General features: G+C 38.7%; 4 protein-coding genes across 5 annotated transcripts in view; 1 reads left to right on the top strand and 3 right to left on the bottom strand.

Moving 5' to 3' along the window:
* Positions 1–3,371: 3,371 nt before the first annotated feature.
* Positions 3,372–9,967, bottom strand: LOC141436850 (multiple inositol polyphosphate phosphatase 1-like). Of its 2 annotated transcripts, none has more exons than XM_074099926.1 (6): positions 9,782–9,967; positions 8,090–8,238; positions 5,936–6,208; positions 5,447–5,539; positions 4,374–4,561; positions 3,372–3,658 (listed from the first exon to the last, which is right to left on the bottom strand). In XM_074099926.1, exons 1-6 carry the CDS (start codon positions 9,936–9,938, stop codon positions 3,379–3,381), a joined length of 1,140 nt encoding a protein of 379 aa, XP_073956027.1. In that variant the 5' UTR covers positions 9,939–9,967; the 3' UTR covers positions 3,372–3,378. The 2 variants fall into 2 exon arrangements, with proteins under 2 accessions (XP_073956027.1, XP_073956028.1); XM_074099927.1 differs by lacking the exon at positions 9,782–9,967 and adding an exon at positions 9,544–9,712.
* Positions 9,968–14,660: 4,693 nt separating this feature from the next.
* Positions 14,661–25,435, bottom strand: LOC141437506 (multiple inositol polyphosphate phosphatase 1-like). Its single transcript, XM_074100929.1, has 8 exons — positions 25,262–25,435; positions 23,306–23,454; positions 22,423–22,557; positions 19,548–19,691; positions 19,132–19,230; positions 18,300–18,509; positions 16,703–16,950; positions 14,661–14,998 (listed from the first exon to the last, which is right to left on the bottom strand). The coding sequence occupies exons 1-8, from the start codon at positions 25,407–25,409 to the stop codon at positions 14,740–14,742; spliced, it is 1,392 nt and encodes a 463-aa protein (XP_073957030.1). The 5' UTR covers positions 25,410–25,435; the 3' UTR covers positions 14,661–14,739.
* A 2,011-nt stretch (positions 25,436–27,446) lies between these two features.
* LOC141436891 (odorant receptor Or1-like) lies at positions 27,447–34,642 on the bottom strand. The gene is made up of 8 exons (XM_074099990.1): positions 34,443–34,642; positions 32,971–33,184; positions 31,835–31,945; positions 30,960–31,158; positions 28,941–29,120; positions 28,533–28,637; positions 27,799–27,954; positions 27,447–27,533 (listed from the first exon to the last, which is right to left on the bottom strand). Exons 1-8 carry the CDS (start codon positions 34,591–34,593, stop codon positions 27,471–27,473), a joined length of 1,179 nt encoding a protein of 392 aa, XP_073956091.1. The 5' UTR covers positions 34,594–34,642; the 3' UTR covers positions 27,447–27,470.
* A 9,290-nt stretch (positions 34,643–43,932) lies between these two features.
* The window catches only part of SerT (Serotonin transporter), a 45,860-nt gene continuing 28,512 nt past the window's right edge, over positions 43,933–61,280 (top strand). The window contains exons 1-4 of the mRNA XM_074100928.1: positions 43,933–44,020; positions 59,300–59,392; positions 59,983–60,142; positions 61,231–61,280. The exon at positions 61,231–61,280 is cut by the window's right edge and continues 85 nt beyond it. Of these exons, the coding sequence (XP_073957029.1) occupies positions 59,354–59,392; positions 59,983–60,142; positions 61,231–61,280 (249 nt within the window). The 5' untranslated portion in view covers positions 43,933–44,020; positions 59,300–59,353. The remainder of the gene's footprint in view (positions 44,021–59,299; positions 59,393–59,982; positions 60,143–61,230) is intronic.

Genomic DNA, 61,280 nt, shown 5'->3' with positions numbered 1-61,280 from the left:
AACAAATATATCTGTGGCTCCAGTGAAAAGGGGTACATGTCGAAAAACCCAAGTTTACAGGAGACGCAAAAAACAGTTACGCCGAGATGATTCAAACTTACGTTCATTACACTTGTATATTACATATACTAATAAATGTGGTATGTTAAAGCACTAAATTAATTGCGCTCTTTCTTATGGGAATGTTATTTTTGCTCTTGATCTATTAGTTTATAATTAACTACTTGTATCCAAAATAGAAGTATAAAAATAGTGTAAAAAGGTTCAAGTGGCTATATATATCGCTATTCACCAAGTTTTCGTAATTTTATACGAAGTGAAAAAGGGTACGCATCCGGAATGTTTTTTGTAGTACATGTATATATTATCCACAGAAGACTAGCTTACGAACTAATGGTGTAGAAAATGATTGCATTTTTCAATTTATGCAGTTCTTTGGACTTAATTACAGACATAACAGACATGTAGCCTTTTGCACGTTTTTTTTTTATGTGTTTTAGTTATAAGTAGACTAAATAATAATGAAAATTCAAAATGCTACTTGTATCCAAGTTGAGTGAATAAACACACATGAATTTTTAAATATCTATTCAAAAACGCTAAAATTTTCAAAAATCTCACATGCAAACATAAAAAATGGCCGTTTAAAACAAACTAAAATTTCTCATCATTAGTATCTAAGTATGTCAAAACACCACTAGGTAGGGGATTTTCCGCGTCTTCATAGAAGACATACCGTGTGCCATTGATCGTCATCATACGTCTTTGTATTGTAGTCAAAATTAGGAAAATTCTGCCTTTTTAAAAACTGAAATGCAGTCTCAGAGATATTAAACTTTTGTTTGTCCTCGTTTATTTTTTTTTTGTGAGTGGCCTTTTACTACCTGCTTCGCTGTTGCCTCATTCGAAAATCCCCATTTGATGATACCTAATTGATAGTCTCATGAAAACCCAAATTGAAAACATTTTGAGCATTTATCTCAGCGAGCAGGCATGGACCCAAGCCACTTTACCGATAAGGAACGGCGGCTTAGGAACTCGCAAAATTCAAGTGTAGCTTTGCCGGCATTCCTATCTTCGATCCACAGCACGCTAGATCTCGCAGGTAGAATACTCAAAGCTCCAGCAGGCATTAACTACGAGATTGCATGCTGAACGAGGCACGAATGACTCGCTAGCTGGACCGAGTCCAAATCTCCGTCCAAACCACATAGGCGAAGGGCCTGGAGTACAATAGCCTCCGTCACCACCTTATAGGCATTAATAGAACCTATAACAGGCAGGGACCGGGACAGACTGTTAGCTGTGTCCAAGCCAGAATCTGGTTACTGGCTCCATGCATACCCCTCTCCCAACACTAGAAACTTTTATCGACCCAGACACTACGCATAGCTGCTGGTCTACGGCTGGAGTTGGATCTGCGAAAGTAACAACTGTGTTTCTTGTGGGCTCCAGTGGACCGTCTCGGCCACATGCCTGTCCTGTTCCTCAGGTGCCGACGACTGTCCCGCCACGCCACTCTCAACGACATTCTCAGAAGGGTTTCTTTAGTGCCAACGTTCCCTCGCTCTGTAGCCCCAGATTGTACGGAGCGATGGCAAGCGCCCTGACGGAATGTCGTTGATACCCTGGAAGACTGGCCGTGCGCTGGTGTGGGACGCTACCTGTACAGACACCCTGGCGGCGTCCTACCTAACAGCAACTACCAATCGTGCGGGGCGGCGGTAGACGCCCGGGAACGCCTCAAGGTCACAAAATATAGCTGTCTCGGCGCCCAATATCATTTCTTTGCTTTCGGCGTCGAGACTCTAGGTCCTTGGGTAAGGGTGCGCTGGAGCTACACAGGGAGCTCAGCAATAGGTTAAGGGAGGCAACAGGCAACCCTCGCGCCGGCAGCTTTCTCGCGCAAAGAATCGCAATCGGCAGTTCAACGCGGGAATGCTGCCTGCGTGATGGGCACCATGCAAGAAGCCCACCTCTCTTTTTTAATTAAAGTTTTAGTTTCATTATTAATTAAATAATAGTTTAGTTCCTATGGATATTTTGATTTTCTTAATCATTCTTATTAAATGATTGGTGTCAAGGATACATCTTAATTATACCCTTAAAATTAATGCATGTGCCATATTAGTTTATAATAAAATGGTGTAAAAGGATATAACTTAATCGCGTAACCGTCAACTGCGCAGCTCGCAAGCGCGTTCTCCCTGCACAAGTCAGCGCACACGATTGTGGCTCATCCGTGAGCGCCGTGGCTCCCACTCACCCGCTCATTCCTCCGCGCAAAGACTTATATCCTTTTCCACGTAAACTTTTTATATTCGATTTGTGAAAACGGGCGCAGCTCGACTTAATCTATATTTATTTTTATTTTTTGTGTAAAGAGATTGAACTTAACTTGTATCAATGTAAACTAATAAAATCTCTTGTTTTTAGGGTTCAAGTGTGCTTAGATTTTTTACACCCGCCTTATGAAAAACAGCACGTACAACTAAATTTAGATCATAATCACAACAAAACTTTAGTTAATAGAAATACAACTTGACAAGTACCCCTTTGCTAACTTTTTTAAGGCAGTCTACCCTTGACCACCAGAAACTCCGTTGTTTTAAAAGATATCTTAGATCCGTTTACACCAATCGATGCGTTATTTTTTTTTTGTGTGTTTTTGGTCTATATAACTCAAATTTGGCCAAATTCAGACTTGACCCCCTTTTACTGGAGCCACAATAATATTTTCTCAACATGCTCGGAAAATGTATGCGTTAATGTCACGAAATGGAGACATGAAGTTTCTCATTTATGGCTCCCTACCACCTCCCTACATAACTTCTTGGCCTAGAATAAAAAAGACCAAAATCAAAACCACCAGACCAGACCAGATTCAAAAGTCCGCAATAAATTATTTGTATTTGTATTTGATGCGATGCGATGCGATGCGATGGATGGATGGATGGATGGATGGATGGATGAAATATTTCCTCACATTGTTTGAGAAAAGCACTATACAAACTTCGGCCAGAACAGGGATTGCTGGACTCGCTTTATCCTACCCCGAACTCGTCCATCAATCCCTTACTTCATGGCCTCTGCAGTAATGTACTATTTTTCGTCGGTTAAATATGACGACTAATGTTTGCTGGATTCAGCTTGGTTTTTGAGATATTTACGTTTTTTTTTTTAAAAGTTGTAAGTAATGAAATCTCCATTAAAACACCTACATGATTGTGACGTAGCGAGCCCGCCGCATCTAAGTCGACTTCAGTCGAAAGTCAAGTTCAGTTCTGTCACTAGGTATCAATGTTTACATGTGAACGTCAGCTTATTTTATACGCTGTTAAAACTATTCGGTATCCTCATGTTACACCGTGTATAATATTAGCAGGACACTAACTTGTTTAGAACTACCATTAAATTGGTAGCGAACGGCGCCAGCAAACTAGTCCGCCATTTTCTATCCCGGTTCATTTCCAAACTGTTGATAGCGGGATAGTCATGGTATAGTCCAAGAGCTGTCACGATCATCTCTATCATTGTGTCGTGAGTAAAATAACCAGTTATTCTATGAGAGCCGTTGACGGAAGCTTCTAGATTCTCGTACAAGTTTCTGAGAGGAATAGCACCCAGTTTTGCTCCATATGGTGAAGAGTAGCCACAGCTGAAATTATAAAAATAAAGTTAAGTTCGAAATTAAATTAGGGTTTCGTACAACATTTTTAGGAATCTAGCTATGATATGGAGTGTGTGAAGCTCCCAATCCGCACTGCCCATTCTGAGAGGAGGCCTGTGCCCAGCAGTGGGACGAATATAGGCTGGGATGATGATGAAGAGGTATGATATGAATATTCAGTGTTAGCAGAGCCCATCTCTACAGCGCAAGTCATTTTGAATGATTACTGACATAATAAAATAAGAAACATAGTAAATTTCACGGGACAGTTGACAGCAATTAACCAAGTCACAAAGTAAGCAAAAATTGTGTTCTGAGTACCTATTAGGCAACGGATAAACATACCTTCATAGAAAGAGAGAGAGTGAGAGAGAAATATAAAATTAAGATTTTCAAACTCTTCTTATTGGTTGTGGTAAAGAGCTATCACACACTCCCAACAAAGGCCCAACTCCCCTCCCCCTTTTACCCCCTCCCCCTTCCCCCTCCTCTATTCCCCTTTAGGCCGGCAACGCACCCGCAGTCCTAATTATGCTGTAGGTGTCCATGGGTGGCGGTGATCGCTTACCATCAGGTGACCCGCACGCTCGTTTGAACTTCAAATTCAAGTTTCTAGGACAGCGAAATTTCTCAAATTTGTCAGCGATATTAAAATAGTTGTAATATGATGGTTTAGGTAATAAAATAAAAGCGGATAGGGTACTCATATTGATCCGATAGGTCTTCAATGAACTCTAAGACTTTCAAATCTTCGTTTCCGAATACTGAACACCAGGCATTTCTCCTGTCGACGGCGTAGGCCCTGTAGTATCGACACAGGTCGTACAGACCAGTCACATTCTGGTGCGTCAGGTCTGGTAGGCCTACACGCTGGCGAACGCCTGTGAGCATCTGAAAATATTATATCTAGTCAAAGTCAAAATATATTTTTATTCAAATGCCAAAAAATCTAACACTAAATGTTTGACTAAGTGCCATGATACACCCATCTCTTCCAGCGGGTGTCATAAAAGTAGTCTTAGAGCGTTTTCACATTATCCGATCCGATATCATGCCTAATTTCAGGAAAATCCGACTACTAGAAGTGGGCCAAATTTAACTTGCAAAATTTGACCCACACATACAAACATAAATATACATTGCAAGTTATTAAGTAGCTTTTTCATCACACTTGCTCGTAAACAGTGTCGAAACATGCAGGCTACCTTGGTGCAACCTCCCAAATAAAACCCACGACTTTAATGTGCTTGTCATGAAACCCGTGGTCGGTAAATGAGTCATTTCGCGTACACATTTTCTTGTCATGAAGCCCAAGGTCAGTAAATGAGTCAGTGCCCGTACTGATGGCGCTGCGCCGTGCCGCGTGCGCGTGCTCCTGCTGCAGGACTCCATGGTCTAAATGCATACGCACGTTGCGGCGCATGCTGCGGCAGGGGGAGGTAGAGGGCGGCGCTGCCAAGAGCACAGCCTAAGGTATCGCCAATATTTGGAAGAATTATATTTTTTCTTTTACAAATATAAAGTTTTACTCGCAAATGTGATAAAAAACATTGTATGTCGCACGGCGGTACTAGAATTACGAACATCGACTCATTAACAGACTCTCGTTCGTAATTCCTTATTTACCGCCCTTAAGACACAATGTACTATTAATAACCGCAGTGTGCAAAGGCTCTTATGATTGTACATTAGAAACGGTCGAGAAAGTCAATCTAAAAAAAGGTTTTCTCTATATTTGTTTATTTTATTACTTAGCAACTTAGTAGTTTTAGTTACCTGTTGGTAATCCTTCGTCGAGCGAAACTTTTCCAAGGCAATATCGTGGGTTGTTTTGTTGAGTTGTATGTATTTTTCGCATGATCGGTAAGGCTGCAAAATAACAGTAGTAGGGGTAGGGTAGGGTAGAATTATGGTCAGTTGAATTTTTAATAAAATGATTTACTATCTGAAACCGCCTAAGATTATAATACCACCGAAATTGCTACAATTTTAAACAATAACCTAACCAACAAAAAGTCGGTAAACCCCAAACATTGTCACTTCAACAGTCAATATCGCAAAAACGGCTGAACCGATTTTGATAAATCATGTTAAGAACCATTGCTAGAAAACCTGGTTTCAAATAAATAAAAACCGTATTTAAATCGGTTCATCCGTTTAGGAGCTACGGTGCCACAGACAGACGCACAGACACACATAGCGTTGAAACTAATAACACCCCACTTTTTGCGTCGGGGGTTAAAAAAAACCTATTGGAATCCTTACCCTTATAATATCATATTGTCCATCAGGAATGGGCTCTTCGATAGTAAACTTGGAATTCTCCAGTCCCTCCACAAACGCCCTAGCGCTTTCCCTAGTCCTCTGCGTGTCCGTAGATCTGAACTGGAAGGTATCCAGCGAGCCCAGCAGTGGGGAGAACCGCTCTCGGACCCTCTGGCCCAGGAGCAGCAGCTCCTGGTGTCCTTCCTTGGTGAGGTACGTCCAGGTACTGTCCATGCTGTCATCCCAAGTCCAATTAGCGAGGTTCGCGATGTCCTAGAAGAAAATATTTTTGTACATTTTTTTTTATTCGACTGGATGGCAAACGAGCAAGTGGGTCTCCTGATGGTAAGAGATCACCACCGCCCATAAACATCTGCAACACCAGGGGTATTGCAGACGCGTTGCCAACCTAAAGGCCAAGGATGGGATACCTCACGTGCCAGTAATTTCACCGGCTGTCTTACTCTCCACGCCGAAACACAACAGTGCCAGCACTGCTGCTTCACGGCAGGTTTAGCGAGCAAGATGGTGGTAGCAATCCGGGTGAACCTTGCACAAGTTATTCCGATATTCCCACGGGATAGGGATGAAATCGCAAAATAATAATCGCTGGGCTTGGTCATAAAATTGGCATGTTTGTTTTTGATCCAATTTTTCACGTTAGAATCGTTAAACAAAAATTCCCGTGGGAATTCCCAAAACTTACCTCGTTGTTTTCATTGATGTTGCATTAAACACCCAACAGGTGCGCCCAATTTGAAAATCAATTATATTGTAGCGCCCCCCCCATTTTTTTCACTTTATAAATCTCAATAACATATTAGTCTTGCCTAATACGAGTACAGGCACAAAGTTGAAGATTTTCCGGGCCCCTTACCGCCCCCCTCTAGGCCTCCAGCGCCCACAAGGGGGCGTATCGCTCACTTTGGGAAGACTGCGCTAGACTCACTAAGTAGACTAGAGCAATGACAACTTTTTTTGGAATTCGCCCCTGAAGACAAGTGCAATCCGGTTCTTTCGTCGCGCTTGTGCCCACGGTGTCCATAGCATCTCTTCATTACCCCGAACGACACACAATTTTACCCCTTTTACCCCCAGGAACATTGGTTCCAGGGCATTGGCGCTTGAGGTACTCTGTGGCGTGCATTGAACAGGCACAAACTAGAGGTGCCGGTTTAACATGTGGAGCCTTATTGTAACCACTACTGGCTGCAGTACGAATGGGGCGGCTCGCCCGGGTTAGTACCACACTCCCACAGAATACCCGCGTGAAATAGTAGTTTGGCTACTGTGTTTCGTATGGTGAGTGGAAGGTCCGGAGGCCCAACTCCCCTCCCCCTTTTACCCCCTCCCCCCTCCTCTAGCCACCACTTTAGGCGGGCAACGCACCCGCAGTCCTAATAATGCTGTAAGTGTCCAAGGATGGCGGTGGTCACTTACCATCAGGTGACCCTCATCCTTTACCAGCTATTTGATAAATAAAACAATAAATTTAAAAAATCAAAAACCCGACTGCCTTAAAAAGTACTAAAAAGAAGAAAACAAGCCTAGTGGGCTAGAACTTTGTTAAGTAGCTAACTTAAAGTTCAACAGTCGGGACCCATTGGGTAAGAATTTTTCACCGTCACGATTTGAATGGGTCCCGACTGTTGAACTTTAAGTTTGCTACTTAACAAAGTTGTAGCCCAGTAGGCTTGTTTTCTTCTTTTTAGTATTTTTAAGGCAGTCGGGTTTTTGATTTTATTAATTTATTGTTTTATTTCACACTTTTATGTGAAAATTGTTATATTAAAACGGTTATAACCTATATATTTTTAGAATGGGCTAATTATTAGCTTTTATTTGATACCCCACTTAATAGGTACGAATAAAAAACATTTTTTGAAAACTTACAATTTGTCGGCAAAAATCCGCCATTTTGATTTTTTAAGAATTAAATGTACCCCGTGTCTCTCGCGTCATTAAAACGAATCCAATGACGTATCATTTACCAAAATCGGTTAAGCCGTTGAGTAGTTACGAGAGGACATGATAATAGACATACATACATACTTACATACATACGCGTCAAACACATAACCCTCCTTTTTCGCAGTCGGGTAAAAAATAAAGGTACCCTGGAATTGATCCAATACACGCCAATGGGGGACTTACCTGAGCACACATTTCCCCGCGACCCGCGTAAAAGTTATCAATGATGGCTTCTTTCAGTGTCATGGCAGTCTTCATACCTGCCCCATCGGTGGCCATAGGGTGGCGAGTCCCATGCCTCACAATAGCCCACAGACTGGTCGGACTGCACCCTGGAAAAGTGACACACGTTCTAAAAATGCACAAGATGTCACAGAAAACAGATAGGTACAGTAAGATTGGGTTACTTAAGCACTGAAGGGTAACTTTGTCCATTGAAATTAACTCGTTCCAGGTCTAATTATTGCATTGAAATTAAGACACATTGCCTAATGGCTAGTTTAAGCTGACCTCCTAAACTTTAGTGTTATTATTAGACCCTTTATATTGTGGTTTTGATATGGGCCAAACTTAAATGGGGCCAAGTTACCCTTCATTGGGTCAAAGTACCCCGACCCCATGGTACACATATCTTTTCTAGTACAATTAGTTTAGTTCAGTCAAAAAATTGCAAGAACGAAAGACTAAAATGCATCACTGCAAAATAAGAAAAATGTCGGTGCTGGGGTGTTAGAAATGCTTCGACATTATGCTGAAGCAGTCCGATTCGCAACCGAAGTCCAGTGGTATTTGAAGAAAATTTTCTGACAGACACCTGTTGCTAATAGTCCTATTTGAGTTCCATTTTGTCACGGAACCCTTTGCATTGCACTATCCTTGATTAGTATGTTCTAAGTTTTATCCCAGAAAGATAAATACAAGGTTTGCGCAGACGTAGCCGAAGTTGCTGGCAACATCTAGTTTTGCATAGACGTTTAAAGAGATTGGCAGCGGCTCCATTATACTTAAACGTTCAATCGTATTTTATTTTTATGTATGCTGATTACGAAAGTGTATATCTGTTTTCAAGAGTCTGTTCGTATTTTGAAAGATATGATTAGCAATAATAAAGATAGTGACGCGTGTTTTGTACATAAAATGACTGGTATATAGGTGCTAGAAAATTAGGTGCGGATATTTTCAGGGTATATGTTATTAATAACCTAAGAATCAATTATACACATAAATTATTTAAGTACTGTGTGGTAATATTTTTTTTTTCATACAAAAATACCATTCCTTCCAAAAATAATCACCTTGCATTAACATTTTTTTTTATTTAATTTAATTGAAACTAATTAACAAAGATGGAAATAATCGATCCTCAAAATATCCGCATCTGATTTTCTAGCACACTGTATAACAAACCTAAAATCCGAAAATAAGAAACACATTTTATGAAAAAAAAATGATAAAATTATACCCCTATTTTACCAAATAGGAATGAATAAATATAAATTCATAAATAAATCAATCTATAACCAATACATTAAAATTATAATTTAAGGAATGTCTGGTTTGCGTCAAGGTGCAGCACCAGCTCTAAGAGTGTTACTCACACAGGCAATACATATAAGATTTGAGGTTAAATAAATTACCATAAAGCTAATTCTTGTGCACAAACGTTTTTCAAAACCATCGAAGTAGGCCTGAAAAGCCCTCAAATATTTCATTCAGCTTTAAAGTAATAAACTAAGCATGAAACAAAACATTTACACAACTAGTAAACAATTTAAAAAAAATATCTCAAATATCTCTCGAAAAGACCGTAATCAACCAGATTGTTCCCGACTCTGTAAGTCGAACCACTTATTTAAAACTATTACAATTTCTTACCTTCCAAAGGAATTTCATCTCTTAAATCCCCTCTAACGGCATCATACGGTGTTTTTGTCGAAAAATAACTGTAAGGGTTCCTTGAATTCCAGTAGCACTCTTTACTATAAACAAATGTAAACAATAAACAAATAACTAAACAACTCAGCACAGACATTTTGATGCACCACTGTGTCTAGTAGCGCAACGACTGAATCGTACAAAACTAGACAGTTCAAGTACTGGGAAGTACAGTTAGCAACAAGTGCGAGTGGACATAACTAGAATAACTGTTGCACGCGGCTTCGCCCCCGATGTATTTTTTCTGTATTTTCTTCCATAAAAACCTTCTCCTGGCAGTAACGAACACACCAAAAAAATAATTAGCGAAATCGGACCAGTTGTTCCCGAGTTTTGCGCTTAGCAACACATTTTACGATTTTTAATCCCCGACGCAAAAAGAGGGGTGTTTTAAGTTTGACCGCTATGTGTGTCTGTGTGTGTGTGTCTGTCTGTCAGTGGCACCGTAGCTCTTAAGCGAGTGAACCGATTTGAATGCGGTTTTTTAATTTGATAGCAGGTTTTCTAGCGATGGTTCTTAGATATGTTTTATCAAAATCGGTTCAGCCGTTTTTGAGATATTGATCTTTTTGTTGGTTAGGTTATTATTTATATAGATGTAACACGCATATAGCATTTTATTTAATAAAGGTTTTTTATTTTATTTTATTTAGCACGTCAATAATTTAGCAATTTTAGTATCACATGCATAACTGAACTAGAATGCCTAGGTCGAAAGTTGCAAAACAACTTACTTGAATACTTACAACCTGTTTATTAACGAACTAGTCGTTATCTGCGACTCCGTCCGCGTAGGATTAGTTAACGCTATTCCGCGGGAACTATGCCATTTTCCGTGATTAAAACTATCATATGTCCTTCTCCGGGACTCAAACTTCAAAGTATCTGTATACTTAAGTAGCGAATTTCATCTAAATCGGTTCAATGGTTTAGACGTGATGAATTAACAAACAAACAGACTCACAAGCTTTCGCATTTATAATATTAGTGCTGGGATAGAACAAAGATATAATAGTCTGACATTATGGTGTTTTTATTTATCTAACTAGACATATTTGTTATGGAACTTGACCATGGTTAGTTATTTATTACCTTTAATGAACTACCGATATTTCGACGCAGTTTACATTCTATTACAATATAATCATAAAGTCAAAGTCAAAGTCAAATTTCTTTATTTGATTTCGGCTCTAGTAACATGCACCTATGAATGACAAAAAATTTCACCGGTTCGGAAAACCCTCAGATGAAAAGAACCTGGTAAGAATCTTATTGAGGTATTTTTTTTATTTTAACCAGATTTACAACTTTATTTAACGACTTACCTCACAAGTATTTAACACAACTACATTTTTACCACAGTAGATACTCATCATCCCTGTCGTTGATAATTATAATAATTATATTAATTTTATAAAACGACTTAGATATTAATGTCTTCTCGACAATAGATTTGAACTCTGTTTTTTTTGTATCGATAAATATTTTTGGAAATGTTATAAAAAGTGTCCAATTTCTCAGTCACGAGTGGGTCTCCTGATGGTAAGGGATCACCACCGCCCATAAACATCTGCAACACCAGGGGTCTTGCAGACGCGTTGCCAACCTAGAGGCCTAAGATGGGATACCTCACGTGCTAGTAGTTTCACCGGCTGTCTTACTCTCCACGCCGAAACACAGTCAAGAACTGCTGCTTCACGGCAGGATTAGCGAGCAAGATGGTGGTAGCAATCCGGGCGGACCTTACACAATGTCCTACCACCTGCAAAAAGTTATCTAGTAAATCCAATTTAGGTAGGTACCCAATATGAAAAGATGATAAATAAATTACTATAAGCAATTAGAGTACAAATAGTGACAATATCTGGTCAGCTCTCAACAAGACTAAATAACCAAATATCTAAGCTTAACTAAGTAAGAGAGTAACTACGAAAGCGGAAGACAACCCTCAATAAATAATAATAAGTAGGTAATTAGGACAGAAAAGCCATATTTTAAAAGAGAAGAAGAATAAGTAGGTACAAAACTATTTTTTTCATAAGAGTTCCATATGACTCAATGCAAAACAAAACTGGAAAGCAATTGATAAACACTTATGAAAAAATGCTGATAAACAGCCTTTCTGATTAGTAGGTGTATCCTACAGTTAATGTCATTTCATTAATTACCTAGTTAGATGTAAAAACGATAATTAGATTCGTTAAAATCTTTAAAAACTAAGATTAGAATCAGATTTTTGTAATTCAGTGAAATAAACAGATTTTTTTTTCTTATTTCTGAATTTGTACGGAACACCATTAAACGAGCCCGACTTAGCCAGTTATTTTTATTCAGGGATTTACCTGTTCTATATGTACATATGCTGTGATGACGACCATTGACCACGGTATGATGTCATTAAGAATACAATTTGTGGTTAACAAAAACCAGGTGAGCAGTAAAGGTATTTAAACAGCAATTGACATTTTGGCTTCGTGAGTAAAAAAGGTTCACCATCACCATCATCATCATATCGACGGTTGAAAGGAGGAATTGACTAAGCGACATTTTTTTAAGATAGTGAGTTATATACATGTTCGGAATCAGTAAATTTTTCTCTGTCGTTTGAGCTATATTTCAAAATTTTCACAAAAAGGTCGCTTAGTCAATTTCTCCTTTCAACCGATTATTGTCAGCCGTCCGAATGGACGTCCACTGCTCCTTCCTGCATCCACCGTGACAAAAATATTCACCCAATCAGAATCGAAATGATTTGATGTGTATTTGACAGTTTAACCCTTCAGCCTAAGGACTGCAATACTACCTAGTCCCTTACTTTTTTGCGCCGCCATATCATCTACGCGAAAATGGAGATTTTGTGTTTGTATCTATCTCATACCTTTAAACGAGCAATTCTTGTATATATAGTATGTAGGGGTTTTCGGGGATGACAAATCGATCTACATAGCTTGGTCTTATCTCTGGGAAAACGCTTATTATCGAGTTTCAGCCCGAGAAAAGCTCGGTCGCCCAGGTACTGAGGACTTGTTGTGTGAGAGCAAATCCCGGTAGTCTCTGGTACTTAATGTTGCCACATTAAAAGTTCAAAAAAAAAACGGGAAACACTTTTCTTACATAAAAAGTTTTCTTAAAGAAATGATAGTTTTTTTTTATTTGAAGGAAAGGACTTGGTGTAACTAGAGGTACAGTCGATGCCCTAACTTACGTATCCACTTTTTCATATTAGTTGCATAGAAAAGTGTATACTTATGTTGGGCACCGACTGTACGATAAGCTAAGAGGTTTAATCCAGAAAAAGCACAATTATCATCGGCTGGCTGTACCAGAGCTAGATCAGGGTTATCTCGAGAGAGCATGCGCGAAGTAACGAGTACGATAATGTCAGACGGCGGTTGGCAGCTGTTACGATTGCTATTTGTATCACGTTATAAAATTGAGTTTGACCGGCTTAAGAGAAGTCTCTTCGTTCCATTCTCCATACAAACGTAGTCCCGAGGCTGTATTGCCTAACGTTTCTGACGCTCGCGACCGCAATCAAATGACAGTTTTTGTATGCGAAATCTGTCATTTGATTGCAATCGCGTGCATCAGAAACGTTAGGCAATACGGCCTCCGGTCTCATTTGAAAACTAGGCAACAGAAATAGATGAAATTTTGTAAGCAAGGACTAGACGTAATTATCTATGCCTGTGGTTTCTCAGGTTTTCATATAAATGTGTAATATCAGAATTACAGGAGCTCAAAGGTCGAAAAAAAAAAGATGTCAACTTTGCACGAGAATTACAGATTAATAACCACAAATAACCACAGGCATAGAAAATATAATGAATATCTTGATTGTAAAATATCATTGATTTCTGTGCTATACTTTTCGTATAATATGAGGACAACGAAACCCAACATTCAACCGCCCAAATCTTGAAAAGCCTACAGCTATCTCGATATAAATTAAGGACGTCGTTGCGGAAGGCATGGGGGGGGGGCTGCGAGCGCTTATGTCACGGGCGATAAAGACAGCAATATCCCAAGCGAATACCTAACGCGGTCGCGCGGCCGGCAGGGAAACTTCTCTTAATCCATAAGTTTAGAAAAACGGTCAAGGTACAATCGAACAAACTCATTAATGTAGAGCTTGTCCAATCTAAAATGACGCGCCCTGCCACCTCATTTTCGCACATGAGCATATTTAAAATATGGGCGGCATACACGATAGCGTCAAAGTTCGCATACTCTTCGCTAGTCATACCGTAATTTTTGTCCGAAACATTTTTTTTTTTGTTAAATCCGGTTCACTGGAGAAGATGCGTACAAGGATGGTGTAGGTACAGTCGAGTTAATAAACTTGTGAGCAAAAGTTTGATCAGAAATATCTGAACACGCTTCTAGCCGTTAAGAATAGAGTCGAGTTCAGATATGTTTGATCTAATTTTTGCTCACAAGTTTATGAACTCGACTGTACATAAATTTGTTTGAATATTGTTTATTGTTGTGATATACTATAGCTGCGAGAAGGTCGAAGGTATACCTACCCAGCAATGTATCAATCAAATCAGTCCACATCCACCCACTGCTAAGTAAAGGCCTCTTCATTTTGATGCCACTTTGCCTGGGCTACTACGAAATTCGAAAATTGAAGTTTGCATCGTACTGTCCCTCTCACTCGTATTAAATAATAAGTATTAGCGGAACGGCAAGACACGAAGTTCGAATTTTGCATTTCGTAATAAGGCCTGTGCTAGTCTCATCCACAGTTTACCTAGATGTCACGGCATATGTCATCCGACCAACGAGCCAAAGAATTTATAAATAAAAAATAAGCACAATAAAAATATTTTATTTATATTAATTCATCTTAAACATTTAACTAATTTTACAATACTAGAACATATTGTACCTTGCTACCTTACGAACAATACAAACGCTATTTGTATGGTAGCCAGCCACCCAGTTCTGACAACAAACGCATTGCCAGAACCCCATGGTAATTCGAACTCAGGCGCAGGGTAATCCAGGCTGCAGAAATCCAGGTTGTCGTCAAAGTCCCTCATGATGTCTTCGAACTGGTCCCAAGTGCAACCTGACAGAGGGCAGAGGGTAGTTTCCTTTTCGTTGATGAAGAATTGTACTCTATGCGTCTGAGTGCCCGATTCCGTACATCTGTGGGAAAAATGTTTTTGAGTAGGTACCTATAAGTTTCGCTTTAAGATACCTACGAACGAGATTGAAAGTCTTCGAAACCATCGAGACCGGGTAGCCAAGTGGTTAGAGAACCTGACTGTGAAGCTTGAGGTCCCGGGTTCGATACCCGGCCGGGGCAGACATTTGTGTGAATTCGAATGTTTGTTCTGTGTTTAATATGTATTTAATTATGTACTTATCTATTTAAGTATGTTTATCCGTTGCCTAGTATTGTACAAGCTTTACTTAGTTTGCGACTAGGTCAATTGTCAATAATGCCCCATGATATTCAATATTATTATTATATTCTATCTTTCTAACTCATTCCCGTTAAAGAGTTGTGGTAGGTTAGAATTTGGATTTTGAAGTTCGCGGGTTCGAGCACAGGATCACAACTCTTATTATGTGCAGAATTTCATTTTTTAATTCTTCTGTGAAGATACTTGGATTCACCTGCGAAGTGGTGTAAGTGTATTTCTCAAACCGCATTGGACCTTCGTAGAGATAGCCCATGTACTTTCATGGTCAGTAACGATGAGAACATTGTACACGTTCCCGATTATCGAAACCCTAATCACAATCCCATTTCAATAAAAAAAACAATACTTAATCCATTTTTATCCCTGACGGCCTGTAAGAGCTTTACAGGTAGCTTTTAAGTAGGTATATTAGAGATATATCAATATTTGATTATTTATAACCACCTTTTAGGACTTTTATCAGATACTGAGATTAAAATTTACAGTTTGTGGAGTTTCGTAATCTGGCCATTAGTTCTTTGCGTGAGCTGGCCGATAGTATCAGCATTACACTGTTTTAATTAATCATTAGTGGTCGTGTAATCAGAAAACGAATTATGGCTTTAATAGAGTTATGATAAAGGCGCGGCACCACATGTGTCTTATAATGAGATCTCATCGTGCATCGCAAATTAGAAATGCCGTATGTGATAATGATAATATTAATAATCCTTATTAAGTATTTAATGGCGGGACAAATATATTACAGAGTTGGCTAAGTATTTTTTTTTGAGAGGTGAAGGGTTTTTTTTCAAAGGTTCTTGGTTCTGGTCCTAAAAAGGAGGAACGTCTTTTTTTAATTGAGATGACGTTTGTGGCGGTAGGTACTGACAAATTTTCATTACTGGGAGCTTTTGAGCTGGTCACAATTTTGAATGGGCCCTGACCTGACTGTTGAAGTATGAGTTACTTAACAGTTCTAGACTACATTCTAGACTTTTTTTTTTTCAGTTTTTATTTTAACTTTTTTAAGGCACTCAGCTCAGTCATTTGATTTTTTTACTGATTTTTATTTCAAACAGATGGACCGATTTCGGTGCCGTTTTTTTAACCGAAAGCTAGTTTAATTGAGACTAAAATCGGTTCAGACATTTAAAATTACAATGTCCGGAGTTTTTCAACTTTTCTAAATTGATTAAGCTATAATTTATCCGCTATGATACCAAGATATGCTCAAGATATGTAACTAAATAGCAGTGGCGTCACGTCAGATATCTCCGTGGTAAAGCCGAAGCGAAGATCGCGTACATCTTTCATGAATCCTGAATGTCCTGCTGTCCGATTTTGTAAATATTGGGCAAGCCGGTGGGAATGGGGTTCTATGGACTCTTCGCCACTGCTAAATAGTAACATCCGAATAGCCAAGTCAAGTATGCAGTCTTACCTATTTAAAACCACCATTAAGTTAGTAGCAAACGCCGCAATGAAGCTGGTCCTCCACAACCGATTGGTGTTTCTCTGAGAGCCGAGGATTGCGAAGTTGTCCCGGTACAGACCCAGGGCTATAAAGGTCATCTCTGTCATGGCATTATGGGAGAAGTAGGAGACGACCTTCTTGCCTTCCCCGCGGACGGCGGCTTGGAAGCGTTCGCGCAGGTCCTTGAGGAGCGGCCCGGCGAGACGAGGCGTGACCTAAAAAAAAACGTATAACGTCTTAAACTTTCGTGATTTTCACTCATAGTCAAAATACCACGCACAGGACTTATCACGCTAACACACACGAGTAATATTGACCTCGACGTTTCGGCAACATTACAGTGGCCGTGGTTACGAGTAGACTGAAGTGTGGAGTGTCAAGTCTGCCTAGCAGCGCGAGTCCTTCGAGCTACCCGCACTTGATCACAAATAGTACCGGCAATCGTATCACGAAATACCCGCACTTGGTCATTTTTAACTGACTTCAAAAAAAGAAGGAGATTATCTATTTGGTTGTATTTTTTTTATGTTTTTTACCTCAGAACTCCGTCATTTATGAACCGATTTGAAAATTTATTTTGCGTTCGTCTAGGAATGCTTTCAATTAGGTCCCATAAGCACCAAATTAGGATCTGATGATTGGATCCTAAGGAAATCGAGGGAACTCTTCAAATTTTGTAACGACACCTATGGTAATTTTGACTTATATTTAGTAGTAACTCGTGCATTTGCTAATGAAAATCAACATTTGGTAAAGTGGAACTGATGATAAAGACCACAGTTGACCATCGGAGTTCCTACTCAATAACAAGTATTTCATGGGTTGAATTTCAATTACTTTAACACAGTTGCTAAGTAATTTATGCTCCTCGTAATGCATATGGTGAAATGGAATGGGTGGTGAAGCATCAGGACTCCTCAATAAAAAAAGTCTCTGCATCGGAAAAAGCAATCTTTTGTAAAAGATGACGAGCAGTTGACATGAAACTATTGTATCTTAAATTAGTTACACTAAAAAGGGTGAAAAAAAAATTATAACAAAAAATTGAACCGACTACAAAAAACCATGAAAATAATTTTCTACCAGTCTGATCTGAAGTCGGTCGGTGCCTCAGCACGAGCCAGCAGGAGTGATTGAAGCCCAATATGTAGTGCGTAGGTGAGGTAGGCGACTATAGGTCCACTCCTGCTGGCTCGTGATGAGTCACCGACTTCAGACTAGTAGAAAATTATTTTCATGGTTTTTTTGTAGTCGGTTCAATTTTTTGTTATATTTTTTTTTATTTGTCACCCCATCACACTCGTAGTCGTGTGTGTTAGCGTGATAAGTCATGTGCGTGGTATTTTAACAATGAGCATTAAGTAGCTAAAACATGATAAAGATGACCCCAAAGCAGATGAAAAATGTATGTACGTTAATCTTGGAAAATTTAAACCAATTCCAAGCATTTTATATTATAAACTAGGTTTTACCCGCGATTTAGATGCCGTGAATTCTTTTATCGACATACTCTCGCATTTATAATTATGTATTAGTACGGATATCCAAATTGTTAGGTACTCACCCATGAACCATACCCGTTTCTATAATAATGGCGGACATCGTCCCTATACTCCAGCACCACCAGGTCCTCGTTGGTGAAGGCAGCGCACCACGCGTCCTGGTGCGAAGGCACCCAGGTGCGGTGGTACCGGCAGATCTCGTACAGAGTGTAGATGTCATCCTGGGTTAGCTGGTACGTGATGCCGAGTCGGGCCTGGACTGCCCTTTGAAGCTGTTAGGGAATGTAAGAGTACAATTAAAACATACTTTCAGACTGTTGTTGTAATAGGTTATATCTTTTAACGAGCAATTTTTGTACACACATCATCATCAGTTGGAAGACGTGGTCTGCTGAACAAAGGCCTCCTTTAGAATGCCACAATGAACGACAACTCGCCACTTTTGTATCCACCGGTTGCCCGCAACTAGCGCGATGTCTTCAGTCCATCTAGGGGAAGGTCTGCCTGGCAGACTCTGCCAACGCTTAGTCTTTCCGTTCGTGGTCGCCACTTGAGGACTTTTCTCCCCCAATTGTTATCTGTTCTTTCTTAATACATAAACTACTGTAAAAACAGTACATTTATTTATTGATCTTTATTTAGTATCTTGAAAACACAAAGTTAAATGTATAATTTTCGTCATTATATGTAAGTTACCTATATAATATAACATTATATTGACTCAAAATCAAAAAATATCTTTCATAATGTCAGACGTCAGTCGACGGCATAATTCCCGGAGACAGGCAGCGTTTCCGCGTTGTATGGCCAGGTTCAAACGTTGGCGGTAATAGCTGCCCGTCTTCTGGTCTCCAGTCGCGAAGAAATCTCTTATAGATAATTGTTTAGACTTACCGCCAGATATTCTTCGGTTTCGGCATAATCTACTAGCTGTTGCTCCAAGAGAGCGCCTCCTCTAACCTCTTGTTGGTACCTCAAGCAGTTTTCATAAGGCTAGAAGAAACAATGGTTATGATAAGTTAGATGCCTTCTGTTTTCTCTTGGTCTTCTTCTTTAACTTCCCACTTACTTAGTACTCCTTATTTTTTTCCCTTTTGAGTAGCGGCGGTGCTATGTAAGGGCATTTTGAGTTGTAGCTCAGGGCCCCCTAGATTTATAGGGGTCCCAACCCCCATTGAAGACCTAGTACACCTATCATTATCGAAGATAGTTTTTGACAAAACCTCCAGTAGCATTAACCCAAGGCCCCACAAACTCAAGGTCCGCCGTGTTTTAGGTGCATCTCAATATATTCTTTTCTACAAACTCACCCTGATCATATCGTCCCTCTCAAAGGGTCCATCGAAGTTGATGTTCAGATTGGTTCCCTCTGTGAAGCCATGCACATAGCCCATAGCGCTAGCTATTGTCCTCTGCGAGTTGGTCGGTCTGAAGTAGTAATCGTCCGAGGTACCCTAACAGACAATGATGTAAGTAAATATATACAAAGAAAAGTACTGACTGACTGACTTATCAACGCCCAGCTCAAAACCTTGAAACCAGGAGGTTGAAATTTTGCATAGAGATTTCCTTTTGTAAGCAAGGAATCCCTGATTTTCTACTTTTCAGCCTCAACAGCCATCCTGTTCTCAGTGCTAAATGCCACTGCACGACGACCAGACTTTAGACGACCAGATGGCCTAGTGGTTAGAGAACCTGACTGCGAAGCTTGTGGTCCCGGGTTCGATTCCCGTGTCGGGGCAGATATTTGTATGAAAAATACGAATGTTTGTTCTCGGGTCTTGGGTGTTTAATATGTATTTAAGTATGTATCTATATCTATATAATTATATTTATCCGTTGCTTAGTACCCATAACACAAGCTTTGCTAAGCTTACTTTGGGACTAGGTCAATTGGTGTGAATTGTCCCGTGATATTATTATTATTATTACTGCAACTTCAATCGGCTAATTCGCTTGACAATATCGGTGATGCTCGTTCATCTACATATCTCCTCATATTTGATTGGAATATTCTTTGCCCTTAAGAATAAGTATTCTTAGATAGACGATAAACAAATAGAAAAGGAACAATTCTAAATAAAGTTATAGTTTTAGCAGACAAGGCGCTACTTAAATCATTTGACAATACATCTATAATAAGATTTACAAGTTAAGATCTATGATAAATACAAAGGAACATATATCTATGGCCATAAATAATGGCTAGTTATTTGAGAGTAGCTGCGTACCTAACAATAGCTTCATCAAATTGTAGCGGTAATTATTAATCATCAGGTATTAATATAAATAAATACCTACTTAAATTGTACTCGTATTTGCAAAGATAACTAAAGGCTTGTTCGGACTAGGCTAGTATTTTAGTCTAGTTGCGAGTAATTTAGTAGCTAAACTATTCGCTACTGCCTAAAAATCGTTCGCATTACAGTCGAGTATTAAAGTGGTTTCCTCGCTCCAGCGAAACGACATTTTCACGCCAACTAATGAACTCGAGTAAATCGACAGGTTCGGACTTGTTTAGCCGGCGGCCGAGTAAGCACGGACGCGTGGTGGGGGGTGCTACTCAATACTAAACTACTAAAAAAAATAGAATAAAATGGATTGACTCGACTAAATTACTTACTAATCTGCTCGACTAATTATTTGGTGTTCAGACACGTTTAGCTACTGAATTACTCGCTACTAGACTAAAATACTAGCCTAGTCCGAACAAGCCTTACAGCGAAGTGGCTTTGCATTCTCTGTTATACTTTTAAGACGAAAGTGAAATGCACCACTGTAAAGACGATAAAACACAGGTAAAAATGTGAATTAGACTCGCTCACCGAGGGTTCCGCATGAATTTGTAGGTAAGTCAAAATATACGCTGTGCACGGCCGTATCTAACAGGGTATCTCTGATCATGGGGCTTTTAATTCAAGGTTCGATTCTACTCGGATAACTAAGCTACTTTTGTTTTGTAACATTTTCAACTTGAATTTAGATAAAATATTGATCCTCAAAGTTGAATTGTTTAATCAGTGTATTGGAATGGTGATACGGCGGTGTTATCGCTGTGTCTCGGTACGGGGGCATTCATAGTGCATTGTGTCTTAAGGGCGGAAAACAAGGAATTACGAACGAGAGTCTATTAGAAGCCCGAAGTCGAAGACTGAGGGCTTTAATGAGTCGATGTTCGTAATTCTAGTACCGCCCGTGCGACATACAATGTTTTTCATCACATTTGCGAGTAAAATTGTATATTTGTAAAAGAAAAACTAAGATTTTTCCAAAAATTGCCGATACCGCTGACTACGCTCTTGGCAGCGCCAGCCTCCGCGCCGCCCCACCCCACGTAGCATGTGCCCGACCTGCGCGCGCCGCGCTGCAGCACACCATGCAGTATCACACTCATTTACCGACCTTGGGCTTCATGACATGAAAATTAGTACGGGCAATGACTCATTTACCGACCTTGGGCTTCATGACATGAAAATTAGTACGGGCAATGACTCATTTACCGACCACGGGTTTCATGACAAGCACATTAAGGTCGAGGGTTTTATTTGGGGGGTTGCAACCAAGGTAGCCTGCATGTTACGACACTGTTTACGAGCAAGTGTGATGAAAATTTTTTTGACATTTAGTTCACATTTACCAAACATTTATCAAAGTGCTGTCAATTTTGAATTGCATCGCATATTTGTACATTGAAAATTACATTTAATCTGTATGAAAAAAAAAACAGTCATATTTTTAAAAAGTTGCAGAACAAAAGAAGCTCAGTTATGTGAGTAGAATCGATGGTCAGAGACTCCCTGTATATATAACCCAGTATAAGCAGAGTCCTGCTTCTAAACAAAATGTAGTCAAATTAAATTAGTGTTATAGAACCCTCTTTATTTTTATTATTTGTTGCTGATGCGACAAAAGAAATACGCATTATGTATAAATTTCAGTCGCAGTAAAAAAAGGTTCGTCACCTTAAGATCTATTTTCCTTTGCTGAGTATGAGCGATAATCTGCTTTACTATAGTCACTATGACATAATCAATTTTATAACTGGCGAAGGTTTTCCTACTCCCACTGTACAGCTAGAGTACAGCCCATGAGAGACTGAAAGACGGTGTAGCGAAATTCTGACTCATGTATCACGACCCCTGAGTTCCAGTTAGCGTTGAAAACAATCGGGATATATGAGCTTACCTGGAAGAGGAGAGGGTACCGATGGCGGAGACGTTTCGCGATGTCATACAGCTCATCGTAGCCGGTACCGGTGAGGTAGGACTGGGATGCCAGGATGGTCTCGTTGAAAGTCCATCGGCGGAAAGCTTCTATATCCTATGGAGGCAAATATATTGTTTATTCAAGTTTATGAAATGGCTTTATGTAACGGTTGTTTGATAGGGATCATCAGCCGCGGACGCCGAACGAGTGGGATTCCCATACATTATATAGTATTACCATTAGGAAAAGTTGAATTTCAAGTGTGTAATTTTATGTTATAAATAAATAAATAAATATCACGGGACAATTCACACCAATTGACCTAGTCCCAAAGTAAGCTTAGCAAAGCTTTTGTTATGGGTACTAAGCAACGGATAAATATAATTATATAGATAGATACATACTTAAATACATAGTAAACACCCAAGACCCGAGAACAAACATTCGTATTTTTCATACAAATATCTGCCCCGACACGGGAATCGAACCCGGGACCTCAAGCTTCGTAGTCAGGTTCTCTTACGACTAGGCCATCTGGTCGTCTAAAATGTTAATTCTTGGGATTCGTTTTTATTTTTAATTATATTTTATTTTCATGTAATTTCGTTGTAGCGGCAACCCTTCAGATTTATTATTTTGTTTCCATTTTTATTTCTTAGAATCCTAAGAAACATCGTAAGCAGCGTTTCCACCAATAACGTGCGAGGAATGTGTTTTTCATGAACCAATAGAAACGCTTCATTTACCTCGCCTCGCACAGCACATCTCCGGTGGAAACAGCTGAGCGGAGCGAGGCGAGGTAAACGAAGCGTTTTCTTTTGGTTCATGAAAAGTACATTCCTTGAGACACTTGAGCAGTTACCTGAGCACACAGCTGACTCCTACCAGCCTCATAGGCCTGGATGATCTGGCTTTGCACGGTGTCTATCAGCTCCTTCATCAGCACCGACACGGAGCCAGGGTTCCTGTTGCCGTGCCTGTGCAGGGTCCATACGCTTATTGCTTCACATGCTAAAAGAATGGATGGAATTCGTAAACTTGTCGTTACGTGCTTGCTGCACTTGAAAAGGTATTTAAAATCAACGAGTATGATTGACAAGAAGTGCAAAATAGTAAGTATCCATGGTTAAATGAGCTCCTGATATGTTGATAAATTAAGAGCTTAAAAGATAACCTTTGTTCCCCGTAAATACATGTTACATAACCAGCGCTGGTAAGGACAAAATTATTTCCTAAATTGATAAATTTCCTAAAGAAAAATCGGGTCGGTATTTTCATGTCGGTAGTATCCGGGCTGGTATTGTTATTGTTTGTTACAAGCTTTTATTTAGTTTCACCTGTCCCGTTGTCTGTCTGTCTGTAATCAAATCTTGCAAGTAAAATTCGACCAACTTCCAGTACCTAGTCGGATTGACTTGAAATTTGGCATACTTATATAAATCACGTTACAATATGCAGCTCCCGCTATTTCAATACTCTGTGGACAGTGGATAGTTTTCAGATGGACGTAATAGTTTTAACAAGCTTTTCTTTAGCTTGCCCTGTTTGTTTATTTATTTGTTTGGGTCCAATCTTGGAAGCTGAATTTAACCCACTTCCAGTGATCCGATTGACTTGAAATTTAGCATACTCATGTAAATCTGGTGACAATACAATAATCTGGTAGTGACATCCTGGTAGTCCAGCCAGGATCGTCTCCGCAGGACGGAACTCTTCAACGGTAATAGCATCGACTTGAAATTTGGTATGCAAATGTAGTTTGGGTGACAATGCAAGTACATTCAACAAAAAGTACAGTCAGCAAAAAAGCTTGTATTAAAAATGTTTTTTTTATGGTTAGGTTATTTTATGATAAATGTTTTTTATTTCCTCGCAGTGGTCGTGAAAAGCACAATGTTTGGTCTCGGTCAAAAGTACAATAGATGAACTCGTATGACCAAAGGCCTCCTCTTCGGGTCGGCCTTCAAACTAACTAGTTCCTCTGTTGCTTACTTTTCAGTCTCTACAAAAATGTACTATATTTACCGAGGAAACTTCACTTCCCACTTCTAACGATATCGTACGTCGTATGGTCGAACTATTTTATTCCTGACCCACCGTGTAGAACGTTTTCACATTAAGTGTCATACCAAATTCCCTTGTCAAGCAATGCGATGCCACTATGACTTTTTGTACGAAAAGGTTCCATATTGGGTCACGATTCAGTTGGTTCGAGTGTACACATGGAAGCCGTTTTTTAGGTCTGGTTTCGCCATGTCTGTCTGTTCGTCCGTCCGCGACTTTGCTCAGGGACTATCAATGCTAGAAAGCTGTAGTTTTGCACGGATATATATGTAAACTATGCCGACAAAATGGTACAATATATTTTTTTTAATAATTTATTTAGGGTACCTCCCATAGACGTAAAGTGGGGGTGAATTTTTTTCTTATCCAACCCTATAGTTTGGGGTATCGTTGGATAGGTGTTTAAACCATTAAGGGTTTGCTAAGACGATTTTTCGATTCAGTGATTTGTTTGCGAAATATTCAACTTTAAAGTGCAAATTTTCATGAAAATCGAGCGAAAATTTTTATGAAAATCTAAACCAGTGGGTGGATTTTTTTTTTTAAAATCAGGAAGATAGTAATTATATGAAACTTTTAAGGAAAACTATAACGGCTAAGTTTGCTTGAGAATTATTAGTAGTTTAATAGTAAGTAGCAGCCAACGTATAAAATATACCTAAACTTGGAATATTCCGTACAAAATACGAAATCAATCCCACGGAATCCTATTTCGGGCGTGTCCGACACGCTCTTGGCCGGTTTTTAGACTTACATTCCGGGTCGGGATAGTCTCTTATGTCCCCTCGGACGGTTTCGTACGATGTCTTTGTAGAGTGCAGCAGATTGGGACATTCTCGGTTCCAATAACAATTTTCACTTGCGGCGAAACTAAATAATACTATGAGAAATATCGAGATCATAGTTCACTAGACGCTTAAATAAATGCTAACGGCGGGTGCCATTAGGCTCTTTATATAATCATTGTAATCTATTTGGCGTGCTTAGTAATCTTGGATATGATTATTTATGAAGCAAAGCTGCGATCACAAATACAGATGTTTTGAATTATTAATTACAGATAGGCAATAATAAAAAATGATAATTAACTAGTAGTCTTGAATACTAAAGTTCAACAGTCGAGACCCATTCAAAATCGTGACCGTTTCAATTCAATAATTTTCAATAATGGGGTCCCGGCCGTCGACATTAAATTACTTAACATATTTCTAGACTATTTTTATTTAATTGTTTTTTTTCTGTTTAGTTTTCGTTTTAAGTTTTTTAGGCACAGGTTTTAATTTTTTTATTTCATTCTTTTTTGATGTTCTTTAAAAAATGATAGCTTAAAAGTTATAGGACATTTACACAAAAAGTGTACCCTTTATTTTTCAGTTTTGGAAAAAATATGGTTTTTCCTGTTTCAGAATCGAAAGCACAATCGATTATGTCCCACTTTTGTGAAATAGCCCAATAACTAGGTAAGTATACGGTATGTATAATATTCAAAATGGGCTTTTTATTAGCTTTTATTTGATGTGTCATATGTTGAAATACGTGCAATACATTTGAGGGCCAGATTTTTTGCCGCTCAGTATATCTTTGATGAGCCCCTTTAGGTTTAGGATAGTTGTATGTAAACAAAGATAACATAATTTAGTTACTAAATTTTAAGTATGCTGTGAAGCCTGCCTAACCAGGAAAAGGTGATTAATGTATGGCCGTACGTAAGTACAACACCCATGCATTAGGCAAAGGCATGTTCTTGTGATACAAGCGTCTGCCCCTGTCTATTCCTTGGCTTGAAGTCCGTAATCTAACTATCTATAAGACGTAGCTGCACGTGTAGTTCTTATTTGATTAAACTTCAGTTTGGTATCATCCTCAGTAGTACCGTCTTCGCAATAAGAGAACAACGTGTCGATGACCAAGGACTTTGACCTCATAAGGGCTCATAAAGTCCAATATATTCGCGGGAAGAAAAAACTGTCATCAACCTTTTTCACATATTCTGACTCTTCTAATGGTGCCACAATTTCCTCAGTGTCCAAAAACCCCGTCATGCTCTTTGGGGTGAATAACGGATATCTTACAACCTATTCTTTTCAGAAGAATCTACCCAAAAGTCTATTCCAATTGCCTTCTTTTCGTGCGCATCCAGCGTGCCTACCTCTCATATTAAGTTCTCAGTCCAATGTGCTCCCATTTCTACACCCAATTCATATATTTCAGCCCTTTCTTTCCCATCTTTTATCTATCCTGTGGCATATTACGTGGCTCCTACAGCCAGCCTGTCTTTGTGTGTCTTGCAACACATGATCATGTCTTCATCCTATAACTTACCGTCAAAATCATTCTGTCTAGCATCCGTACGAACCACCTATTTATTTTACGCAATATATAAGAGTTTTACTATCGGAATCACACAATAATCAGGGTTTTAGTGTGTGGCTATGACGCGTCGTCCACGCCTCCGTTTCGTGAGTGCAAAGATACCATTTATATAGACGACTTTATCGCGGATTTGCCTTCTTAGATTATCTTCTGCTTTGTCAGGATTTCTAAGTAGGTAAATGTTATCATTATCATAATCGACTGTATTAATTGTACTTATATTTAATGTAATTGCTTTAATTGGCTTAGCCGGTTCTGTTCGTTGATTATACATTGATATTTCCGTCCCAATCAAAATTTTGGGAATCCATTTTTTTGCCGTATTGTTAATAGACTAACATAACCGTTTTAATGATTCACGGTTAATTAAATTAGACGGAGTATACGGAGTTCTGTCGAAATATCGAAAGCCTGATAAAATTAATGACGGTCTACATTCCGTTGAAAATACGTGTAAAATATATTCCTAGGAAAGGAAGTGGAAAAGGATGAGAAAACCATTGAAAGTAAAATACCCAATATGTAAGTGTTTTAACACATATTATTATTGTAATATTCTAGTAATTAGTGTTATTGGGTGCAGTGTTGAATTAGTCTTTACTTTCCTCGGCTTGCTGCAGCACCGTAAACAAAGAATATGAAGTTTTGACGATCTGAAATAAAATATAACTTATTAACGAACCATTATTTGTCGAAGAACTTCAGATGACAACACAACACAACCATTGTATTGACAATGAGTCGTTATTTTCATTTTATCATAATAATCTATATACGTCCCACATGGTACAGGACTCCTTTTAGAATAAGAGGACTCATAATGAGGGTCATTTATGGAACACCACATTTTAGGCAATCCAGGAAACAAGTACATCAAGAAAGTTAACAAAAATAATCTCATAGGACTCATTATCTTACAGCCATGAAGGAGGTAAGCGAGAGTGTGGTAAAACCGCCGGCGGTGAGGCGCGCGGCGCGGCGCGTGCGCTCCATCAGCACCAACAAACCGCGCCGCAGCCGCGTCGAGCACGAGTACCAGGGACAAGCATACGCAGCTCCCGCTATTTCAATACTCTGTGGACAGTGGATAGTTTTCAGATGGACGTAATAGTTTTTACAAGCTTTTCTTTAGCTTGCCCTGTTTGTTTATTTATTGATTTGTTTGTTTGGGTCAAATCTTGGAAGCTGAACTTAACCCACTTCCAGTGGTCCGATCGACTTGAAATTTGGCATACTCATGTAAATCTGGTGACAATACAATAATCTGGTAGTGACATCCTGGTAGTCCAGCCAGGATCGTCTCCGCAGAACGGAACTCCTCAACAGTTAATGGCATCGACTTGAAATTTGGTACGGAAATGTAGTTTGAATGACAATGCAAAAACAATCAACAAAAAGTACAGCCAGCAAAAAGCTTGTATTAAATATGTAATTTTTAACAAAAAACTTATTTCGTTTGAAACTAGATGGCGCTAGGAGTCCGCCACAAGTAGGGTTGGTAAACCTTTTCTTACATAGCAAATATTATCTAAATTCGTCAAGCCGTTTTAACTTGAAAGAGTAAAAATGACTATGTGCATGTATGTATGTGTATTGCATACGCAGAACCCAGGTCACACAATCTTTCGCAATAATAATGTACTTTAGCTTACCTCCTCTGAAAGCTGGTTGCCTTGATAACAGTACAGGAATACTTGGAACGTCATGTTTAGGAGATACGTCCCCATAGAAAACAGCCGGACTAAATTTCCTGTTTGCTACAAAAAAAAAAGTTCACTTTTCAGTTTTTCTATAGTTTCTCCGAATTTCATACGCAATAATGTATCAATTTCCTTCATTTGTCCTAAAACAAATTATTTCTGATGTGGATGGTAGGTATTTCTTTCAGAATGGTTTTTATAGTAACCAAACCTTAATTCAATACATTGTATAAGATGGCATTTCAAAAATCCCCAAAATAGCACGATGTATTGTAATGACAAATGAAATTATGGGAAACCATGTAATATAACATTTGACCACATATTTTACTCATAAACATCATCATATTGTAAACTTACAGCGGCCAATTGAAACGCCGTCACACAAATAATAACCATGGATACCAAGAACTGAGCAAAGATAGGAGCTGAGAAGCAGTCCTGCAGCAGCGAAGATGCCTCCAGCGCCGCCTGGTGTTGTCGCACGATATTTCGCAGTCGAGACCAGACTGTCTTCTCTTGCTCAGAAGATAGCATACCCTGTAGAGAATAACACCATCTAGTGAGAGCAACAAGAACAAATTGTGTTCAGAGCCATCTATGAGAGGGTTTAACGAAACTTGTAGTAAATACGAAAGCCAAGGGGCTTATGGTTGTCATATTGGTTTTCTTTCTCATTAGCTAATGAGTTTTAACTGAAAAAACTTACAAGGCAAACCTTTCTTAGAAGCTACGAAAATCTCCAACATCTCTTTTTTCCAACAGTTTGAAAGTCCTTTACCTTTTACCCCGTCAGCGACATCTAGCGAAACTAGTGTGTAACTGTTCATTTCTTTTGCGACTACTACTGCTTCATCTTTGGCGGACTATACAAGGTTCCTACAATCATAAAAGATGGCGCTAAAATCTAAAATGAAATAACAAGGATTTACTGTCATTCGGTGCAAATGGAAAATAGGCAACTCGAAACAAGGAAAACAAACATCAACAAGGACAATTGTCCATCCTGAATATCGTCGAAAATGGAACTTTGTCCTATGGTAAAATTGATAAATACGATGTACTTATGCTGAAAAAAAACGACCAATTTTAGGTATTTACGTACACTCAGAAATATATGACAAATTATAAATAATTTGTTTTGGGCCTACATATTAAGTTAAGACTTGATTTAGACAATATTCACTTTTCACTTATTATTTATTTGATTTTGCTCCTAATTTATAATTGACAATTGACAATATTCCATTTGGGTTTAATTATTTTACAACAAAAATAAATTTGGTTATAAATATTTTTCAGCACAATTATACTTCGACTAAATTCACTTTAGTTGATATTAATTTTGGTCCAAATTCAAAATGTTCAATTCAAGTAGACGACTTTCCATTTGCACCGAAGGTCAGTAAATCCTACTAATAACTATTTTTACAGCTTTATCCACGGAATCCGTATTTTTGGTTTGCATTTAATCCGAATTAGGCAGAAAACTTGTTTGTTCTTCTGATAATAATTTAGAAAACCGGATAACGTAATAGTTAGGGGCCGTGTTTGCAAAACTATAGAGTCTAGAGTCGAATCCGGTAAGAGCAAACACTTTTATTAAGAATACGAATGTCTGCGAGCGATTGATGGGTTTTAAATGAGTTTATAGTAAGTAGGTATTTAACTATTTATAATATGAGAGAGAGAGGGAGAGAGAGAGAAAGAGAGAGAGAGACATTTATTTACACATAATCGATACACATAAAAATACATTAGATGGAAAAAAAATAAAAATAACATTCCTGATTAAAGACAGTACAATAAGTGTAAGTTTTCGGTTAGAAAATACGTCTCGATCGCGTTCGCGTAAAATCTCAATTTGTATGGAAACACGAACATCGCAAACTTTTCGCTAGAGGCGCTGTTCGTGTTTCCATACAAATTGAGATTTTAACGCGAACGCGATCGAGACGTATTTTCTAACCGAAAACTTACACTAAGGGCACTGGATGGGAACACAGCCCGGCCCATCGCAAACCCGTTCACGATAAGTACCATCAATATGTGGTTATCCATGGCTTAGTACCTGCATCCTGCTTGTGTTGCAGATGTTTATGGGTGGTGGTGATCTCTTACCATCAGGAGACCCACTTGCTCCTTTGCCATCCAGTCGAATAAAAAAAAAGCTTTGCTTAGTTTGGATTAATACATGAATCTTATATAACATACAGAGAACTCAGATAAAATATACCTGAAATTGGCCCACCGTTGGATATAGGCCTCCTTCATATCCTCCATGTAGTCTCACAAAAAATACAAATACCTTAATTACTACTTACTTACCTTTCTATACCTTAATTATCCCACTATACGAAAGTGATATGGCAAAGTTACCTGCTCGTTCGGCACCAGGTCATCACAAAGTGTCCTCAGCTCAAGTCCAAGCAATCGCAGTCTACAGCGGCACTGGGCAATCAAGGTTGTCACCAGAGTATCTTTGCCCACGTTCAGGTAAGCTGCTATGAAGAGAGCCACCACTTGATGCACGTAGGTCAGCTCATAGGCCGGGGATTTTGATGTATCGTAGGGATACCTGGGATTAGGGTTTCAAACTACTTATAATAATTGAATGAAATATAAAGGAATACAGACACTTTTTAGTGCATACCGTAAACTGCTTCAACTTTGCCTTCTGGCCCCAACATTGCCTGATTCGATTTAGAGTCGATAACTTAGCACTCTTATAGGTTTTAAACTTTTATGTACACGGGAATTATTATTACGGGGGGATAAAAGTTTAAAAACCTAGAAGGGTGCTAGTTATCGACTCTAAATTGAATCAGGCAATGTTGGGGCCAGAGGGCAAAGTTGAAGCAGTTCACGGTACTATGCAAAATATATAATGTCGTTACCATTGTTTAATGGCCAGTGATGGCCGTGGTCAATAATTTCTCGGCAGAGCTAACGGTAGCTTTGACTATGCAGATAGTTAATATATCCATTCATCATTGTTAGTCAGTTTCATGAGAGGCTTTCTTTTTTTTTTAATCTTACACCACAGTCAATAAACATAATTTTATGGAGTAAATTTTATTATTACCGTTTCAGCAAATATTATTAATAGAGTACCAACGCTGACTCCGTTGGATCGAAATTTTTGCGACTTGTCCTTCCGTTGTAGAACCGTGGGATGCTAATGACTTTCGACCTGAGCGGGCGAAATGCTCGAATATTCGCCCACTGCCATGACGATCTACCTTAGAACTTACCAAGCTCTTAAAGGCAGTTGATTTTTTTCTGCGCTGCTTGCCCAGCCCGCGACTGTCACCGTCGTCAGACAGAAGTATAGCAGTTGTTGCAGACTCGTTTCTCGGTTACAACTCGAAACAAGTATTAAATAATAGTACATTGTGTCTTAAGGGCGGTAAATAAGGAATTACGAACGAGCGTCTATTAGTAGCCCGAAGTCGAAGACTGAGGGGCTTTAATGAGTCGATGTTCGTGATTCTAGTACCGCCCGTGCGACATACAATGTTTTTCATCACATTTGCGAGTAAAATTGTATATTTGTAAAAGAAAAAACTAATACTTTTTTCAAAAATAGCCGATACCGCTTACTGCGCTCTTGGCAGCGCCATCTGTCCGCCGGCCTCCCGCTCCGCAGCATGTGCATGGCGTGCGTGTGCAGCGCGCGCAAGGAGCAGCAGCACACCATGCAGTAACAAACTCATGCGACCGACCTTGGGCTTCATGATATGAAAATTAGTACGGGCAATGACTCATTTACCGACCACGGGTTTCACGACAAGCACATTAAGGGTCGAGGGTTTTATTTGGGGGGTTGCAACCAAGGTAGCTTGCGTGTAATGACACTGTTTACGAGCAAGTGTGATGAAAATATATTAAAATCGAAAAGACAAAGAAGAATTGTCATTGCGACACCAACTAGCCCTCTCAGGTTGGCGCTCTTCACTTCGACACCGATGTTGTAAAATAAACCTAACCTAAACTAAACTAAATTTATAGTTGTGTATTTTTACAAGATTTTTCATCATTTTCATTTAGTTTCAACTCTGTCCTGAGGCCGTATTGCTAACGTTTTTGACGCTCGCAATCGCAATCAAATGACAGTTTTTGTATGCGAAATCTGTCATTTGATTGCGAGCGCGAGCGTCAGAAACACGTTAGGCAATACGGCCTTAGGTTTTTTTATGTCTATCGGTAACCAAATCCAAGTTAAAGTTAACCCACTTCTATAGTGGCCGGATTGACTTGAAATTTGGTATACATATGTAAATTTGATGACACTGCGAGTACAGTCAACAAAAAGTACAGTTAGCAAAAGTTTGTACTATTTTTTCAACAGAAACTTATTACAAATTCCCGTCCTATCTTTTACATTTACCTCTGAACAATTTCCCTGCCCCTCCCCTCCTCGCCCCGCAGCATCTGGTCAGCATCAGCAATGATGCCGCCGACTGTGCGCCGGCGCACCACCACGCTCGCGATCTTCGTCGCCTGCGCGAGGTTCGTGAACAAAAGGAACGCCGTGCCGGTCATCAGGGGCAGGTTGCCCCAAATCATGAACATGTCCACAACTTGGATGATAAGGTAGGTTCCTGGAAGTTTATTTATACAGAATGTTAATTAATTAACTGAACACCGCAGACACCCCAAAACATATGATTTTAAGTGAGATTGCATTTATTTCTGAATACCTTAATTATTTCAGAAAATATTCATGTGTTTTCTACGAGTACGTCAGTAATTCTACTTGACTTCTAACTCTACACCAACTCTAGACGCATAAGTAGTAAGTATTTCTTATTCGCGCTCTCTTTGCGCTTTCATGTTTTTCAAACGTTTTTAGAAAAAATCAAACTGACAGCCAAATGGCCAGTATTAAATTATCTAAATAGTATGCACCCTTGCTGAAACATTTAATTGGCGATGTTGCATTTTTGTAACTTTTACCCCCTTATTCATAAACGACAATCAAACCTATTTTCGTTAAAATGCCGCTAAAATTCGTTTGTCCTTATCTGTCACTTCGACATTTGTATTTGTTAGAAAGGGACAAAGCATTTGTTAGTTAACATAGGCTTGTTAAGTTTTATGAATAAGGGGGTTAGACTGTGCACAATAAGAAAGGGATTAAAAAAAACACAAACACTGTACACTATATTTTAGTCTCTTAGCTATGTTTGTATTTGTTTTGTGTGACTTTCCGTAATTTCACTCATCTGTGGCCCGGCGGAAGACCAGTGCTGGTTTTCAACCAGCGATATGCTGAGCCGGGACCTTTTTATAGCGACAACACTTCTTATTATTATTTTTCCTAACCTGTGTAATGTGTTACTGCTGTTATAAATAAATTATTTTCTTTCTTTCTTTCTTTCTTTCTTTCAAACACAACCTGATTTAAAACATAGTGTAATCGATTCCAATCACGATTCTGAGCAAATTACTTTCCGGTTTTCAGTTATTTAATGAACACCTTATTATAAACGCCATGAACTTATTTTTAAGAATAATTTATTGAATCAGGCGTTACTATGCGGAGGTCCATATCAATAACTAACCATGAACTAACACAATAACTAAATCTAATAAGTGTAGTGTGCTGGTGGTATTTTTTCTAGGTATTTAACGTCCTGCCTGATTTGGTCATATCCCTTAGATTAGAGATTTGTTCAAATCCCTGTTTTGGCCATTTCCTTACGACGTATACAGTTGATTAATTCAAATGGTTCAATATGGAGAAGTCATAAACTATGCGAGATAGCGAAATCTGTTCTTAGGAACCATGGCGTCGATTTTAGATTTAATAAAAATGATTTGTTTTTTTTTTATTTATTAAAAACCTTTGGTTCTTACCCAAAAGAAACATAAATGAAATGAAGGCGTAGCAATTATATAGAAAACGCTTTTCCCAACTCAGCCCATCGGGCACCCAAAAGCCGAATACCTTCAACGCAGTTAGCGACAAACTGACAGACAGATTTACATTACTTTCGAAAAATTTCATTTTATCTACTTATTTTCTTTGAGAGAAAACAGCGACAGGACTGAACTAGATTAAATTTGAACTGAAAATGTAGAGCTTTTCTTTGTGATGCTTGATTACAAATTTCAGTGGTCAATAACATTTTTAAGGTGATTTGAAGTAGTTCTTCCCAGAAATTACATTGTCAATTCTCATGCTCGTAAACTTTGTATTCTTATTATTTATGCCGGATGTAGGTAACATAAAATATTTTTTATGCTCTATTGCATAAAGTAATATCTTCATCTAAAACCAAGATAATCAGACACTAACAGCCACGAACAACTTTAAAAAATAAAATTATAATATTATATTTTTTATTTCATGTTAAAACAAGACAATTTTAAAAAGTTATAGTAACAGTAATGCATTAAAAATAAAAGGTGAAAGCACATTTATTTGCACTGTTGCTGTTTATCCTCGCAATGGAACTGAAAAGCAAAGTGTGTTTATAAAACTCCTATCAGGGTTCCGTTTTTGTCAGCTGAGGTACGGAACCCTAAAAAGGTGCAGGTGGTAGGACCTTGTGCAAGGTCCGCCCGGATTACTACCACCATCTTGCTCGCTAATCCTGCCGTGAAGCAGCAGTGCTTGCACTGTTGTGTTTCGGCGTGGAGAGTAAGACACCCAGTGAAATTACTGGCACGTGATGTATACCATCTTAGGCCTCTAGGTTGGCAACGCATCTGCAATACCCCTGGTGTTGCAGATGTTTATGGGCGGTGGTGATCTCTTACCATCAGGAGACTCACTTGCTCGTTTGCTATCCAGTCGAATAAAAAAAAAAGAATAAGAATGAAAATGTTGGCTACCCCTGCTAACTTGATAATTGCAGGGCTGACCACACAGCACACACAATTATGATATTACTATAACCATTGGCTTTGTCTGTTTTGGTTTCGAATATACGATTGCCGTAGCCAAAGCGACTCAATAATTACTATGGTTAATTAATTTAGCTTCTCTAAATGTCTTAGACTAGACGTCATGTCATAAATTCATGTCTGTAAAAAAATGCAAAAGCTATGTCTATCTCTTCGTTATTTTTTCACACTAAAACAGCTAGACTGATTTCAATGATATATATCCTAGCTTATTTTAGCAGTCTAGTACTTACTTAAGACCTAGACGTGGGTCACCAGTTTTTTTATTTGGTTTTTTATAATAAAGTTCTTTATTCAATGTAGAATTTGTTCTTTATGAAGTACATTCGGCCATTATTCTTAGTGTTAATTTGTTCTTTATAAAATACGCGAGGACTCACAAAGACGTATAAGAATCTCAGTTAAGCTAGTTATTTTTTGGATTCTTTCTCCATGAAGAACGTAAAGTGGGATTTTTTTCTAGTCTACACCCAAATTGTAGGGTTTCGTTAGACAGGTTTTCCCAAAACCTTATAGATTCCCAAAGATTATTATGAAATTATAAGTACATTAAAAAAATATAGATTGTTATTCGATTTACTAAGATAAAATTTTAAGTTAACGAATAAAAATTACACATACACATAATAGTCGATTAAAATGTTATATTGTATATTTGGCGCATTTTAGTACGGAACCCTATGCTGCGCGTGGCCCGACACGCATTGGGGAATGTCTGAAAATTTTAGAAACACTTGAAACTTTTTATATCAATAGAAATAACCTTTCTAATTAACAGAAAAAAATATCGGATTTTTAAGGAGCATCAATTAATAAAAAAAAATGAAAGAGTTTTCTTTACCGCCAAATTACGACAGTCCGGTCGGTTACGGGTTGCTCCATAGTCCAGAATAAAAAACATTAAAAAAGAATTTATGTGTCTTTGACTCGATCGTTTTGACAGGTGACACTTTGTACCGGGCCGAATAATACTGACATGGAAATACCGACCCTGTTTTTCATGTACACGCCCATAGAAACTGACATGAGCTTCTATGGGTGTGTAGATGAAAAACAGGGTGGGTATTTCCAGCCGGTAAAGTGTCACCTGTCAAAACGATCGAGTCAAAGACACATAAATTCTTTTTTAATGTTTTTTATTCTGGACTATGGAACAACCCGTTACCGACCGGACTGTCGTAATTTGGCGGTAAAGGAAACTCTTTATTTTTTTTTAATTAATTGATGCTACTTAAAAATATGATATTTTTTCTGTTAATTAGAAAGGTTATTCCTATCGATAAAAAAAGTTCTAGCGTTTCTAAAATTTTCATCCATTCCATTGGCCGATTTTTACCCGACTGGCCGAAGGAGGATTATTTATTAAATACGAGTCTTCGAGCATTAATTTGGTCACGAGCATTAATTTAAGACCCATTTCATCGAAAAATCCTTTAAATTGTCGTACAAAATGACAGATATTAGATCTTAAGTGGCTCCCGAATTAACGATCGTGACTGACCGTACTAGTTAAGTACAACTTAGAAAAATACGCTGTGGACTAATTTGTGGGGAATCCCCATTTTTCTTAATCCCATGGGATAAAAGTTTACGTACCTAACAAAACCGCATCTGAAGGCTAAAGGGCAGTCCATTGATTAGTGTTAACTGGCGGTTAAATGTGATGCCGTCTCCGTCTATTCGAACAAAACAAATAGCGACGGCATCACATTTAAACGTCAGAGTTAACACTAATCAATGGATGGTGAAACAGCCCCTAAGTGTTGAATATTGACCGCATATTTTTCTTCCGCTTGACTTTATCCATAATATTATAAAAGCGAAAGTGTGTATGTTTGTCCGTCTTTCACGTCGAAACGGAGCGACAGATCGACGTGATTTTTGGCAAAGAGATGTTTATGGGCCATAGAGTGACATAGGCTATTTTTTATCCCGGAAAAATGCACAATTCCCGAGGGAACGGCGCACGATAACCGAATTCCACGCGGGCGAAGCCACGGACAAAAGCTTGTTAGTATATATTTAAATTAGTATAAACATTGTTATATCAAGTTGGTAAGCTAAAAGCTTTTCACAGAATTGATAGTATACATTACGCCACTTAAGCCATTAAAAGTAATTAGAGATTAGTTACTATACATTACCCAAAGGTCCATTCTAAAAGTGCTATTGGGTAAACATAAAAGATATAGCACTTCTGACGTTTATAGAGATTCTGATGTTCTTACAGTTAGGCAGCTATATATTTCAAATTGTATCTTGAAAATTCATAAAAATATAAAGCAAGATCAAAGTATATTAAAAAAACGTAATCCCTATTATGTAATAAAAATATCTAAAACTAGAACAAATTTTGCTAAAAAGCAATTTGAAATAGCATCTGCATTACTTTATAATAAAATAAATAGGATAACGAAAATGTATAACTTGTCTTATAGAGAATGTAAAAATCTAATTACAACTTGGCTAAAATCTAAAAGTTACTTTGATATAGAACAACTAATGGCTTGAAATAGTATTTGTACTCTTGATCATATTGTTTCTTGATTTTCTTAAGCTTTCATTTATTAAGATTTGTTGCCTTAAGTAGTAAGGTAAAACAATTTTGTTTGTTACTTAATATGTAAACTGTGTAGGTTATTTTATTAAACTGCTTTGTAACTTTCGCATAAACTACTTTAAGAACTATTATTAGTTATTAGCTATTATTTTTGACTTTGTAACAACTTGTATGAAAGAGCGAATCCCTCCTAATACAAGTGATTCACTTATAAGGAGGATTCAACACTAGTTTTTAAAACAAAAGTTGAAAATAAATAATTTTAATTTTAATTTTAATACACTATACACTATGTTATACCCGCGGCTTTGCACGAGTAAAGGTGCGACCAAACCGCTGCTTAAAAAACGGTGACGGCACAGAATCGCAGTGACGTGCCGTAAACGTCAGTACCACTACCATGAGTTTACAGTGACCGTACTCGACAGCGACGGCGTAAATTATTTGTATGGAGAATTGTACAGTACCCTTAGTGTAAGTTTTCGGTTACAAAATACGTCTCGATCGCGTTCGCGTTAAAATCTCAATTTGTATGGAAACACGAATATCGCAAACGTTCCGCTAGGCGCTGTTCGTGTTTGCATACAAAATGAGATTTTAACGCGAACGCGATCGAGACGTATTTTGTAACCGAAAACTTACACTAAGAGCACAGCGCCTCTACAAATAATTTGACGCCGTCGCCATCGAGTACGGTCACTGTAAACTCATTGTAGTGGTACAGGTCTTTGCCGAACAAAAGTTGTGATGTTTACGGCAAGTCACTGCGATTCCGCACCGTTTGCGTATTTTAAGCAGCGGTGTGGAAAGCATTAAAAAAAACGGTGCGCATAAATAGAAACAGAAATAAACATACGATCATCATCATCATCCCAGCCTATATACGTCCGACTGCTGGGCACAGGCCTCCTCTCAGAACAAGAGGGCTTGGGCCATAGTTCCCACGCGGGCCCAGTGCGGATTGGGAACTTCACACACACCATTGAATCGCTTCGCAGATTTGTGCAGGTTTCCTCACGATGTTTTCCTTCACCGCAAAGCTCGTGGTAAATTTCAAATGTAATTCCGCACATGAATTTCGAAAAACTCAGAGGTGCGAGCCGGGGTTTGAACCCATGACCCTCTGCTTGAGAGGCGATAGGTCAAACCACTAGGCCACCACGGCTTTTTACATACGATGCGTCACTGCGATTCCGTACCGTCGCCGTTTGGTCGCACCTTAAATAATTAATCGTTGCATAGATCCAGTAGTTTAATTAAAATTCTTAGTGGTCTTCTTTGTGGTTTTCATTGACGTTGCACTAAAAATAATTGTATAAAATTACATAACTCGAAAACTAAGTAACTTTCGAAATATGAGATTCCGAGATTTTATTCCAATACCTTAGGAATATCGGGAAAAAAGTAGCCTATCCCAGGACTCAAACTGTCAGTATACCGAATTTCATCTAAATCAGTTCAGCGGTTTAAACGTGAAAATGTAACAAACAAACAGACTTTCAAACTTTTGCACTTATAATATTAGTGGGATAGTAGGATATCTAACATATGTAAGGCTTGCCAGATAAGACCCGCATACAGTGGACGCTTATCTCAATGCTAATTGGACAGCTACCCTAATATCAGACTGGTTATTTTATTATGTCACATAGACATACAGGGGCTTTAAATTAAAGGTTCGATTGTACTCACAAATTTAAGTGACTTTTATTTTGAAACATTTTCAAGAAACTTAAATTTAGATCATTTATTGGGGTGTGTAATGATTGGTATAACAACTTATGATATATTTTCACTGGATATAACAACATTTAATATAATTTCATTGGATATATCACTCAAGGGTCATACTAAACTTTTGGTATAACAACAGTCAGTATAATTTCATGGCGTTTAATGTTCAAATAGTATAATACATTTTTGATATAACGTTTAATGGATATAGTGTACCTTACCTATATTGGATATAAGTATTAGAGGTGTAATGTTTTGTAAGATATAATTTAAAAAACTATAGTATTATACAAAAGAGTCGATTCTGGTGTTTTGACGGCCGCTACCGCGGCACACTCGCTTCGCTCGCTCGGCTCGCGCGCTGTAAGGTCATAGTTCCACCTAACACTCCTCCTCGCTTCGCTCGTCGTCGTAACCTAACCTACACCAACCTGCCTTAGAGCAAAATAGGTAAGACATAATAGTAGTAAGTAGTAGTAGAATAGTAGTAAGTAATAGTAATTGTTTGTTGTACAGTCATATCTACATACGAAACCATTTTGCAAATTGCCGATTTCGCACTTCTCTGGCATACGCCCTTAACCTGTAGTTTGTCACAGGTCGCGAGGTCACAGGAATGTAAATGAAGGTCAAGGTTATATGCCGGTTCCACGTAACTTCCGGTGCCCAGCACTCCCCCTCATTCTAACCCCAAGCAAATCATTACAGGCCTTAATTTAGCTAGCCGTCATGTACCTAATGTGGACTTTAAAAGTTACAATAAAATATGTAAGCAGTGTCGAGCAGAATAACATGCAGGGTATATAATATATTGCAACGCCTTATAAAAAACATAATTACTTTTTTTTAATCTTAGGGCCTACAGTCATTTTATCAATGAATTTACAATAATTACATTAACCAGGTTCAGTTTTAAGAAGAGAGAAAAACTCAAAATTAAAACTTCGTCTTATACAATTTTTAATTATTGTAATTTCGATTAAAATGTACGTAAATTGAAAGCGTGTTTGATGGATAACTTTTATGAAGGAAATATAAACCACTTACGTTTATTTTTAAATGGTTAGCTAATTAATTTGTGGTAGTGTAGCGTGGTTAGAAATACTTAATACGATCTAATTAAAGAGGTACATAACTAAAATAAGGAGTGCAGTATTCGCCAACAAAGTGTTTTGCAGTTTGGCGAAGTATAAATTGTAATGTTTTTTATCATCATCATCATCATCATCCCAGCCTATATACGTCCCACTGCTGGGCACAGGCCTGCTCTCAGAATGTTTTTAATATAACATAAAAAAAATACTAAATCATTTAACGGTTTTAGTAACCAGTGACATGATTCTTGTCACCAGTGACATGATTCTTGTCACCAGTGACATGATTCTTGTCACCAGTTTCGTTTCGTTTCACTCAAATCACGTAACGACCCACACCTACTCTACATACAAAATTCCCTATTACTGCTTACATTTGAGGGCCAGATTTTTTGCCGCCCAGTATATATATCACAAAAATTCCCGACATTGTCACTTCAAAGCTCAATATCTCAAAAACGGCTGAACCGATTTTGATAAAACTTGTCTAAGAACCATTGCTAAAAACCCTGTTTTCAAATAAAAAAAACCGCATTCAAATCGGTTCACCTGTTTAAGAGCTACGGTGCCACAGACACACAGACACTTATAGCGTAGCGGTCAAACTTAGTTAGTTAATTAGTTTTAAATATTATTGATTATAAATATGTATGTTAGTCTGTAAGGAATTTATTGTATGGGCCAAGTTGCCCGAAATAAATGAATTTATTATTATTATTTATTATTATAACACCCCTCTTTTTGCGTCGGGGGTTTAAAAATAAAATACATGAAAAAAAAAGCAACGGGTAGGGGGGTCGCGAAATATTTCTTCATACTAAAGGGGTCGTGTGAAAAAGATTGAAAAACACTGATTTAACCTATAAGGCTGTATACGCTTTTGAGTATACTATCATCAAAGAATAAACCATCAGTGCACCGCAAGAAACTCGGCAGAACATATTTTTTTCAGAACAAATCTTATTTCACAAACAAAGTAAATTTCAAATAAGTACATATATATACTTAGATAAAAGATAAACATTTAATAAGTTAGAAATCTAATAAACTAGATACCTATTACAGATACTACTTAAGTAATTAATGTAGAAGATACCTTAATTACCCTATCCAATCAGTAGATGTAGTTAGAAAATGGTTTGCAAATTTCAAGAAATCTTACATACATAAGTACTGGTACATACCTACTACCTAAAAAAAGCCGTGGTGGCCTAGTAAAAAAGCCGTGGTGGCCTAGTAAAAAAGCCGTGGTGGCCTAGTGGTTTGACTCTCAAACAGAGGGTCGTGGGTTCAAACCCCGGCTCGCACCTCTGAGTTTTTCCAAATTCATGTGCGGAATTACATTTGAAATTTACCACGAGCTTTGCGGTGAAGGAAAACATCGTGAGGAAACCTGCACAAACCTGCGAAGCAATTCAATGGTGCGTGTGAAGTTCCCAATCCGCACTGGGCCTGCGTGGGAACTATGGCCCAAGCCCTCTTGTTCTGAGAGGAGGCCTGTGCCCAGCAGTGGGACGTATATAGGCTGGGATGATGATGACATACCTACCAACATTGCAAGTTTATAAAAAAATCCATCTCTAAGAGTGAAAAGAAAAGCAGGTTTTTTTACTTTTCAGTGTACTTTTCCAAAAGGAATTTATTTATGGTCGATTTTTCTTAATTAATTTCTTGCTCGCTTGACTAACCTTTTAATTTATAAGATCTAGGCCGCAGACATTAGGCTAATTCTCACAATTGAGCGTCCCAGCATTCTGCTAAGTAACGATAGTTTGCCAGCTCCAACAAGTGAGAAACCTGTAACGATGGGCGTAGATTGGTCAAATCTGTAGAGATCACAGCCTGGGCGGGCCGTGTAGACGCGGCTTAACGCGGGGTGCAGGATGATGAAAAAAAAACGGGCAAGTGCGAGTCGGACTTGCGCACCGAGGGTTCCGTACACATTTATAGGTATGTAAGTAAACGGGAATCGTGTCTTGAAGATATTTCGCGCTTTTTCCGAGTGATTTAATACATCCAGTGTATGCAGAGCCCTACTCTTAAGCAAAATGCACGCAGTGTGTGGTCAGATTATATTGGTCACTGATATTTACAGACAGACATAAAAAATCAAGATTTGTAGACTTTTCTAGTTGGTTGTGTTATAATAGCTACCTTCATACCAAATTTCAAGATTCTGAGTTCACGGGAAGTACCCTGTAGGTTTTGATTCCCTCGCGAGTTTCGAATATTTGCAGAAATTTGCAGCATAAACGGCTGCATCTTTTGATTGCGTTGGCTTAGAAGTATGATTTTTTCACAGCTCCAAGGGACAGTAAACCTCAGTATTTGATATAAATTTCAGCTTGATACCTCCACGCGTTCCCGAGAAAAAAGGTCTTGACAGACAGACAGACAGACGGGCAAAAACTGTTTTTTTTTTTTGGACAAAGCGTTACCGTATCTCACTAACTGTAGTTCAAGAGAGAATCAAGTGTATACTTTAATCAAACAAAAACTAAGTAGAGCTTGAAACTCAAACATTATTTTGACTGGTTTGCAAAAAAAAAACTAAAGTAAGTTTAGGTTTAAAAAAATCTGCTTAGCTTTAAGCAAAAAGAACAGTCTGACTTTTTTACAAGTGCAGAGCCATTAAAAAACTACATATCACCAAATTTCAAATCCATACCGACGGTTGAAAGGAGAAATTGACTAAGCGACATTTTTTTAAGATAGTGATGTTGTGATGTTCGGAATCAGTAAATTTTTCTCAGTCGTTTGAGCTGTCTCAAAATTTCCACAAAAATGTCGCTTAGTCGATTTCTCCTTTCAATCGTCGAACGATCACTAGAAGAATGTGAAGCGTGTCGAATTCGATTCAAGATTTGACCGAAATAAACATTACAAGTCATCAAAAGCTTAATCGCACTTTTAAAAAAACTCTCCTACACCGTCCCTTAAACAAAAAAAAAGCAATGCTGACAAATACTTGTTGCGAGTGGGCGTGTCGGCCCCGCCCACCGCACCAGGTCCAAGTCTCGTGCTCCTCGCAGGCAGTACCGCGTCGGAAGCCGCCGCCAGCACTCGAGATGGCGCACAAACTCAGATTCGACATGAGACTCCTGTCACCAGAACGCTGACGTCTACTCAAGCGGAAGGTAAGTCCAAGTTTTAAAACTTCCAAGTTTTAAGCTGATATAGTCCTTCAAAACCTCAGTTTAAAACTTATGTAGTTGTTTAAAACTTCCAAGCTTTTAGTTCTTTAAGACTTCCAAGTTTTAAAGTAATGCGGTCCTTCAAACCTCGAAGTTTTTAATTTTACATGGTTCTTTAAAACTTCCAAGTTTTAAGCAGACATGGTTCTTTAAGAGTTTTAAATCTTAAGCTGATATAGTTGTTTAAAATTTCCAAGTTTTACTTAAGTTGATATAGTTTTTAAAACCTCCGTTTTAAGCTGAAACGGTACCTTTAAAAGATTTTAGAAAAGAGTTTGAAAATAGTATCAGAACATTACACCTGTACCTTAGCGTTGAAAGAGTTGGCAGCAAAACTTTTTGGCAGAGTTAAAAGTCGCTTAAAACTTTATGAACAAGTGTCAAAGAGAAAAACTTTCCGGTAAAACTCGTCATTGACGATTTGACAAATATTAAACAAGTGGCTAATTTATTTTAAATCGAGACCGAGGAGAGTTGTGACAGAGGAGAGTAATGACAACGTCGATTTTTTTGATTTTATTAACTGCTAGCGAGCTCGCAATAGCGCGCGTTTTTAACCCCCGACGCAAAAAGAGGGGTGTCATAAGTTTGACCGCTATGTGTGTCTGTCTGTCTGTCTGTGGCACCGTAGCTCTTAAACGGGTGGACCGATTTGAATGTGTTTTTTTTTATTAAAAGCAGGTTTTCTAGCGATGGGTCTAAGACATGTTTTATCAAAATCGGTTCAGCCGTTTTTGAGATATTGAACTTTGAAGTAACAAAGTCGGGGGTTTTGCAACTTTTTGTTGGTTAGGTAATTTAGTTCAAGTCTCGAGATAGCAAACGCGCCTTGTTGAGAGCTTGCTAGCAGTTAAGAGGTTACCAAATAAATCGTCGTTGTCACTGCTCTCCTCTGTCACAACTCTCCTCGGTTTACCCTCCTTGCATTGTCATCCAACCTATCCGTCATAATCATCCCAACCTATATACGTCCCACTGCTGGAGTCAGGTCAGGTAAGCGGCCCCAGTGGGTTGCTTCGCAGGATGTGCAATTTCAATTTTCGCACAAGAGTTTTTTTCCTTGTAGGGATCTCAATATGACATTAGTAGCACAAAGGTTCCACCCTGGTACATGGATAAGTTTGTTCGACTGTACTTTTTCCACGCAGTCTCCATGCCGTCCATCAATAGGCCAAAGTATGTTATTAATTCCTAGAATTCAATTACGTAGCTTCCCACGTCAACTTGTGTTGTGTAACTGAAACATTATTGATGCGACTAGCTTGTGCCCGAGGCTTTGCCTCTGCAGAAAACTAAAAAAACTGGCCAAGAGCGTGTCGGACACGCCCAAAATAGGGTTCCGTAGCCATTACGAAAAAAATAAGTAATATTTTTCTAAGGATTTCGTATTTCATACGGAATCTTCCAAGTTTAGGTATATTTTATACCTTAGGCTGCTATTTACTCTTAAACTATTAATAATTCTCAAGCAAATTTAGCCGTCATAGTTTTCCTTGATATTTTGATATACTTACTACCATTTTGAATTTTTTCATATTTTTCCACCCACTTAGGTTTAGATTTTAGAGGGGGGGGGGGGGACGCTCGATTTTAATGAAAATTTGCACTTTCAAGTTGAATATTTTGCAAATATATCACTGAATCGAAAAATCGTTTTAGCAACCCCCTAATGATTTTAAAAGACCTATCTAACGATACCCCACACTACAAGATTGGATGAGAAAAAAAAAAACACCCCCACTTTACGTTTATGGGAGGAACATTAAAAAAAAAAAAATATTGTACTATTTTGTCGGCATAGTTTACATACATAACATATTCGTGCAAAATTACAGCTTTCTAGCATTGATAGTCCCTGAGCAAAGCCGCGGACGGACAGACACACAGACAGACAGACGTGACGAAACTATAAGGGTTCCGTTTTTGCCATTTTGGCTCCGGAACCCTAAAAACCAGCTAAGTGCGTGTTGGTCTCGCGCACCGACAGCTCCGTACAGATTTGTAGGTAGGTATCTTACAACATTTTGGCTCCGGAACCCTAAAAACCAGCTAAGTGCGTGTTGGTCTCGCGCACCGACAGCTCCGTACAGATTTGTAGGTATCTTACAAATATCCAGTGTTAGCAGAAACCCTCTCCTAAGCAAAATGTACGCAGTGTGGTGTCATTATTAGATTCATCACTGACACAAACACTACAGACAGACAAGCATAAAGCTAAAATTTTCAAACGTTTCTTATTGCTTGTGCTATCAGAGCTATCTATACTGTTCTATGGGATTTCACGTTATTTTTTAAGGGAACAAAGTAAACTTCAATAGCCAACTAAAAAGATACCCCTAAACATTGAAGTAAAGCCATTTCATTAAAGTAGGAAAACGGAGTCGTGCCCGGCGAAGTTGAACTATGTCGAGAATTTGACCCTGGCGTTTGAAAGGGCTTGAGTTTTTGTTGCCCTGTACAGGTTTATACCTAAACAATTTACTGTTAGCCGGATTTTAAAAGATTTTTTGAAGGTCACTAGCAAAGTAGAATTTTCTCCAGAAGTTTTTAAGGATTAATCATCATCATCACATCCCATATACGTCCCACAGCTCGGCACAGGCCTCCTCTCAGAATGAGAGGGCCTGGGTCGTAGCCCACGCGGGCCTAGTGCTGATCGGGAACTTTACACTCTCCATTGAATGCTTTGCAATTTTTTTCAGATTACCTCAAAATGTTTTCCTTCACCGTAAATGTCGTGGTAAATTTCAAATGTAATTTCGCACATGACTTTAAAAAAACTCAGAGGTGGGAGCCGGGGTTTGAACCCACGATCCTCGCGTGAGAGGTCATAGGTAGTTTCAGACTTTCCCATACTGACCGATCTAAATGAGCCACCCTGTAAGTATAGTTCATTAATATGGATCTCCACAAAGTAAAGCCTGATTCAATATAATAGTAACTACCTCTTTATAATAGTGATCTACTGTCAGCCAACAATGGAGCGTGCGTCCAACCCAATCAGACACCTTGTTTATCGAAGCCGACCAAGTTGTTATCTCAGTTACCCGGCACATCCAACTTTGCCCAACTAGCTGAGATTGCCCCAACATACATTGGGTTGCTAAGGCCAAACAGCGGTATTTGTTCTTAAGAACTAGAAATTTGAATTCGTAGCTTAAAATCCTACTATCTATCTATACTATCTATCTGGAAGAGATTGCTCTTAAGCGATAAGGCCGCCTATTGCTTACCTTGTAATTTTCTCTGTGTATCTGTTTTTCTATATCGCTTACTATTTTTGGTGTACAATAAAGAGTAATTGTATTGTATTGTATACTAATAAATACATAAATACTAACTCTAATAAATGTTTAGGGTTCCATGCCTTTAAAGAAAAAACAAACCCTTTATATGTTTATGTCGTCCGTCTGCCTGTCTGTCAAGATTATTTTTCTCAGAAACGCGAAAAGTTATCAAGCTGTAATTAATAATCGAATACTCAGGTCTGCTACCACTTGAAGCAATGAAAAGATCAAAATTAATTAAACGCAATTAATTGATACAGCTTAGTGATTGAAAAATATGTACTTAAAAGAAAAAACAAGTCCAGTGGTCTAGAATCGACCCATTCAAAATCGTGATCAGCTCTAAAATTCTCGGTAATGGGTTACTTACCAGTTTCTAGATCACATGTTATTTTTTCTTTTTCTTTTTTGGTTTTTCTATTTTTAACCGACTTCAAAAAAAGGAGGTTATCAATTCGGTTGTATTTTTTTTATGTCTGTTACCTCAGAACTCCGTCATTTATGAACCGTTTTGATTTTTTTATTTCATTCATATAGGAATGCCTTCAATTAGGTCCCATAAGCACCAAATCAGGATCTGATGATTGGATCCTAATGAAATCGAGGGAACTCTTCAAATGTTGTAGGGACAGCTATGGTAATTTGGATATGTTTAGTAGTAACTCGTGCATTTGCTCTTGAAATCATCATTTGGTGAAGTGGAATTGATGATAAAGACCACAGTTGACCACCGGAGCTGCTCCTTAATAACACGTACTTCAGGGGTTGAATTTCAATTACTTTAACACAGTTGCTAAGGCATTTATGCTCGTCGTAATGCATATGGTGTAATGGAACGGGTGATGAAGCACCAGAACTCCTCAATATTTTATGAACGTCTCTGCATCGGAAAAAAAGCAATCTTTCGTATAAGGTGACAAGCAGTTGACATCAAAACATAAATGTGAAATGAAAGCCAAGTTCAATATTATGATATATGCCTTGATTGTTGGCTTTAACGACAAAAGAAGTGAGATCTAAACGGGTGCCAAGTGCCAAAGTGCCAAATTCAATGGTGGTTTATAACAACTTAAAATGTTAATTCTTCTTATAACTTAGGATAATATATTGAAGCCTAAGGTCGGACTTGGCTAGTTTTCATATACGAATTATATTATAGCCTTCGCAAGTTTTAAAGCTGTACTTAAGTTCTTATTTTATGTTTCCGAAAATTTGGCTTGCTGGTAGGTACTTCATAATAATTCGTATATGAGAATTAGCCAAGTCAGACCTTAGGCTTCAATATAATATCCTAATTTATAAGAAGAAATGATATTTTATGTTGTTATAAACCACCATTGAACTGGCCATTGAATTTCTTTTGTCGTTAAAGTCAACAATCAAGGCATTTACCATAATATTGAACTTGGCTCTCATTTCACATTTATGTTTTGATGGGATTTTATTTACACTAAAAAGCATGAAAAAAATATTATACAAAAAATTGAACCGACTACAAAAAACCATGAAAATATTTTTCTACCAGTCTGAAGTCGGTGCCTCCAGCCAGCAGGAGTGATTGAATCCCAATATATACGAGTAGTATTTAGGTGAGGTAGACGACTATAGGTCCACTCCTACTGGCTCGTGCTGAGGCACCGACTTCAGACTGGTAGAATCAGAGATCAGGGAACATAAACTCAGGGAGGACATTCCACTCCTCAGCTGTCCAGGTCCTACTACGAAATGCAAAATTCGATCTTGCCGACCCGCTGACGCTTATAAAAAAAAAACATTTAATTCGGAAAACGGGTTCCACATGTTGTTAGTTATTAGTTAGTTACAAAAAAAAGCTTATATACTATGTTAGTTCTTAGTTATTGTAGAAAAATTAATATAAAAAAGTGCCGAACAACAAATAGGTACCTGACCACCTCACCGATCCCCACTCCTCACATGGAGATCCATGAAGCGTCCAAGGACCGCGGAGTCCAACCTATCCGCAATCATCTGCAGGATCCTATTGCCACTGCCCCGCACACGCTGGATAATAGACGTAGACTTTTTGCGCATTACTGCATAAAAATCCTCCACGCCTGCATCCGCAAACATTCCCGACGCGCTGCAGAAACGGGGCAGCCGCAACAAAGCCCAGTATAATATTAATAAGAGTGAGAAGGACGGTACGATAGGAACTTCGATTTTCGAATTTCGTAGCATCTCAACCGCTAACTGTTAAAAATCTGTATACTGTTAGCGTATACCGTCGTAAACCCAAAGGGCTCGCAACAAAGATTGTGATTACATGCAAAACATTTAGCCGCCTTTTGTGTCCGTTATAGTCCACGTTATAGTCGATAAACCAATGACTATCGCTTGGTCACATCTTAAGTTTAAACCTTATAAAAATGATAGTAAAGTTCAAGTTAAAACGAGCAGAAAAAGCTCTACGGTGAACCATCCGCATTTATAGCAAGTGCAAAGACGCACATTACACAGTTGTTCCTGTATTATAGAATTAAATATTTTGTGTAAAAAGCCCATGGTAAACATTTCATTAAAAACAAGTTTTTGCTGATTGTACTTGCAACTGTTATCCAACTTAAATAAAGTGTATCAAATTTCAAGTCAATCCGACTACTGTAAGTGGGTCAAAATGAACTTGCAAGATTTGATTTGCAACTGTTTATTAAACTAGTGCTTACTAGCTCTAATCTACTACTGTTACTTATATAAAAGTTCGTAAAATCAAAAAATAAATGGAATATATCAACATCCACATCCACAAAAGTACTCTCTAGAATAATACCACAATCTACAAGTTGCCATTTTCAACTCGGATTATAATTGTCGGTCCAACTCTCTATCTGCTTTGTGGTCCACCTGCGTCTTGGTCCGTGACCGTGATTGACAAGCAAAATTTATTTGTGCACTGCAGGGATTGCCAGATATTTAAATAAGTATACAGTTATCTATCTTTCTCTTCACCAATTCTATTTCAAATAATAAATGCGGATGCGAGTTTGTGTTTTTGTTACGTTTTCACGCTTAATTCGGTATAGCCGTAGTTTGAGACCATAAAAACGGTCAAACGCTGATGTTTCGATCGTTTTGCCAAACCGTGGATAACTAATACGATTAAATGGGTCACGATGGGTACTGTGCTTGATTTACAAGTTTCCTCGTTACAGCATTAAACTCACGTTTATACTGTACAATACGACACACTCAAGCCACTAATTTATTACGGACAAACCAGATAGCTCTAATTTTCGATCAGTGTGTTTCCCCATCCTATCATATGGAGCTTCAATTTAGGTTACCATCCATCGCTCATTGGGGGAAGACTATGTCCAACAGTAGACTGTTATAGGCTGATGAATACTGATGATGACGATGATGGTTCAAGATGTAATGCTCAAATTGGAGGTAGCACAAAGGGAATGGAAAGAAAATTGGTGTCTGTGAGAAACAAAGCCTTATCCACATTGCCAGAAAGCATGGCTCTTGGTGCATACCTACTAGGTTGGAGGCCATGGCACAAGAAAATACCACGGGAAGACTACAGATGCAGTAGGTAGAAAGATGATACCGTGAAAGTAGCACAAGTCTCAAACTCGGAAACCGATTTACTTGGCAATGACGGTCTTTCTGAAAACGCTGGAAGTATAAAAAAAGTGACATGTAAAACAGCACCTTGCGGTTTTGAGTTGTTTAGTTTTTTATTTATTAATTTTAACACCAAGTGATAGCCATTTTTATTCTTATCAACAAGTAACATAGGCTTTATTTTATTTTATTTTAATTAAACTCTACCCGTGGCTTCGGTCGCGTAAACCATTTAGTGTAGCAGTCGATTTGAAATTCCAGGATTTTAATAAATTCCCAAAATTATGCGTGATCTTCATATACGTACGTTCGTCTCCGGAACTCCGTATTTCGGAATCTGTCTCGGAGAGATATGCCCAACATTGCCCGCTCCATCGCCCTTTGCGAATAAAATTAAACTATATTGCGATTAATAATACAAAATATTCAGATTTTCAACTTAAACAAGAAGTAAATTTTATTTAGGACCCAAATCGAAAAAGTCAATCAACTTCCATTAATTAACAAGCCATCAATATTCTGTTTAATTGTGATTGTATTTCATTAATTTGAAGGGTTCTCCATCCCCTGAGAGTTCTTGCACTTACCGATAAATAGATTGAGTATTTATTTCAGTACATTAGATTTGGCTTGCCTTAATTACTAAAATAATGAAGTATTATCGAACAAATTAAATCGTAATCTTCTGTCGAACTTTTTAGGAGTATCAGTTAAAAACCTAAAAACTAAGATTCTAACCTTAACCTAAATCTTTAAAACCCTATCCCTAACCTAAACCTAGGTTCCAGTCCGGTGTTATTTAATAATAAGTAATAATCAATGGTTAATTATGTTATTATGATTGTGACATATAATATTTAATAATGGATAATTTTATTTAATTTGTTTGTATAATCGAAATTGTTTTAATGTTGTGGAATTATTTATAAATCTACTAATATAGTTGTAAGATTTAATATTATTAACCATCTATTGGCATCTATGGCCATTGTGTTTGAAATAAATGGATTATTATTATTAAACTAATCTAAACTTAATCTAAAACTTTAATCTTTAAAAACTAAGATTAGAATCTAAGTGGATGATTATTGTAATTCAGTGAAATTAACAGATTAATTTTTTTTTAGTTGGCGTTTCGTGTTTCATGTAGTTGTGATAACCTAGTGGATTAACCTATGGCCTCTCAAGCAAGCCGTGGTACAAACCCAGGCCAGTGGGCTACCAGGTGGCCTGCCAAGATATTTGTCTTTGCCCACTAAAGCGTTGATTACAAAGAAGATATTGCCATATAACCCGAAGAACCGATAACCGTTGGGGTAGACGAGTTCTTGAGTGGAGACCACGGATCAGCAAACGTGGCGTAGGACGTCCTCAGACTCGGTGGAGCGATGATCTTCGCAGGGCGGCTGGCAAGAGCTGGGTGAGAGTGGCCGAGGATCGTGCTCAGTGGCGTGCCATGGGAGAGGCCTATGTCCAGCAGTGGACGAACCGACGAACATAGGCTGATGATGATGATGATGATGAAAATATTTAAATAGTTAGGTATCTATCTCTAGTGCGGCCTCAGACTAAGAAAAATTTGCCCACTTAAAAAAAATTGCCCACTAGAAAAAAATTGCCCACTAAAAAAGTCTATTGGCCAGTCTTGGTCTAAGAGCTCTGTACTAAGTTAGAACTATAGTTATAAACAGACATAAGTTGGTATTGTGTTAGTAGGGCTAGATTAAGCTAGTAATGCGGGGAATTGCGACTCGGCACGCACCGCATATTTACCGGTGGCCTGTCATACTGTTTAATGCTGTTGAATATACGTGTTTCCTTGTAAGCGACCTCTAACCTCGTAACTCCGTGTTCGTGTTGGGCTCGTTCAAAAAGATTTTATAGTAAACTAGCTGTTGCCTGCGAATCCGTCCGTGTATAATTCGTTTATCGCTATCCCGCGGGAACTTTGCAATTTTCAGGGATTAACACTATCCTGTGTTCTTTCCCGGGACTCAATCTACCTGTATACCGAATTTCATCTAAATCGGTTCAGAGGTGTAGGCGTGATAAGGTAACAAACAAACAAATAGACATAATACGAACTTTCACATTAGTGGGATTTAGTATGAAAAAATATACATCGCGATGTACGTTATTAAATACTTCAAAAATACACATTTTTAAATACTTACAGTTTTTCTGACGTCCGAAACGACCCCGGTGAGAGCTAAAAGTTACATCCTGTCGGAAGGAAGCGTGTCGTTGTTTAAGACAAAGGACTTTGAGCTTTGGGAATCCTAAGTCGCTATTGATAGCGTTTGTTTGGTACCTGGTAAATTCCTATAGGAAACATAAGCTATATTGCAATTTTATTACTAAGATGTCAAGGTTTCCTCGCAATGTTTTCCTTCAACGTAAAGCTTCAAATTTCATTTCGCACATCAATAATGCAGAGGTGCAAGCCCGGGCGCCAACCCACGACTTCCTGCTTGAGAGACTAGTCAAACCACTAAGCTACCACGGCATTTAAGTGTCCCTATATATATATTTTTAAGAATTGGGTAACTTTGGCTTCTTCTCACTCAGAATCGTTAGCACTATCAATTTGGGCGAAGAAAAAAGTGTTCCTTTTTTATCACTTTTGTGACTTTTTTCGTACAGTTTATAGGTAGGTATTTAAGTCGTTACAAAATGGACACATAAAAATTTCATGGAATATTGACGAATTTTGTTATTCTCGTCAAACTCAATAGTACAATCACCTAAATAATTTTAAAAAAGTAAAACATGCACACTTAAAAAGAAAACTCCAGCGTTTTTACCCCATCTTAGAGTAAGTAAAAATCGATTCTGGCGTTTTTACCCCATACTTGGGGTAAGCTCCCCATTAAACGGCCTCCTTATACGCACTCTACAAGTGCCCATTTTCATTAACTTATCTTATCAGCCATTAATAGACTAACCGAATCAATTACGGCCTAATCCGACACAGTAAAACGCTCGCTTTACGATTGCTGCGAGGCTTCCAATTTGTTTACTCGAGATTGATGGTTATTTGTACGTTTAAAACCTTCTAAGTATACCTAATGCTTCTTCGTATGGGGCTTAGTGAATTTTTAGTTCAATATAGAATGCTTTTTAGGGTTCTGTACCCAAAGGGCGCCAACGGAACACTATTACTGAGACTCCGCTGTCTGTCCGTCCGTCTGTCACAGGGCTCTATCTCTATAAAAACATTTATTCTCACACGTTTGACGTCCATAGGTATATATTTTGGCTTAAACCGCATCAAAAATCGTTCATCACTTTGAGTGAGAGCTACAATGCCACAGACAGACATTGGCATCAAATTTATAACACCTCTCTTTTTACGTCGGGGGTTGAAAATATCCGAAATAGAAAAAAAAAACAACTACTCGGTCAAAGTAGGCAAAATATTTCTTTTCAATATAGACTATAACAAACTACTGTTGAGGAGAATCCGGAAAAAACTCATAACGAAAATACAAACTGAGACATGGTTGCACAGAAAAACCAGAAAAAGAGACCAGCGCTGGGAATCGAACCCAGGTCCTCAGCAATCCGTGCTGCGTGCTATAACCCCTACACCACCGCTGGACAGGAATCTAGACACGATTTTTTCCTATGCATACATATCTCAGGTTGCTTATTTAAAAAAAAAAACCGTAAAAGTAACAAATTTGGAGTTGAAATAAAAAATACAAAAAGACTCCAAAAAACCAATCATAAAAACTCATAAGTTTTTTTTATAACATCCAGGATGCGGAACCAACCTACAACTTTTAGATATCAGTTGGGTATACCTATCCGTTCAATACACATAAAGTACATATTAGGTACATACACGACTTCGCGATCGGTTCTGGGGCAAGCAGCAACAAAAAGCCAACCAATACCGTTTCGATTAGAGAGACTCATTTGAACTATTTGGTAGCTTTCGTGTAGTTTGATATGGCTTTTTATGATCACAAATCGAGATACTACGTTTACGTAGATATTAGTATTTTTTTCTTCCGTTCTCAATGATTGAACGACGACAACAGAGTGTGTATGTTTTGAACATGAAACTACCGTGAGACTCACTCATATTAAATATAATGACCCGGATAACTCACGTCTTAAATCGAGTTTAGCTCGACATGTTTCGGGCTAATCCGTAGCCCTTCGTCTTCGGAGCAACGCGCAAAAGTAAAAAGCAAAATAAAATTAAATAAAAATAAAACGGCGGGTTTATCGTGCGTATCGTGCGCGTGTTGCAGCAGCCGCTGAGTCGCGTTGCTCCGAAGACGAAGGGCTACGATTAGCCCGAAACATGTCGAGCTAAACTCGATTTAAGACGTGAGTTATCCGGGTCATTATATTTAATAAGAGTGTGTATGTATTTGTGTTTGTGAGTGCGTGTGTGTGATACGAGTATTCTTTCATGCTAAAACAAATGGACGGACTTGGACATGACTGATAGTTGTGGACACCCGGTGGATGCAAGTGGCGAGTTGTCGGTCATTGTGGCGTTCTTTGTTCAGCAGCAGACGTCTTCTGGCTGATAATGAGATAGCTGTATTTAGAGGATAACGCATGAGCTGAGCGCTGAGCATGGCTATTTCTAGGAGATTGAGTATCTCGCAACAGACGTAATGATTCACACAAGCAAAGCCATGGGTAAAGCTTAATTTCAAAAAATCTTCATCTCAGCCTATATATGTCCCACTGCTGGGCACAGGCCTCCTCTCAGAACAAGAGGGCTTGGGCCATAGTTCCCACGCGGGCCCAGTGCGGATTGGGAACTTCACACGCACCATTGAATTGCTTCGCAGGTTTGTGCAGGTTCCTCACGATGTTTTCCTTCAACGCAAAGCTCGTGGTATACTTCAAATGTAATTCCGCACATGAATTTCGAAAAACTCAGAGCCGCGAGCCGGGGTTTGAACCCACGACCCTCTGCTTGAGAGGCGATAGGTCAAATCACTAGGCCACCACGGCTGACCAAAATGCGGCGGCGGCGGCGGCTAAAATTCTTACTTCAAATTAATAATGAGCTCTAATAACTAGCAGAGCCAAACGAACAGGCCCCCCGCACTTACAAAAGTAACATTCGGTTGTTTTGGCAATTTACTTTACAAACAGCTGCAAGCCGCGCGCCGCTGAGATGCAGAGTACAGATGGTTCACTTTTTATTCTATTTTTTTTTTATTCGACTGGATGGCAAACGAACAAGTGGGTCTCCTGATGGTAAGAGATCACCACCGCCCATAAACATCTGCAACACCAGGGGTATTGCAGATGCGTTGCCAACCTAGAGGCCTAAGATGGGATACCTCAAGTGCCAGTAATTTCACCGGCTGTCTTACTCTCCACGCCGAAACACAACAGTGCAAGCACTGCTGCTTCACGGCAGGATTAGCGAGCAAGATGGTGGTAGCAATCCGGGCGGACCTTGCACAAGGTCCTACCACCTGCAAAACCACCACCACTTGCTAAAGAAAAGCTGGTATTACCCCATTTTAACGGAGACGCCGCCGTGCCGTTCACAGTTTTAAAATTTGACGGACTTGAATTTGACGGAACGTAAAGGTTTTTTATGCTGGGTCTCTTCTCCACCAGAGATATGTGAGGATGTGTTCCAAGAAACGTGTTGTCATGAACTAATAGAAACGCTTAATTTAGGTACCTACCCCCGCTCCGCCAAGCTGTTTCAACTAGAGATGCGCTGAGCAAAGATAGGTAAATGAAGCGTATCGATTGGATCAAGGCAAATAAGTAGTAGAAAGTAAGACAATTGTCAAGAAGCCTCCTCCCCGAACGACAGCGTGCTTCTTTAGTCCTTGTTGACCATTATTAGTCATTTTCATGACGATGACTGTAAGATTCCTCTTATTCTGCCAGATGTTGTCTCTTGGTTGAACTTGGTTACATGGCACGTCCAGCATTGTTTCAAGGTGATACGTACATTATTTGGAATTTCAGTAAGTGAAGTTCCCAACTTTTTACAAGATAAATTTGCATAGTCAAAGTCAAAAGTCAAAGTCAAAGTCAAAATACCTTTATTCAATTCAATTCAAATTTAGGAAAAGTGGCTCCATCAATTTTTTGATGATTCTGCCAGTGTCGAGGTTGACAGAGACACGGTGGGTAGGTGGACGACTTGTTTGATAATCAGCCACCTTTATTCAATTTAGGCTATAACAAGCACTTATGAATGTCAAAAAAAATCTACCACCGGTTCGGGAAAACCTCTGTTGAGAAGAATCCGACAAGAAACACAACGAGGTATATTTTTTTAAACAGATTTACAATATTATTAAATGATATGTATACATCACAAGTATTTAACACAACTTTATTTTTAACGTAAAAGTATGATTTAGCTTTTCGGGCAGAAAAAATGCCAAAGAACTTTCTGCGCCCCTTTACTCTACGCTTACAAGGGTCACTGTTCATTATTTTTATTTATCCGGCAATCTGTTCGTCTGTTTGTCAAACAGCCACGTGTTGACTGTACTTGCGATGTTGACTGTGCCAGTGGAAACCTCGGTAAATAAGGTTGCTTTGAGGTTTTGACAAGGATTTATGGGTATTAGGATGGCTAGGGCAAGTAATGGTTTTTTAGACTAAGTAGACGGCGTTAGAGGAAAATAGGTAGCTGTATTTCACTTACATTTCACGCAGGCTACGTTATGAAAGCGTGAACGTTTTTGATTAATGAAAATCCGATTTATGTTAGTGTCGACGCGTTGAAATCACTTTGAAACCGATAAATCAGTATTTACCTACGATGAAATTGACGACCATATAGTCCAGTGGTTAGAGTTGCAGTCAATTGCAGACCTGACTCGGGTGGATATATTTGTTTGAAAAATACGAATGTTTCTGCTCAAGTTTTGTTTGTTTAATATCTGTCTATATAATACCTTTAAACGAGCAATTGTTGTATATATATATATATATATATATATATATATATATATATATATACATATATATACTATAAAAAACTTTGGGATCTCGGAAACGACTCCAACTTATAAATCGATCTAACTTGGTCTTATCTCTGGGAAAACGCTTATTATACCTAAAATTATATGCACAATAAATGATTGATTGATTGATTATCGAGTTTTAGCCCGAATAAAGCTACTCGTACTGTAGCAGGTAGGTACTGTATTTATTATGTGTTTGTTTATCTATACATATATTTAAGTATGTTTAATAAGTAGGTAGCCAATTATTATTATTAATCCCCAGATGTTTATACACTATGGTGATCCATAAAATCCGCTGGCAAAATTGTCCTCCGATGGGTGAAATCTAGGACGTAATACAAAATAAGTGCTCATCTGTCTTATTTCAACAAAAGAGTTAATGCTTTATATTACCCAGCATTAACTGAGCACGAACCACTAATTTTGTATTACGTCCTAGATTTCACCCTGTATTGTTTTCAAACTAAACTAAATAAGAAGGCTAGGCACAATTATCTTCACAAAGTACAATATCTTCTCTGCCATAGGTACCGCCGAAATGTCATCTTGGTCTCAAAAAAATCTATACAACAAAGAAAGAAAAATAAAGAGCTGTTGTTCCTCACTCTTTAAGACTAGGACTCCATCCATCCACGTCCCACTGCTGGGCAGAGGCCTCCTCTCAGAACAAGAGGGCTAACTAGGACTATCGACACTTTATTAAGCCAGTTTAACGATACGAGTTACAATCACCAGCAATATGTGGCTATGTGCACAACAAAGCGTGTTTTCATATCTGACACCACTATATTTCTAGGGCCGGTAGGACGTAGCAGATATTTTTGAACGCTGTGGCAGATATGAAAGCAGGTGACAGTATACAAGGCTGCCCTTTTCGAATTCACCGAAGTGCGACGAAGTCAAAGTCGTGAACTCATGTCCACGGAACGACAACAAACTTGTTATTTTTCACACTAATTTCCTGTCCCTTAGCACCACTCCCTGCGTCACCGACACGTGCCAAAGTTGTTAGAATTCAGTTTTCAACCATTTACACTTTCATAGATTTTACTTTACGCGAAAATTCATTTACTTATAGAATAAGTTCCGTTAAAATCAAAGAACTATTTAATACCAGCCGTGGTATAACGTATTAAACGTAACGTGGTATTAAACATTAAAACTTGTGATGCGGGTCATAAATAACATAGTACATCTGTTTAAAAAAAAATACCTCGTTAAGTTTCCAGACAAGTTCTTCTCAAAAGGTTTTCTGAACCGGTGGTTGATTTTTCGACATTTAAAAGTGCTTGTTATAGTCTACATTGAATAAAGATACTTTTAATTTGACTTTGGATTAATTGCAACACATGTTTTTGTCGCAGGGGGAGAGCCCGGCATCGGAACGGCGCTCCGGAGACGGCGAGCCGCCGGACGAGATGCCACCGGATCCCCCGCCCACCACCGCCACCACCCCGGTAACTAATACCACAGTCAAAAAACCCCGTCGGGTTACTAAAAGCACGTCATCCCAGCAAAGCAGACTAAAGAGTCCAAAATTAACCTTGAAAAGGGTCTTCCTCCTTTAAAATTTGCGTGAAAGAGCGCTTTTGTTGTGCAACAGAAAATAAACAAATACAAATTAGCATCTCGTCTCGTATCTTGAAACCCTCGGCTATGCTCAGGATTCTTCTTTTGGACCAACTCGCTTACTTCGCACGTGTGTCAATCCTAGACTGCCTCGCTTGCTCGGGTTTCAACATAAGCACTCGCACCAAACAGTAACTTTCCCCCAACTATCATTGTCAGGCACTGTAACATTTTCTGTGCAATATGTGCAATAGTCTAATTACCGTGCCGCTTTTTTCTCACTAGTGGCACGGTAATGAGACTTAAGTGCACAGGTGAATGAAAATGGCCGCCACCCTTTTTGGAGATCTGAGCACGCAGTCTAATTACCATGTCGCTTGTGCAGGAAAATAAATAAACGGTGTTTAGATGGGTGCACAAATGAATGAGAATGGTCGGCTCAATTATCGCTGTGGATTTAGACGTTCTTTTCTAACAGCAAACGGCGAAAGCCAGATCGGTGGTGGTGTCGCTGACTCCGGAGCGCGTGCGGGAGACCTGGGCCAAGAAGGCGGAGTTCCTGCTCGCCGTAGTGGGATTCGCCGTCGACCTGGGCAACGTCTGGCGGTTCCCCTACATCTGCTACCAGAATGGAGGAGGTGGGATGGTATTCTCATTAAGAATAGTTACGTAGTTAATGGGCTGGTGTCCTTAAAAATTCTACCATGTTAGAGGTCGTCAGTTAGATGATCTGAAAATATTGGAGACGTATTTTTTCTCTTGTCAGTTAAACAAAAAATGATGAATATATAGCCAGTTGAAGTTCCGTGTGACGTCACGTCAAGCGATACTTCTTAGCACGGCATGACTTCTGGGCCTGAACATTGGGGCATGAACGTTCGGGTTAACTTGATGGAACACTACGCAAAAGGATATTTACAAAATATAACATCGATCAATGAATTCAACAAAAAAATCTTTAGGAACATTTTTACAGTACTCGACTGATTGATGAAAGTAAAACAACTATCTGTTAAAATACGTACTCCGTTTTTAGGGTTCCGTACCTCGAAAGGAAAAAACGGAACCCTTATAGGATCACTTTGATGTCCGTCCGTCCGTCTGCCAAGACCCCCAAGAAGCTGAAATTGATATCGAATACTCAAATTTGCGGTCCCTTGAAGCCCTGAAAAAATCGAACTCCTAAGTCAACGCAATCAAAAGTTACAGTCATTAAACAACGTGTTTCCATACAATAGCCAGTGCACTGAAAACCTATAGGGCACTTCCAGTTGTCCTAGAAACTTGAAATTTGGTATGAAGGTATCTATTATAACACAACCAACTAGAAATTTCTGAAAAATCTTGATTTTTTATGTCTGTCTAAAAATATTAATGTCCAATTTAATCAGACCCCACACTGCGTACATTTTGCTTAAGAGTAGGGCTCTGCACTGCATACACAGGATTTATTAAATCACTCGGAAAAATCGAGAAATATCCTCAAGACACGATTCCCGTTTACATACCTATAAATGTGCACGGAACCCTCGGTGCGCGAGTCCGACTCGCACTTGCCCGGTTTTTACTTAATTCTAAAACGTCTTGTATATTTTTGTTGCGGCAATGACCATCATTCAATCAGCCCTCTCATTCTGCGTAGAGGCCTATGCCCAGATTGCCCAGCTGTGGGACGTGTATGGGCTGGGATGGTGAGTGGCCATTCGTCAAGCTGATCCTTTTCCAGGTGCCTTCTTAATCCCGTACTGCATCATGCTGCTCTTCGGTGGTCTGCCG

The sequence above is a fragment of the Choristoneura fumiferana genome, chromosome 17 (genome assembly GCF_025370935.1).
Source record: "Choristoneura fumiferana chromosome 17, NRCan_CFum_1, whole genome shotgun sequence".
Taxonomy (NCBI): Eukaryota; Metazoa; Arthropoda; class Insecta; order Lepidoptera; family Tortricidae; genus Choristoneura; species Choristoneura fumiferana.
This window is presented reverse-complemented; position numbering and strand designations above follow the sequence as displayed.

Excerpts from the sequence above, each read along its gene's own strand:
- LOC141437506 (XM_074100929.1), bottom strand. The coding sequence starts at position 25,409 with ATGATCTCGATATTTCTCATAGTATTATTTAGTTTCGCCGCAAGTGAA. Across the intron at positions 23,455-25,261 it reads AGACTATCCCGACCCGGAAT|CATGTGAAGCAATAAGCGTA; the intron begins GTAAGTCTAAAA and ends CCATTCTTTTAG. Across the intron at positions 18,510-19,131 it reads AAACCGAAGAATATCTGGCG|CTTCAAAGGGCAGTCCAGGC; the intron begins GTAAGTCTAAAC and ends ATTCCCTAACAG.
- LOC141436850 (XM_074099926.1), bottom strand. The coding sequence starts at position 9,938 with ATGTCTGTGCTGAGTTGTTTAGTTATTTGTTTATTGTTTACATTTGTT. Across the intron at positions 8,239-9,781 it reads AGATGAAATTCCTTTGGAAG|GGTGCAGTCCGACCAGTCTG; the intron begins GTAAGAAATTGT and ends TCACTTTTCCAG. Across the intron at positions 5,540-5,935 it reads GACAATATGATATTATAAGG|CCTTACCGATCATGCGAAAA; the intron begins GTAAGGATTCCA and ends GTTATTTTGCAG.
- LOC141436891 (XM_074099990.1), bottom strand. The coding sequence starts at position 34,593 with ATGAAATTTTTCGAAAGTAATGTAAATCTGTCTGTCAGTTTGTCGCTA. Across the intron at positions 31,946-32,970 it reads GGCAGGGAAATTGTTCAGAG|TTGTAACCGAGAAACGAGTC; the intron begins GTAAATGTAAAA and ends ACTTGTTTCGAG. Across the intron at positions 27,955-28,532 it reads GCAACCAGCTTTCAGAGGAG|AGTATTGAAATAGCGGGAGC; the intron begins GTAAGCTAAAGT and ends CACTGTCCACAG.